Source organism: Glycine max, chromosome 5 (assembly GCF_000004515.6).
Source record: "Glycine max cultivar Williams 82 chromosome 5, Glycine_max_v4.0, whole genome shotgun sequence".
Taxonomy (NCBI): domain Eukaryota; kingdom Viridiplantae; phylum Streptophyta; class Magnoliopsida; order Fabales; family Fabaceae; genus Glycine; species Glycine max.
The window spans coordinates 31,869,326-31,938,248 of record NC_038241.2 but is presented as its reverse complement, the minus strand read 5'-3'; the positions used below and the strand labels follow the sequence as shown (position 1 = coordinate 31,938,248).

The 68,923-nt window shown below is 32.1% G+C and overlaps 7 protein-coding genes, 1 non-coding gene and 1 pseudogene across 10 annotated transcripts; 2 read left to right on the top strand and 7 right to left on the bottom strand.

The window, feature by feature from the left end:
• Positions 1-5,468: 5,468 nt before the first annotated feature.
• Positions 5,469-5,541, bottom strand: TRNAK-CUU (transfer RNA lysine (anticodon CUU)). The gene has a single exon. It is a non-coding gene; the product is annotated as a tRNA-Lys (tRNA).
• A 774-nt stretch (positions 5,542-6,315) lies between these two features.
• On the bottom strand, positions 6,316-13,959 carry LOC100781545 (ATP-dependent DNA helicase 2 subunit KU80). Of its 3 annotated transcripts, XM_003524731.5 has the most exons (12): positions 13,750-13,959; positions 13,462-13,554; positions 13,240-13,291; positions 12,778-12,909; positions 11,747-12,150; positions 9,034-9,320; positions 8,728-8,923; positions 8,417-8,623; positions 7,414-7,581; positions 7,026-7,340; positions 6,745-6,875; positions 6,316-6,649 (listed from the first exon to the last, which is right to left on the bottom strand). In XM_003524731.5, the coding sequence occupies exons 1-12, from the start codon at positions 13,762-13,764 to the stop codon at positions 6,586-6,588; spliced, it is 2,064 nt and encodes a 687-aa protein (XP_003524779.1). In that variant the 5' UTR covers positions 13,765-13,959; the 3' UTR covers positions 6,316-6,585. The 3 variants fall into 3 exon arrangements, with proteins under 3 accessions (XP_003524779.1, XP_040871383.1, XP_040871384.1); XM_041015449.1 differs by lacking the exon at positions 12,778-12,909 and having other exon boundaries at positions 13,750-13,947; XM_041015450.1 differs by lacking the exon at positions 7,414-7,581 and having other exon boundaries at positions 13,750-13,946.
• A 586-nt stretch (positions 13,960-14,545) lies between these two features.
• Positions 14,546-16,163, top strand: LOC102667811 (uncharacterized). The gene is made up of 2 exons (XM_006580770.1): positions 14,546-14,571; positions 15,053-16,163. Exons 1-2 carry the CDS (start codon positions 14,546-14,548, stop codon positions 16,161-16,163), a joined length of 1,137 nt encoding a protein of 378 aa, XP_006580833.1.
• Positions 16,164-24,100: 7,937 nt separating this feature from the next.
• Positions 24,101-27,558, bottom strand: LOC100781731 (berberine bridge enzyme-like 21). The gene is made up of 2 exons (XM_003524054.5): positions 25,586-27,558; positions 24,101-24,466 (listed from the first exon to the last, which is right to left on the bottom strand). Exons 1-2 carry the CDS (start codon positions 27,219-27,221, stop codon positions 24,354-24,356), a joined length of 1,749 nt encoding a protein of 582 aa, XP_003524102.1. The 5' UTR covers positions 27,222-27,558; the 3' UTR covers positions 24,101-24,353.
• A 3,284-nt stretch (positions 27,559-30,842) lies between these two features.
• LOC100781186 (pentatricopeptide repeat-containing protein At2g03880, mitochondrial) lies at positions 30,843-33,065 on the bottom strand. The gene has a single exon (XM_006579966.4). It carries the CDS (start codon positions 33,037-33,039, stop codon positions 31,126-31,128), a length of 1,914 nt encoding a protein of 637 aa, XP_006580029.1. The 5' UTR covers positions 33,040-33,065; the 3' UTR covers positions 30,843-31,125.
• Positions 33,066-43,924: 10,859 nt separating this feature from the next.
• Positions 43,925-46,002, top strand: LOC100781004 (berberine bridge enzyme-like 26). Its single transcript, XM_003524730.5, has one exon. The coding sequence runs from the start codon at positions 44,180-44,182 to the stop codon at positions 45,770-45,772; it is 1,593 nt and encodes a 530-aa protein (XP_003524778.1). The 5' UTR covers positions 43,925-44,179; the 3' UTR covers positions 45,773-46,002.
• Positions 46,003-50,139: 4,137 nt separating this feature from the next.
• Positions 50,140-54,875, bottom strand: LOC100780645 (cannabidiolic acid synthase-like 2; annotated as a pseudogene).
• Positions 54,876-56,331: 1,456 nt separating this feature from the next.
• On the bottom strand, positions 56,332-58,098 carry LOC100780461 (cannabidiolic acid synthase-like 2). Its single transcript, XM_003524729.4, has one exon. It carries the CDS (start codon positions 58,072-58,074, stop codon positions 56,464-56,466), a length of 1,611 nt encoding a protein of 536 aa, XP_003524777.1. The 5' UTR covers positions 58,075-58,098; the 3' UTR covers positions 56,332-56,463.
• Positions 58,099-66,797: 8,699 nt separating this feature from the next.
• LOC100780114 (berberine bridge enzyme-like 28) lies at positions 66,798-68,662 on the bottom strand. Its single transcript, XM_003524051.4, has one exon. It carries the CDS (start codon positions 68,650-68,652, stop codon positions 67,009-67,011), a length of 1,644 nt encoding a protein of 547 aa, XP_003524099.2. The 5' UTR covers positions 68,653-68,662; the 3' UTR covers positions 66,798-67,008.
• Between the last annotated feature and the right edge of the window lie 261 nt (positions 68,663-68,923).

Below are 68,923 nucleotides of genomic sequence, written 5' to 3'. Positions count from 1 at the left end.
CAAAATGAAACCTTGGCAGTTGCAAGAAAAGGAAAATGAAGCAGTTTGCAAGAAAAATCAAATGAAGCAGTTGCAAGAATAAGCACAAAACACGGATAATAGCTTTAAAATGAAACCTCTGGCCGTTGCAAGAAAAGGAAAATGAAGTAGTTTGCAAGAAAAATGAAATGAAGCAGTTGCAAGAATAAGCACAGAACGAAATATTTGAAGACCCTAAATCGCCAAGGCAGCTGGCGTTTTCACCCTAAATCGCCTAAGGACCTGGCGTTTTCAGCTGCACTGCAAAAGCTGGTTCACCTGCAAAAGCTGTACCTGATACGCGTGGGGAAGCGCTGGTTTGACCAGCGACTCCACCCTGCATGGCCAAAACGCCATTGCAGGTGGCGACATCAGTGCTGTCGCCAGTGGCAGAGGCGACACAGCCACGTGTCGCGTGCCTGAGTGTGGCGCTGTTCATGCTAGCGATTTGCATGAATAATTTCACTGTTGCTACGTAAAAAACAGCACCCCTCTGGTATTTTTTTAAAAAGAGCCCTAGTCTGGGAAATATTTTCTAAATGAACCCTAGTCTGGGAAATTTGCCAACGTATTCATTACAAAATAATAAAGCAAACATTAGGATACATTACATCTTATCGTGGAAGAGAAAATGAAAGGGAATGACTTGCTTGTTCAAAAGAAATTACAATATCTAAAGAGGAAAAGGAAAGTACATTACTTCAGATTCTCATCATCCAGTTTGGACTCCCTTTAAAGAAAGCATCGAGCCCGACGAACTTATCTGGTTCAGATTTCGAAACAATCATAATTCAGAGATGATCTCCATCAATAATTATATACAATCATGTTAATTTACTGTTAATCACTAACAAAATAAAATTAATCATATATACACGTGATTAACCACATTTATATATATACTAGATGGACATTGGATGCAGAAATACAACAGTACGTTAATCAGGAATCTGAAAAGATTTCAAGTCACCTTGTCGAAAAATAAAATCCCTTTTGTAGCTAATAAAAAACAAAAAGACTCGCCTAGCAGCTCATTCACCAAAATAGTATAAGAAAACGAAGTACCTATGATCATAATCAAATAAAGTGATTGTTCATTGAATCATGATTTATTAACAAAAGCCTCTACGAAAAACCCTATCTTCCCTATCACGTACATGTCTTGCTGACAATGTATCCTACCAACTACGGCATAAAAATTTTATAACAAATCCAAGATATGGTTAAGGTTTAGGAACATTGATTAAATCACTTGAATCTTGGTCAAGTGTCTAGTCCTATTCATATAATAATTAAAACTCATTGTGTGACAATCTCCAATTCAAATACAGAAGAAGATGAACGTACCAAACAATATAATTTTGCTACTTGCAATCAGCGGCTAGCCAGATGGCAAACACTCTCAAAGACCACTAATACTAATTAACTAACCTGAATTTTTTGTTTAAGGAACATCATATATGGGAGTGAGTTTAGAATGATCAATGAAAGGAATTCACGAAGTTACTTAGGTTAATTTCAGCTACATAGATATAATGGTTACATTAAGATTAAGTTACCCACATAGTTCTCTTTAAAGAACTATGCGTTTATTGCATTTTAATGATCAACTCATAACAAACCATTGACCTATAACACACAATTTACATTTTTTGAACCAGAGTTTCGTAGATGTTTGCATTGCTTTAATTCAATTTTCTTACAGTTCCAACAAACTATTTAGTCTATATAAACAAATACTTTCATGTTTTACTAACAAATAGTTTACAAAGCATAAAGCTCATTGTTATTGATATCACAGTGATTAGAGATGGCTAAGCTTTCTTTCGCCCTGATTTCTGCCTTTATCTTTATTGTTTTAGGTTTTCTAATTTTTTTACACTTTACAATTTCTTAACATCCATCAATGTATAGTGCAAAACTTTTCATTGTTCAATAATTGAGTTAATTATGTTTTAGTCCCTCAAATTCAAAAAGTATTATTTAGTCCATTCTAAATGATTTTTTTTCATTTTTTAGTCTCTTAAATTCCAATGGAGGGACTAAAAAAATTATTTTTTGAATTTGAGAGACTAAAAAACTATATTTTTTTTATGGAAACTAAAACAATAGACTCTCTAATTGAAGAGACTAAAAACATAATTCACCATCCCAAATTCGCACTAACCTTTCTTCTTTTTGAATTTTTTCCAGTTATTTGCAGGACAAGTGAAGCAGTTGTATTCAAAAGATGTCATCAAGTGTTACACGAGACAAGGTGCAATCTCGCAAATTGTAGGAGGGAATGCTTCTTCAAATTTAGAAGCTATCGAGGCTTGGACAGTGCCTTGGCAAAAGTCCATACAAATGTGTTTGCTTCTATGATTGTTTAGCTAACAACTCTGGAGGTGTAGTAGCACCAAGTCCAATGTAAAAACCATGGTGTCATAATTATATCTACTTTGTAGAGGATGGTCTATTGACTAAATATAAAGTTTAAAACTAGTTATCTTGTCCTTAATTTGATACTTGCCATTTGAGATTTTTAAACAAGAAAAAGAAAAGGCATCTATTAATTATAAGATTCAAACTTGGATCCCAAGAGGTGATGATCAGTAGAACAGATGATTTCTCAAAAGTCACCTTTTGACTTGATGCGTTGTCCTATAAATCAATTAGGCCATTCATAGTCTTCCACAATGAATTTAGATAAACATAATATTTTCATCAACAAAGAACAAATTATATAAGTTGTCATTGCTAACTAAATAGATGATAGTATTAATGCAATGCTATAAGTATCTTGCACAAATCAAAGTTATTGATACTTGACTAAAAAACATATATCTAATTACTATATCAACTATTTATGAGAGTATAATTGAAAAAAAAAGTACAATTATATATTAAAATTTTAAAACAACAAAAGTTTTTAAATAGATCATCATAAAATATGAAGAAACCACTAAAGATTAGAAATAGAGGGAGTATATTTTTTTAATTTGATTTCTTTAAAATGAGAAGTTCAATTCATGGTATTTATAGGATGTAAATGAGAAAAATATTAAAAATTAAAGAAAAAATAATTGCTTCCAAATGTTATGGATAAATATGTTTTTAACCCTTGTAAAATGAGCGAGTTTTAGTTTTGACCTCTATAAAAATATTATTTATTTTTTATTCCTCTAAAACTTGAATCTTTATAAATTAACGAATTTTGGTCTTTGTATTTATAGGGATTACTATTTTTTTTAATTCCTAATTTTTTTTATCTGTTTTTAATCATTTAAGTTCTTGTCCATCCTAACTTTTAGCTCTTTAAAAAAAAATTCATTCTGACGTACTTCTAGTGTTTTAAGAAACAGTTGCTGTAACATTCTATTGCCACTGATAAAAAAAAAATTGTTTTCTTGTCCCACTAAATAATTTTTTTGGATTTGTTCCTGCCCACAGATGTACATTCAATACCATGCTATAACCAATATTTCTAGAGAGAAACCTGTAAATCCATCGACCGTTATCATCTCTAAGAGCTCCACCAAACCCAAGGGCATATCTAGGATTTTTAATATTATTTATTGTCTAAATGTATTTTTAGTCTTTATAAAGTGAGTGATTTTTAATTTTGGTCTCTGTAAAAAAAATATTTATTTTTTATCCCTCTAAAATTTGAAATCATCATTTTGGTCTGTATAAATGAATGATTTTTGGTTTTAGTTTTGTAAGAAAAATGTTTTATTTTTATCCCTCTTAAATTAGAAATCATTATTTTTGGTTCATAAAGTTTAGTTTGAGGTAGGTAAATAGTCGAATTTATTATTTTTATAGTCCTTAAACTATTTTGTTTTTATTCCCCGATCTTTTTTTATTTGTTTTTAGTCATTTGAATTTATTTTCGTCCTAACTTTTAGTTCATTAATTTTTTTTATCCTGAAAAAAATTAAAGAACTAAAAATAAGGGTGAAAAAATAATTAAGAAACTAAAAATATAAATAAAAAATTCAGGATCTAAAAATAAAAAATTTTAAAAAATTTATGGGCTGAAATATATATAGTTTACCTGAAATAGTAGTTAATTTAAGAAACCAAAAAAAATAGAGATATCACATGCTAACACAATACCAAAGACACTAGTGAAACCTCTTCCAATGGTCACAAAATAGCTTTTGGACTAAAAACAATGATTTCAGCTATTGAAGGATTAGAAAAATAAACTATAACGACTTAAATTAAAACTCACTCATTTTTTTTAAAAATAAAAAATATCTAAGTCATTTTTATTTAATTTTAACATGACAAATTTTCTATTCTCTCTAAATTATATTTTTCTAATAGTTACTACAAAGTATTTTCTTAATGTTGTGACAATATTCTTAGGATTCATTGGTTAGATATCATAGAATAAAATGGAATTACTATCATATCTCTTGTTGTAATCAATTATTTGATACACTAATCCTAGCTTATTGATACAATGTATTTCTTATATTGAGGACAAAGCTAGGTTAGCAAGTAACATAATAGAATACTCACTACGTATACGTACCCCGATCCCCATCATATTTGCGACTCAAGAGGAAGTAGGAGGTGTTCCTTGCTTTCCTTTCTGCTTCATCTCCACCATTTTTATCTCTGCTTCGGTTATGACAAATAGAAATGGAGGCTTTTATAGAGACACGTGGCCTTATGTACCATTCAATTGACAAGGAGCAATGCTCGGTGCACCTTGTGGAGGCTTCTTCCAGCTTTATCATGGCTTGAGGTTAATTTGTTTCAAAGTAATTGTTGAATCGGATTCCTATGAGGCTAATTAACAATTTTTCAAGAGAACTTCTGGAGCATATTCCCTAATTCTACACCATTGAAAAATTCTATTATACTCCAAGCTCATATGATATCTAACTCATTTCTCGGCTTGTATCAGAACATACAAAAGGCTACATAAATCAGCAATGAAATATTTGATTGGTGTTTGTTTCTTGTTTCAAGCTCCCTTGATTTATAACAATAATAAAGGGAATGGGAAGTTTTGGTCTACATATTTAGACTATATTATCCTTAAACTGTACACTTAATTTCTATTTAACCTCCCACATTTATATAAACTGTTCCTTTCCTATATAGAAATAATATATTATTCATTTCTATATAATAAAGGTTAATAATCTTCAGGCAAATTTTACTATGTTTTAATCTTACAAAAAATGATTCGTCAATAAATTAGAATAATAAAAAAAATTGCTCTCATTTATTTAAAATTTAATAAAAATGAACCACGTACATATTAAGTAAAATATATAAATTAATAAGCTAAAATTAATATATTTAATTTTTCGTTTTAAATAAAAGATGTTTCAGGTTTTGACCAACCTTGCTTTTATTTGGTAACATAAGATGCAAAAGAAAAATGTAACTGATTAATATTTGGAGGAAACTTTTTCAGATTATTTTTATAAAAATATAACTTAAATCGCCCACCGTGGGGCTCGAACCCACGACCACAAGGTTAAGAGCCTTGCGCTCTACCAACTGAGCTAGACGGGCTATTGATTGTAATGAAACTCTCTATTATAATTAACAAATAGGTCCTTGGAGCTTGGCACACGCTATAAACCACATATTTCTGCATTAAATTATAAAATGTACGAACGTATAAAGTAAAAATAAAAATATTTGTACCGTTAATTTCAATTAGAATACTTCATGATCTCGTTAACTTGAAATTAATGAAAAATGTATTTTTATTTTCGGAGTTAAATTATACATCATATATCTGTATAAAATATTAGCTAGATTTTTTTATTATAACTTTACATACTCGTACTCTTTGATACATTCTGCTTATAAAGTTTGACGAGACAAATTTTCAAAGTTGAGCTAATAAGATATTTGCTTCTCTCTTTTTTCCCTCATTTGCTTTATTATGCATTTTTAAGATAGTAAACTTACAATCAGCTTCCGGGGAAACGCTAAAAAAACATGGAAGCATTTTGATCCAGATTGATCAGCCAACCTATCACTAAGATAACAAGTAACATTCTCTTTATTTTAATTACTCAACAATTACTCGTTACAATTCCAAAATGACATTATAAATTTAAGATGTCCATTAATCTGCAATGATCAAGTGGCCAATTGATTGCCAAGTTTAGCCATTAAAGAGAATCAAGTGACTCATTTGACAGAAAACACATTTGAAACATGTTTGGAACTAATCAAAGAAATAGTCATAACTTCTGGTGGCTCCTAGATGTAGACATGAATTTGTTATACAGCATTAAGGTTGAACTACATACAGACATACAGAAAAGACCAAAATTCAATGGACCATCAGTAAACCCTGCTATTGGAGTGAAATAGCATTAGTTCAGGGAAATTGGGAAATATAAACCAACTTAAACATCTACCATGCAACTGCATCATACTTCTCCAGTCTGGTTTTGACATATCATTATCCTAAAGTATGAGTACAATTTACAAGGTATTCCTAGATTTTTGTTCCAAAACAGATGTTTTTACAAGATATCTAATCATTACTGAGGCAAAAGAATGAAGCTCTCAGATATTTCAGCGCATACAGTGATGGAATCAATCAACTTTTGGTTCAGATTTAACCAAGAAACCTTTTCTGGCTTTGTCATCAGTATTTTCACTGTTTAAAGAAACCAAATAACAAATTATGATCCAGAAAAGAAGAAAAAAATACTTATATGAATTGAATCATGAGAAAAGTGATAATACAAAAACCTGTCTATAGCTTCTGTTTTGGAGATCAAGGTGAGTTCCTTAGAAGCAAGATATTCACAGAAACTAGGGAGGTTTTTCTCTTGACAGAAATTCCATAGATGTTTAAGGAAATCATTGAACTGTTCCGGTTCCTTCACAAACAAAAAAATTGTTAATTCATCAAGTTAAAAAGCCAAGGCAGATAAAACAAAGAAATTCAAAGGGTGATAACAAATAAATTAACAGTTGAACAGGGAAAATCCTAACCATCTTCTATGAGCAAGAATAAGGAAGATGCTTACCTGCTCAAGGATGCAACCCTTGCGAAGTGCAACTAAACATTCCAGTGCTTTAGGATAGTTATCCCCTTCATGGGAGTCCTCCACCAGGTCAAATATTTTATTTTTCATTTCATTAATGGCTTTTACAACCCAATCTGGACTATCTCTGCGTGAAATCAAGGCTTCAAAATATTGAACGGGAGTCAGATCCCCAATTTTCCCAACATTAACAGATGCATTTCCGGTGAGATTGGCTGGTTGAGCAGTAATGTTTCCTTTAACCTCTTCATCATTTGAAAAAGATCTCTTTCCTCCCAATAAACGCCTCGACTTTTTCTACAGCAAGATATATTGAATTTAAATCATAATTGAAGTTTGAAACAAAAAGGAGCAAAGGACTCATTCTTACCAAGGGATTTCCCTTTAGCTCAAAAGACCTACAAAATGAGTCTATTTCAGATTTATTTTGCAAAAGCAGGTCAGTATCAGGCTCTGTAATTTTCTTGAGTGTGCCATCAAGAGGAGGTACTGCCACATCTGGATCCTTTGATTTCAGCTCAAGATAACGATAAAAGCGCTGAAAGATTGAAGAAATATATCTGTTAACTTTATCTTAAGATTACCCTTTTTGGGGGGAGAGAGGATATTGTATTAGATATCAATGCTAATTTTTTGGGAGGGTAAATAAGCTGATTAACGAGAGGGCAAGCCTGGTGCAGCGGTAAAGTTGTGCCTTGGTAACTTGTTGGTCATGGGTTCGAATCCGGAAACAGCCTCTTTGCATATGCAAGGGTAAGGCTGCGTACAATATCCCTCCCCCATACCTTCGCATAGCGAAGAGCCTCTGGGCAATGGGGTACGAAGTTTTTGAGGGCAAGCCCTGGTGCAGCGGTAAAGTTGTGCCTTGGTGACTTGTTGGTCATGGGTTCGAATCCGGAAACAGCCTCTTTGCATATGCAAGGGTAAGGCTGCGTACAATATCCCTCCCCCATACCTTCGCATAGCGAAGAGCCTCTGGGCAATGGGGTACGAAGTTTAAATAAGCTGATTAACTTTTAAAATACACAAGATAGCAAGAACTGCAGTGTAGGTTTACACATTACTAACATGGGTATTGGCTGCGCCCCATGTCTTTCTTTGAAATTAGTTCATCTTATTAATAAACTATTAAGCATTCTTCTCCATATCTTAAAGCATCCAGTACTATCTCTAGCCAACAAGAAATGCTAAATGCAGATTCACAACTCAAGTAATGATCATAACTTAAGTAAAAACAACCCCAAGTCAAAAATGAAATTACAAATCCTTCTGAGGGACAAAAAAACAGAAGACAAAGAAACATGGAAATATATGCGAATAAAGGCAGAAGTGAGAACATAAACTAGAAACACGTGAGTGAATAGAATAAGTACCTCTAACACTGGATTTGGTGTAAAGTCAGGTAGCAAAACTTCCTCTTGCCCATGTGGTGCAAGATCAAGCGTTTTTATTAAGTTAGCTGCAGCCTCTAGCTGTTGTCCATTTGGTTGCCACGATGCTGGGAAATTAGTGAAGGAAGGGAATTGAAACTCTCGCACATCCTCAGCAAAAGGAAGTACATTTAAGTAAAATGAATCAGGCTGCACAGAAAACTAAGAAATAAATAAAAAATGAAGAGGCAAAATTGAAGCCAGTACAGATAAACCAATATAAAATACAAGAAACAAAGACAGAAAAAACCTACAATATTTTCTTTATCAGATAAATTGGGTGTCAAGACCCCAATGACAACATTCGCTTGTCCCTGTCTCCAAACACAACGTACTATTGCCACCTTATTCATTTCCTTCATAGCCCTTGCTACTGCAGAAACTGCAATCATGGCTCTTGTATTTCCAGGTTCAGGTAGGAAAACATATACATCTTTCATGTAATGGTGTCTGTAGTACACATTTCATTTTCAGACAAGAATAAAAGAGATATAGAGTCAGGAAATCTCCCTTAATAAATTTGAATCAAATATATTCTTTTAGAGCATATACAATCTTACCTAAATACATTAGAAGAATCAGTAAATCCCATGAGCTTCACACCTTTTTCCGGTTTGAATTTAACAGCCTCCCACTCAGCAGAGGATATGGGAACTATTTGAGGCCCATAAGGATAGCCTTTAATTCTTTGGTCAGGGGGGACAACTTTGTCAGGATCTTTAGAACTCTTGTGTTCATAATCTATTTTGACTTCATGTTTAGCAAATTTATCATTTGGAGGAGCCTTATCAGAATATTTCTTCATAGAAGGAAATTTCTCTTCAGTTGTTTTCTTGTATACCATTACCTGATTATCATTAACAATTTCATGAAAACAAAATACTGTTTTGTTTTACTTAGAATGTTTTTTTTTAAAAGACAAATTGAATAAATAACCCACTTGTACGGAGCACCTACTTGCTATGCTAGAATGAGAAGAAAGAAAAATAAAAACAGTTAGGATATAAGGAAAAGGAAGAGTTAGTTAATATAGTTAGACTACTAATGAGTTAGTTTGTTTGTTAGAGGAGTTTATTAGATATAAATAGAGGAAGAAGGATAGGAGGAGAGGGGAATCTTATCATTTGTAGATTGAACATTAGCTCTTTGTGAAAGGAGAAATCCTTCGTGAAGGGGAAACCTTTGGAGGAGAGTTTTCTCTCCTATTTTCTGTTCTTTTCTTACTAGTCAATAAAATCTTTTATTTTCTTCCTCATTTCAATTCTTGGTTCCTAACCAATTGGTCCGACCTGCCGGATCTTAGAGGGGAAGCCAGTGTTAGAGATGGAGGAAGCACAAATTTGGGTTAAGAAGGTGGAGCTGCCAGCATTCATGGGGACAGACCCAATTGGTTGCATTGCTAGGGCTGAAAAATTCTGAGGTACAAGAAATTCCTTCGTTCCATAAGCTGCAATATGCATTCATGAGCATGGAGGGTGCTGCGACACATTGGTTCTACATTTGGAGCCAGAACAACCCTGATTTAAATTGGGGGTCATTTTCCATAGCTTTGTTCGGAGGTCTCCATGGTAACCACATCTTTGAAAGATTGAGTATCTTGAAGCAAGAAAAGCCAACTAAGACAGAAACCCACGTCAAAAAATGGGAGACTTCCACGGAGTTCTTGAAAGGGAGGACCAACATTTCAGAGCGGAAACACATGTTGCGCAAGATATTGAATGAAGAAGTTGATTCCCATGCCTCTCAACAAGACAAAAATAGGATGGAGGGAACTAGGTCAGAATTCAGTGAAGCAAAGGCTAGTTCTTGGGCAAGAAAGGTGGAACTACCCAGCTATAATAGAAGCATAGAAGGGGGAACTGATTTGAAGGGTAGCAATTTTGAGTGTGACAGTGACCCATTACAGTTCTTGAAATCAGAAAACAGAAGTAAAGAAGGTTCAGTAATCAAGAACCACACCCTTTGTGGTGGAGAAGAAACCAAAAATGATGAAGCAAAGTTAGCAAGAGAAAAAAAGATTGAAAAGGTTATGGAGGAAGAAGTTGATCCATCGATAAAGAGGGAGAAGCACAAGGAAAATAGAGTGACGAATGGGGGCTGCGGAGACGATTTTCTAGATAACCCAATTACAGATTTGATCAAGAAGGAAGTCGAAGTTGGTGATTCAACCAAGCCACATTGTTTTCAAGATTCAGACTTCCATAAAAAGATTGTTATGGTGAAACAAAAATCATTCATGAAGGTGGTTGGAACAACAATGGTGCGGGAATCTTGGAATGTCAACTTGTTGGGTGAGCCTTTAGCATTAAATTCTGTTGCATCTATGGCTGACAGCTTAGCCATGGAGCTAAGGCAGAAGGAATGTACTGAGCCAGTCAAGCTGATTAAAGTTATATGGAGTCCACCCTTGTCCCTCCCACCACCGAAGCCACCGGACCTCAGTTTGCATGCAGGGGCAGTGGGTCGCTCCTAGCTAAGCTACAAGGGGTGCAGTTGTCTTCCAGCAATCAGACAAAACTTAAGGAAGTTTAAGTGAGCAATTCCAGTGTTCAGATTCCAACCCTAAGGACAAGGTTGATTTTTAGGAGGGGTGTATTGTTAGGATATAAGGAGAAGGAAGAGTTAGCTAATATAGTTAGACTACTAATGAGTTAGTTTGTTAGAGGGGTTTATTAGATATAAATAGAGGAAGAACGATAGGAGAGAGGGGGATCTTATCATTTGTAAATTGAGCATTAGCTCTTTGTGAAAGGAGAAATCCTTTGTGAAAGGTAAACCCTTGGAGGAGAGTTTTCTCTCCTATTTTCTGTTCTTTTCTTACTGGTCAACAAAATCTTTTATTTTCTTCCTCATTTCAATTCTTGGTTCCTAACAGACACGATAAACAAGTAATCGTCAACTCCAAAAGAATTTATATTCATTATTCAAGCAAAAGATTAAAAGAAATGTGATGTTAAACATTAAGATGCAGATGCAAGAGAAAACATTGGCTATTCAACTTTAATCAGAAATAAATTGTCCATGGAGTCAGGGTACATGGACAACTCTAAATTAGAGCATTTGATAATTGATAATCATTTACAGTAGAAAAAAATAACATAAGATGGCAAAATAACATTAAATATCAAATAAATGACAATGAAAAGGAAAAACAAGTGAAATGAAAAGATTTATCAACTATGCTGGGTACATCAGATAAATGAATATAAATGACATTTAAAAAGTGCATTCATCATGGGATGGAAATTAAAGTTATTTATATACATAGATCACCTTAATGCTCAGTTTTGGACTGATTTCAAGATGCCCTCTGAAAACTGTAACCAGAGCTATATTTCTTGTTCGAAGAGCACCAAACAAAGAAATTGGATTCTCCACATACAACAATCTTGTTGATGTTTCCTTTGAAAAAATATTTAACAAGCGATCATTCTCATCCATTATTCCCTTGTTTGCATCTTGACTAAGCTTTCCTCTCATAATTATACTTTCCATTTTTATACCATGGGCAGTCATTTGTTTGGCAATGGTGGTAACTTGCTCTTCCTTTGTTCCTTCATCAGATTCTTTTATTTGACATTGTGCATTTGTAATAAGACACACACGTTTCTTTCCCTTGTTTGTTACTCCAAATTTTTTTACTAACACATCCATGCCAACAATGACAGCATCAAGAACTAACATCAAAGTCAAGAAATACAGAAAAGGGTAAAAGTGAGCTGATGAGGTAAAATCAATGGTAGTAGGAAAGGATCAACTTCCTCTTGGAAATTTAATAATTAATCTTATAAAGTTTTGCTAATGATTACATTCCATGATTTTAATAACACAAACATATTGGTTTTCAGGAAAATCTAAATATACAAATCATGCAAACAAAAAATAGTTGACAAAATTAAAAAAAAAAAAATAGTTACTCTTTAAAAAAGAAAGCAAACAAATTGTACAACAGAAACAGAGGTTTTCTTTATGTGAAGATTTAGAGATATATAGCTAATAATTCAAAAAGGAAAATAAAAGAACTCAAATGAAAGATAAATGGCATTAAGTAATACAGTGTAATCAGAAACACAAATGTCTGAGATCTCATACTCTAAAAGTAAAGAACTTGCAAAAGAAAATACTTTTTGTCAGAAGGAAACATGTGAGTATTTTAATGCAGGGAAAACTCAAAATCATGTAATATTTTGAGAAAAATGTGCTGATCAAAAAAAAAATTTTGAGATAAATGTTTCGAAAAAAAAAAAGATAACAATTAGCAAGTAAAAACTAGCATAATATAAAACCAAGAACTTCATGGATACAATCACCATCAGTTGTTCCTCGAGGCAGTTGTTGTAAAGCCTCAACAATATCTCCATCCACAACTTTAATATTTTTCAAAACCACAACATGTTGATACCCACCCACTTCCGTAGTAAGCTCATTATTAGTGTCTGAAAAATGTCAACATAAACACAGGTGAGGAAGGCCCTTGATCAAATTCTAGAAGCAGGATTCTTCCAGTGACACAGCAGCGTGAATAGTGGTAAACACTCAGTTTAGTCAACAGGGCAAAGATTCTATTTAGAATGAGAATGAAACACAACAGAAGCAAAAGAAAATCAAGGAGGATCATCTTGCTCCCCATTTCTCCATTACAGATAGCTACCATTTACAGTGAAAGGAAAACTTGGTAATCAAATAACAACATAAACAGTAATGAAACCAATAAACACCAAGTCAACAGCATCCATTGAATAGTAAAGATTAAAGTGAGTGAGTACCTTCAGTTCCAAATAAGACTATTCCCACTTCATCATATTTGCTATAGATCAGCTGCACATAAAACAAAAACAAAACCAAAACCAAAACAAAAGGATCATGTTATGGAAACTATCAACTAACGAAACCAAACAAACAAGATTGAAATAACAAAAAACCAAAACAAAAAAGAAGAAAAAAAAAATGAAACTTCGAATAGATAAGAGTATGGAAATGACCAGTACCTTCTTATGCACAAGCATGGAGCAGACTTTCTCAATTTCAGAAAGAGCGGGATGCATTGACGGGCCCACATCAAGCAGCAAAAGCAACGCTTCCTGTTTTTTCACCATAAAATTTAATTGTGGTAACGAAAAACAAACTCAAATTTAGGCTTTCAGAAGTAATGACAATGGTAACATTCTAAATGGGGTTTCACCGGAAAATAATAAAATTCGAAGTAAAACCCTAAATTCGGATAAGTGAAGTTGGGGAATGCAAAAAGGTATTGAGAAATGAAGGAAAAACCGTACCTTGTTTCGAGCCATGGGTGGAAAAGGCAGAGAGAGAGAGAGAGTGAGAGACAGAGAGAGAAGCTTGTAGAAGAAGGAGCGTTACTTATATGTAAGTTGCTGCTTCGTTCATCTTCGGTCTTCCCGCTTCAAAACTCAAAGGTCCCACCAATACAGAAATTTTTGTGAGAAAAGAAAAATTGTTTTAGGGGGCTGGGGATCAGGGATCTATTCTCACGCATCTCATGAAATAAAAAAAAATATTTATTCTTATGAGATAAAAATCTTATTTGTGAACAAAAATAATAATATCATTTTCCTACTCACTCTCGTATTAATGATTTATTTATGTAATTTTTCTAATTTTTATCATTTTTCAGATTTTTTGTTCATATGTCAATTTTTATTTATGGTCAATTTCATGAATTTTAAAGGAATAATTAGAGGGATTTTGTCATAAAATATAAGATATATAGCATTTTAAATATAATTTGCTTATCATTTATTGGTCTTCTAATAAAATTATTTGTTTTGTAAAAAATAACATCTTTAACAAAATAATAAGAATATTATAATAATTTTAATATATATTCCCAATAAAAAATAATTTAATCAAACATATATCTTAATTATTCTCATGAATGACATTCTCAACTAATTTTATCTTAATCTTCTCTTATTAATAATAATAAAGCAAGTTAGGTTTGAGGTTATTTTTTCTGCTTAAAACTGTACCATATTCGAACAACGACCTTAATGTTGAAATATTCTTCTCCATAACCAAAGTTCATAAATACAAGCAATGCTTGGAGTCTCCATGGCTCCCATAAGGGGCGGACCCAAGTTGAAGCAGAGTGTGACTATAGCCACATCAGAAATTTTGAAATTATAATTTTAACTTAAAACTTTTTAAGTTAGTTTATTAAATTAAAGATATTTAGTAAAATTAACTATTATGCTAATTGATAAATAAAAAAATAACCTAAAGAACATGTAATTATAACAAAAATCATTAGTTTTAATTTTTAAGATAATTTTTTATACTTATTATTTTTGTTTAAATATTAAATATTTACTAATGTTAAATAATATAATGTTAAAAATAATGTTTTTTTTATATTTACACGTTCTTAGTTTGTTTTTTTACAAAGACTACATGTTCGTAGTTATAAATCAGCACTAAGTTATGATATTAAAATAATAAACATATAGTATTAAAATAAAATTTTAATGAAATAAATATATAACCCAAAGATAGCTAATGTAATAGGTTGTGCTTCGGGCAATAACTTTATGACTGCTCTTACGATTCAAAAGGATAAAGACAAAAATTGTTTCGGAATAAACAAGTATCTCAATTTGCTAAATTGATTGAAGAGGGTCAGATAGAGACTGGTAGTGGATTAAATCAAGAATCGTCTATTACTAAAGCGGGTGACACTCATTGGGGTTCCCACTTTAGGACTTTCACTACTTTGATGATTATATATGGTGCCATTATTGAGGTACTTGAAGAAGTCGAAAAAGATACGTCATTTAAAAAATATGGTGAAAATATGCTTTTGCTATATGTGCTTGAGTCCTTTGATTTTATTTTCATGTTATACCTGATGGTTGAGATTTTAGGATTTACAAATGATTTAAGTATAGTGCTACAAAAGCGTGATCAAGATCTTTTGAATGCTTTATCACTTGTCAAAGCCACCAAAGAAGAATTACAAGAAATGAGGAATGATGGATGGGAAGAACTTATATCTAAGGTTATGGAAATTTACAATAAGCATGATATTGATGTGCCTTATTTGGATGCACTGTATGTGCAAGGGAAGAAACTTAGACGACATGCTACCACTTCTAGTGTTTTTGATTTGCATCATTATAAGCATGATTATTTATTTAGTGTTTTGGATTTGCAGTTGCATGAGCTCAATGATAGATTTGATGAAGATACTACTGAACTTTTACAATATGTTTCATGTTTGAGTCCCTCATCATCATTTGAAGCTTTTGATGTGAAAAAATTGTTGAGGATGGTTGAACTTTATCCAAATGATTTTGTAGATGTGCCGGAAGTGGTGGTGCGACATCAGCTTCAGAATTATGTTAGAAATGTTCGATGTGATCCAAAATTTGTAAAGTTAAAAGGACTTTCAGACCTTTGTGCAAAGCTTGTGGAAACAAAAAAGTGCAACACATTTGATATAGTTTATAGACTTCCGAAGTTGGCTTTAGTCTTGCCGGTAGCAACTGCAAGTGTGAAACGTGTTTTTTCAGCTATGAAATTTGTGAAGAGTCAGCTATGTTACAAAATGGGTGATCAATGGTTAAATGATCGTCTTGTAACTTTTATAGAAAGAGATGTTCTTGGAACAATCAACAATGATGTTATTTTAGCTTATTTTCAAAAAATGGATAGTAGACGATTTTCATTGTAAATACATTTCCTTAAAAAACATTATTTCTTATTTTCAATATATTTTAGTCTATAATTTCTTTTATATTTTAGCCACACTGATATTTATTGTCTGGATCCGTCCCTGGCTCCCATGCGCTATGGATAAATGTTTCCTATGCAATTTATAATTTTAATGTTTCATTTGCAATTTATAATAATTACTTTGTGTTTCCAACATAATCTCAATATTTCCTGTGTAATTTATCATAAATCCAACATTTCCCTTATGATAACACTCAAGCATGGGATTTTCGTTTACTCATTTTCTCATCTGTCTATTTTTCTTCTATGCATATGTAGTCATTTTTGTTTACCCTTTTCCCAATCTAATCCTTGTTTTTTGTTTTGTTTTTTAAGGATCTTGGTAAGCTTCATTTAAATGTGTGTCTCAATCACCAAACTTATCACACATATATTGTTGCGAGAAGTGTAATTATTTGTTTGTTACATGTATTTTTTTTTCCAGTATGCTCATGCAAATATAGATCATCATATGAATACTAGCCTATTTTCTTATAATTTCATGGTAACATACCTCTACCTACTCATTTTTTGAATGATTTCTATGATAAGATTCCCGAAGTAATAAAACTCACAAATCCTACCTTGAATGGGTTTGATGTCAATATGTAAAAGCATTATAAAAAAAAAGTTTTTTTTAAAGAGTGACATTAAAAAGATATGTGATTTTTATGGAATAAACTATGAAGGTTGGTTAACTTTTATATATTTTAGAGAAACATGTTTGTCATACATGTTAAAAATCGATGAGGAGATGAGATAACATACCCTAGTGGGAAAAATCATTTTTCTTTGCCCATGAAACAAGTTGTCATGTCAACTACCAATGGAAGCATCAATGACAATCAATTTTATCATGCTTCAATCAAGCTTTTAACCACGACTGATATCAATGGCTATGATTTCAAAACTTTTTTTTATTGTTTTGAAATAAATAAATTATTCATCTCTGTTAGATATTGATTTTGATTGTTTATAATCTTTTAGGAAATGTCTTCCGGATTTTGTTTGCATGCTTTCTTTGAAACAACAAGCTCAATTTTGTTGGTTGACGGATGAAATAACAACATTCATACTAGAAGGAGGTTGAATAATGTGTTCATCAAAGATATAATAAACTTATATCTACTTTTAACGCGTGCACACACACACACGAAAATGTAGAAGGGGAATAGATCGTCCACGGAGAAGAAAAGTAGATTTTAATAAATACAAGTTTAATCGTCCAGAGACTTGGTAGCAGAGAGTCCTTTTAAAATCGTTTTTCAAATAAACACTTTGTATTAAACAAGTGACAAAGAGTGTTAAAAGAATGTTCAATAAACCATAAAGGATAGAATTAGAAACACTTAGTTTATACTGGTTCACTCAACCTAAGCTATGCTTAGTTCTTCTTTACTCAACAGTAAATGATTCTACTAATCAAAACTTGATTACAAACAAATATTCTAATCTGCCACTCCTGGCTTTACAAGTAATTTTAATACCACTTCTAGCACTTTCTTATACTCTCATTGAATCTAAGAAATTCAAGTATTTTTTAACACTAAGTCAATTATGGCTTTCACGAACAGAAATTTGGATGAATACAAGTATTCAACAACACTCAAAGAGTGCATAAACAATAAAGCTCAATTACAAAATGATTTTTCTTAACAAAGAATAAACAAATGAAAACTTTGTATAGGTTGTTCAGTAATTTCTACAAAGTTTCGCTTTAGTTAATTTCTTGTCAGTATTTATCTTTACTTCTTTTTGAGTAGTGATTGTCTTTTATAGAATTTTGTGAGGGATTTGCTACAGGATCAATGTTGATTCCTTGAAAAAATCATTGTCTCACACTGAAGGAAAAAATGCTTCATGGTGTGCTCTGGTTTGCAAGGATTTGTTGTAATAATTTGGTCCTAGCATTTTGAAAATCTGTAACGCTCGTCAGTTTTGGAAGCCAAATTGAATGGCTGTTAATGGGTGGTAATGAGCACTAATGAATTGTAACAGCCAATAATGAGTGGTAGTGGTAGTAAATGCATTCTTGATGGTAGAATGTCTATATAAGCACATGAATGTGATCCCTGAGCTTATCCCTTCGAATTCAGTCTTATACACCATCTAGAGAGAGGAAGAGAGAGCTTGAAAGAACCAAAACAAGAAACTCTTCATAGCAATGACTGGAGGTATGATTTGATCTGTAATTTCTACATTTTATTAATAACCTGTGTTTTTTTTTTTTGTAGTTTGTAATATCACAGGTTAAGATCTGCGTATGGGTCGGGTTTGACCCGCTAAAGGTTGAAGATGATGAATAGTGTTTGTTAAAAAAAAAATCCTATGTTTTGAACTAATTGGGTGTCGAACCCTTGACTCCTAGAATGCAATAGTACAAGCAGACCACTAAACCAATAAAGCTTTTCAAATATATAATCGTTTTTAATACATTATATACTCATTCTGCTTTACAGTTTTTGGAATTTTGATTTAATTTATGCATGAATATATTCTGGAAAATTTTATTCTATGCATATATATATATGAAATAAAATGCATAATATTATGTTTCAATTATAAAATTATATGAGAATCTTATTCATAATTATATTGTATCTTGATTTTGAAATGCAAAATACCATTTATTCTCATATAATAAAGTTTTATGTCTAAGTGATCTTTATAATTTTGATTAATTATGGATTAGCCACAACATCTATATTAGATTAAAATTATATATTAAGTTGGTTAAAGATCATATAAGGAATTAAACATAATATTGTAATTAATTATACTTATATAATGAACTTTATCTCATAGAAATTTTTATTATATCTGTATAATTAATTGGGATAAAATGACGTATTATTTTTCATGATTTACCCACAGGCATCATGATGTATGTATAATTTTTTGATTTTATCAAAAAGTAAATATTTATGATAGAAATTAAATTATTTTCATGTTGTACCCGTAAAGCATGAATATTGAGCAAGTAATTTGATTATTCTATCATAAGATTTAATTGTTTCTTATTAAATTAAAAATTTAGCCCACAGGCAATTTTTATGTCACAAGATTCAATTTTATGGTATGTTTACATTGGTAAAAGATACAATTAAGATTAGTATGTCTCAAATTTTGACATAAGCCTTTGAATTTTGCAACTTCTCAAACTATTAGTTTTTTTGATATTCAATGTGATGTTCCCAAACTCAAAGGAGATAACTATAAGATATGAAAGGAGAGAATTCTTCTACAATTGGGGTGGATGTACATAGACTATGCTATAAGGAAAGACGAACCACCTACAATCACTGATGAAAGTAGCCCAGCTGACGTTGCGCTATATGAGCGGTGGGAGCAATCCAACCGGCTCAGTGTGATGTTCATTAAGACCAAAATCTCGGCTGAGATACCTGGTTCTGTTGACCAGCATGAAAAGGTCCGAGACTTGCTTAAGGCCATTGATGATCAGTTCATCACTTCAGATAAAACTTTAACAAGCACCTTGATCATGAAGTTTTCTTCTCTTCGACTCACCAGTGTGAAAGGTGTGCGTGAGTACATCATGAAAATGCGAGATATTTCAGCTCAACTTAAGAAACTAGAGGTTGATATGTTTGAGTCCTTCCTAGTGCATTTCATTTTGAACACCCTTCCACATGAATATGGGTCGTTTAAGATTTCCTACAACACACATAAAGATAAATGGTCTATCAATGAATTAATGACCATGTGTGTTCAGGAAGAAGAAAGACTTGTAATGGAGATGGGTGAGAGTGCATTGCTGACTACTGCTTATGGGAAGAACAAAACAATTAAGTCTCAAGCTAATCAGAAGAGGAATGGTAAAATACCACCTCAAGCTGATATTAAGAAGGTGGCAAAGTGTTTCTTTTGCAAGAAGAAGGGACACATGAAGAAGAATTGCCCCGGGTTCCAGAAATGGCTTGAGAAGAAAGGTAAATCAATCTCATTAGTATGTTATGAATCTAATATGGTTAGTGTTAATATTAACACCTGGTGGATTGATTCTGGATCTACTATTCATATTGCAAATTCTTTACAGGGTATGCAAAACCTAAGGAAACCAGTGGGAAGTGAGCAAAGCATTTTATCAGACAATAAGCTAGGCTCACATGTGGAGGCCATTGGAACCTGCATTTTGACTTTAAGTAGTGGCTTTATTTTAAAATTAGAAAGGACTTTTTATGTACCAAGTTTTTCCTGAAACTTGATTTCTATTTCAAGGCTTGTACCGTTTGGATATTCCTTTAATTTCAAAGACACATCATTTGAGTTATTTTATAATTCTGAATGTGTTGGGAATGATATCTTATCTGATGGTCTTTATCTTCTTGGTTTACAAAATAATGCCACTTATAGTTCTATGCATGTTCAAACTGGTATTAAAAGGTGTAATATTAATGAGAATTCCTCTATGTTGTGGCACCGGATATTAGGACATATCTCCATTGAGAGGATTAAAAGGTTAGTGAAAGATGGGGTACTCAATACTCTAGATTTTGCTGACTTGAAGACTTGTGTGGACTGCATTAAGGGTAAGCAGACCAACATGTCTAAGAAAGGTGCTAACAGGAGTTCAAGCATATTAGAAATAATTCATACTGATATTTGTTGTCCAGATATAGATGCACGTGGTCAGAAATATTTTATCACCTTTATAGATGATTATTCACGATATATGAATGTTTATTTGCTTCATAACAAATACGAAGCATTGGATGCCTTCAAAGTCTTTAAGGCTGAAGTTGAGAACCAATGTGGCAAGCAAATAAAAATAGTGAGATCGGATAGAGATGGAGAATACTATGGCAGATATACTGAGAATGGACAAGCACCTGGTCCCTTTGCAAAGTTTCTTCAAGAACATGAGATTGTTGCCCAATACACTATGACTGGTTCTCCAAATCAGAATGGTGTGGCAGAAAGAAGGAACCGGACATTATTGGACATGGTGCGGAGTATGCTTAGCAACTCCAATCTTCCTAAATCCTTGTGGGCTGAAGCACTAAAGACGGCAGTGTATATATTAAATCGTGTTCCAACCAAGGCTGTCCCAAAGACACCTTTTGAGTTGTTTAAAGGTTGAAAACCGAGTTTGAAACATATGCGCGTTTGGGGTTGTCTGTCTGAGGTGAGAATATATAACCCATAAGAGAAGAAACTTGACCCGAGGACCATTAGTGGGTATTTCATTGGATATGCCGAAAGGTCTAAAGGTTATAGGTTTTATTGTCCACATCATATTATTAGGATTGTGGAATTAAGAAAAGCCAAATTTATTGAAAATGATTTGATCAGTGGGAGTGATCAATTGAGGGACTTAGGTTCTGAAATTGATTATATAGAATCTCAACCTTCCACATCAAATGAAAAATTGGTTGTAATTCATACCCCTCAAGTCCAAAGGGATGATGAGCAACACATGATTGACATTCCACAAACTGTTGTTGATAATCCAGTAGATCAAGTTGATCATCAAATTCATGAAAATGATGAACAACCAGTTGAACAACATGATCCCCAAGAAAATGTTGATGCAACATTAAGGAGGTCTACTAGAGTAAGAAAATCAACTATTCTTAGTGATTATATTGTATATTTGCAAGAATCTGACTATAATATTGGAGCTGAAAATGATCTTGAAACTTTTGATCAAGCCATGAGTTGTAAAAAGTCAAATTTATGGTATGATGCCATGAAGGATGAGATGAATTCCATGCAGAGTAACAAAGTTTGGAACCTTGTAGAGTTGCCTAATGGGGCAAAGGCCATTGGATGTAAATGGGTCTTTAAGACCAAAAGGGATTCATTAGGCAACATTGAGAGATATAAGGCAAAACTTGTTGCTAAGGGATTTACTCAAAAGGAAGGAATAGATTACAAAGAGACTTTTTCTCCAGTATCTAAGAAAGATTCTCTTCGTATAATCTTGACATTAGTTGCTCATTTTGACCTTGAGTTGCAACAAATGGATGTGAAAACAACTTTTCTTAATGGTGATTTAGAGGAGGAGGTTTATATGAAACAACCTGAAGGTTTCTCCTCTGATAGTGGTGAGCATTTGGTTTGCAAGCTTAATAAATCTATATATGGTTTAAAACAAGATTCCCGTCAGTGGTACGTTAAGTTTCATGGGATAATTTCTTCATTTGGTTTTGATGAAAACCCCATGGATCAATGCATATGCCACAAGGTTAGTGGAAGTAAAATATGTTTTCTTGTTTTATATGTAGATGATATTTTACTTGCAGCCAACAATCGGGGTTTGCTACATGAGGTGAAACAATTTCTCTCTAAGAATTTTGACATGAAGGATATGAGTGATGCATCTTATGTCATCGACATTAAGATTCATAGAGATAGATCTCGAGGTATTTTGGGTCTATCACAGGAAACCTATATTAACAAAATTCTAGAGAGATTTCGGATGAAAGATTGTTCACCAAGTGTTGCTCCCATTGTGAAGGGTGATAGGTTTAATTTGAACCAATGTCCAAAGAATGACTTTGAGAGGGAACAAATGAAAAACATTCCTTATGCTTCAGTTGTTGGAAGCCTCATGTATGCTCAAGTATGCACAAGGCCTGACATTGCTTTTGCAGTTGGAATGTTAGGAAGATATCAGAGTAATCCAGGTATTGACCACTGGAGAGCTGCTAAGAAAGTGTTGAGGTACCTTCAAGGGACCAAAGATTACATGCTTATGTATAGACAGACAGACAATCTAGATGTGATTGGTTATTCAAACTCAGACTTTGCTGGTTGTGTTAACTCTCGTAGATCAACATCTGGGTACATTTTCATGATGGCTGGTGGAGCTGTTTCATGGAGAAGTGTTAAGCAGTCTTTGACTGCTACTTCTACCATGGAAGCTGAGTTTGTCTCTTGTTTTGAGGCTACATCACATGGTGTATGGCTTAAAAGTTTCATTTCTGGGCTGAAGATAATTGATACTATTTCAAAGCCTTTAAGAATTTTTTGCGATAACTCAGCTGCTGTCTTTATGGCTAAGAATAACAAAAGTGGAAGTCAAAGTAAACACATCGACATTAAGTACTTAGCCATTAGAGAAAGAGTAAAAGACAAGAAAGTGGTCATTGAGCATATAAGCACTGAGTTGATGATCGCTAATCTTTTAACTAAGGGCATGCCACCGTTTAAATTTAAGGATCATGTAGAAAGAATGGGACTTGGTTCCACTTTATGATTGTATACTTATATGTTAAAATTGAAACTTTTATATTATGATATTTTCTCATATTTGGGTGCACATTGATTTATTTGAGAAAAATTATGTTTTGGACCAAGAATAAACATTAGGTTTATTCATTAAGTTTTATTACCACTTTGAGTATATTGCTTGGAAAATTGAGTATATTGTAATACATGGATGATATTACTCGTTATAAGAAGAACTATCGCTATGATTCGTATATTCATTTCTTAAGAAGATTGAGCATTAAATCAAAATGTTTAGACCAAGTGGGAGAATGTAATAATTTGGTCCTAACATTTTGAAAATCTGTAACGCTCGTCAGTTTTGGAAGCCAAATTGAATGGCTGTTAATGGGTGGTAATGACCACTAATGAATTGTAACAGCCAATAATGAGTGGTAATGGCTAGTAAATGCATTCTTGATGGTAGAATACCTATATAAGCACATGAATTTGGTCCCTAAGCTCATCCCTTCGAATTCAGTCTTATACACCATCTAGAGAGAGGAAGAGAGAGTTTGGAAGAACCAAAACAAGAAACTCTTCATGGCAATGGCTAGAGGTATGATTTGATCTGTAATTTCCGCATTTTATTAATAACCTGTGTTTTTTTTGTAGTTTGTAATATTACAGGTTAAGAGATTTATTCTAACATTTGTATGATAGTATAGATAATCCCATCTGCTTCTTATCACTCAAAAAATCATAGGACAATTTTTGTTATAGGTACAAAATATTCAAAAGATATATTTGCTTACATGTAACTTATCCTTTCTGTAGGATTATTCAAGAAACCTTAACGCCTTCAATTCGGAAACATAGAGTACACAAGAGAACTAGATGTACATTCTTTTTTTGTAGGGGAAGATAAAGTTAAACAACCTAATTATTATTCTAACTACATGTTTGATTACTATAATCATATGAATAATTCAAGAATGAACAACCATCCCACCTTTACCATCACTGACCAATAAAGTGTTAAGTGTAACAATTTTCCAGCACCAGATTTAATGGCACCAGTGTCCGGTCCTGCAATCAGTGAAGAAAAGACATTCAAACATTAGTACTGCAAGTCTGCAACCTTAACTTTGGGTTAGAAGGGATCACTCCATTAAGATATACTGAAGGTTCCAAGGAAAAAGGCATGAATTTGTTCTCTAGCTTTATTTTATTTTATTTTTTGAAGTAAATGAGCAAGAAGAAATAAAATTACCAAGAAGGGGAAAACAGTTGAGTGGTAGTTGATTATATTTGCTGAGGCCGAAGAGCACTGATCGGTATTTAAAGTTAAAGATCACTTATATATAAATATAAATGACATAAAGAAAATTAAAAATTAAGAAAAAGTGCGAGACATTCCATTGAAATATCTATCTATATAGCAACTTCAGTTATTCCCTGTGCCAAGTTGATTAGGTGAGATTGTGAGAAACACCTCCATACCCATAAATATAAAAGTTGATTAGTTGATTACTACTCTCTGGCCTATTGACTCTGATCTCATTCAGGACTTGGTTAATGGTGTTGAAAATAACAAGTTCAAGCTTATGCAAATGTATAATTAGGAAAAGATAGTATAAGGTCAAGAAGTAAAACGAATGACAAGAGTTTTCTAATTTGTTTTTCCACCATATTTTCAATCTTACGAACTGACCCTTAAAACTTTTCTAGCTCACAACCAAATAAAATGTCACATGTCCGCTGTAAAGAGAATAATGAAGGCAAGAACGACAAAAGTAGCTTGCATGAATCTTGGTATCTAAACTCTTTTATCATTGTTGCACCAAAAATGTTTACCTAATTTCAATGATTGGATCCACTGAAGGTTCTTTTCTTCCTAATTCACATGCTTACCATAAACAAAATCATATAAAATAGTAGTAAAATAGTAGATAATAAATTAGAGTGCTTAAATGATTCATTCCGGAAAATCACACCCTAAAAAAAAACTCAGGGACAAACACATTACCAGGAACCGAAGTTATGCAATGTCTTGAACTACCCAAATTCCAAACTATCATAATCAAATTATTTACAAATAGTAAGAACTAGGAACTATTTGGCCAAGCAATTTAAAGGAACAAACAAGTGCATCAATTCAATAATCAGTTTCATCGTTTGATTGTCTATATTAGTAATATTACTGACCTGGATGAATTGGAATACTCTGTTCATTTCTGAAGAAGTTTTCTGGATCAACCTCAGTCTTGATCTTGACCAACCTCTTAAAATTGTCATTGAAGTACTTGACCCCATAAACAGCTCCTTCTTCATAGCTATTCTTTCCAAAACTGTTGGTACCAATATCAAGGTCCCTGTAATTTAAAAAGGCACTTCTTGGATCACTGGACACAAAAGGGGTCATGTAACTATACAGCATTTTGGCCTGACTAGTAAAATTCTTTTCCAATTCAACTCCTGGATCATCCCAATTCACAGAGTACTGAATCTTGAACAGATTCCCAGCACGGTGAGGAAACGGTGTCGCATCAGACGAAACCTCACTCATCTTCCCTCCATAAGGATTGAAAACAAATCCAGTTTTCCCCAATTCAATCATCTTCTCCCATATCCCCTCTAACCCCTTTTTGGAAATTGGATTCTGCACATAATCAGATTTTCTCTTGAGGAAACTTGCTGAATTGAGATCCCTATCAAGCAGTGCATCAGGCTTAGTGGTATTGTCAAAATTAGACCACCAAAGCACAGAATCAATCCAACTCAATTCAGTGCAATTCTCCTTGCTCAAGCCAAGAGCCGGGAACTCCTTCCCCATCAATGTGACAACCTCATCAGCCCCTCCAAGAAACAAAGCCATTACAGTGGCTCTGATGGTTCTCTGGCCCTTCACAACCTTAGAACTCACTGGCTGCAACAGCAGCCTCATGAAAAGCCTATGATCGGTGTGCGGCGCCACCTGCTGCCATTGCAATACAAGCTCAGTGGCACTCTCATTCTGATCCAAACTCTTTGCAATCCGAAAAACAGTAACAACTTCAGGCACAGGAATAAGTTTCACAGTGTATGATAAGATGACTCCAAAGCTTGCTCCACCACCTCCTCTAATGGCCCAGAAAAGATCTTCCCCCATGGATTCCTTGTCAAGAATCCTACCTTTGACATCAACAATTTTAGCATCAACAACATGATCAACAGATAACCCATGTTTTCTCAACATGTTACCATACCCTCCTCCACTCAAGTGTCCCCCAACACCAACAGTGGGACACACCCCTGCAGGAAAGCCATGAACTTTACTCTTCTCCCAAATCCTATAATAAACCTCTCCAAGTGTGGCACCTGCTTGAACCACAGCAACCTCGTTTTCCACATCCACAGTGATGTTCCTGAAGTGGAACATGTCGAGGATGATGAAGGGTTGGTCGGAGACATACGAGATACCCTCATAGTCATGGCCACCACTCCTTATCTTGAGTTGAATCCCAATGCTTTTGGCGCAAATCACAGCACCCTGGACATGGGGATCTTCCGAGGGAGTGACAACAAGCAAGGGTTTTGGGGTTGAAGTGGTGTTGAATCGGGCATTGCGAATGTAGGCTTGGAGGACAGAAGAAAAAGAAGCGTTGGTTTGAGCAAAGACTATGTTGGAAACTTGGTCTTGTGCTTTTGTGTAGTTTGTGAGACACTCGAGGAAAGAGGTGTACACCGATTCTGGTGTTGGAGCTGCCACCGAAGCAGAGACATTGAGAAGAACCAGAAGAAGAAAAAGGAAAGTCCCAGATGGAAAAAGACTTGACTTTTCCATTGGGTTGGTGGGTACCATGTTTGGAAAAAAAAAATGGTGGAATTCTAACTTGTGTGTGGGTTATACAGTTACAAAAATGTTAAACGAACCCCAACAGTGTCCTACCTCCAATAAACACCCGTGAGATGGATGGTTAGTAGTGTATAACGTGTAGAACGGTAAGTGTAGCTGCTCATACAGTTATTGCTTATGGAAAAAAAAAAAAAAAAAAACAGGTTTTCTTTTATGTTGTTTTTTCTTCCCGACACACTTTGAAATACCCAACGTTTGAATTGTCAAAACAGGTTTAGATGTCAGCGAAAGAGAAAACGAAGAGATCTACTTATATAGACCCCTCGTGTTGCAGCTGCATTGTACATTCCCTTCACATGCGGCACTTTATTCGGGAACGGATTCAGATCCTCTGCAGTTGTTTTTGAAATTGCATGCATCTTCACCTTAAAATATTAAACTTTGAATCGTAAATAATTGCATCTAACTAATACAAGCCATTGGATCTAAACTAAACTGGGTGCAGTTGAACTCTAGAAGATCCATATCCGTTTGGGGACACATGATTGTGACATTGTCAAATTATCTTGCTTGGAGTAATAGTTTGTGCATTTGTACTCGTGCGATTCTTGCGGCACTAGATATTAATTTTTAATAGTTTGCTTGTACTACATTTTGGCATTCTTTTCGCGAAGCATCTTAATTTAATATTTCTTTGTTTTTTCTTGGTTTAATTATCATTTTTGTCTTTATAATTGAAAATGTTGTTTTTAATTCTTATAGTATAAAATATCTCATTTTAATAATTATAATTACAATTTTTTAACCATTTTGGTCCTCTTGTTGTGATGATCTATCTACCATAGTCATGGCAGAGCTACGTGCAACGGCTTTTATGAACAAGTGAGAGTTTTTTGTTAGTGTTGAGATCGATTATGCGTTGCCTATACTTGTTTTTTTAGCAATTTTATACAGTCAGTTTTAGTTTTATAGCGATTCTAAAAGATTTGAATGTAATTATGTGAGGTGACGACTTTAGACTATAATAACCAAAGTATTAAAAAGCTAACCATAACGATTAAAATGGAATGTTTTAAACAGAGGAATTAAAAGGTAATTATAACTTTTTTTCCCTGTTAATAGAAGCAAAGCATATAGCTTGGTCAATTGACAAAAAGAAATCAGAAGTATAATCAAATGGTGATGGTGCTCATGACTCGCATAAACATCGTTGTCTTAGGGTTATTATCGGATTAGTGAATGGAAAGTGTTTAAGATGCGTGTTTTATTTCCATTGAACAAATAAAAAAAAGCTAACAATGGGGAATATCATATAACTATTAATTAAGCAATCTCAACAGCTTAGGTGGTCAAATGCTTTCACAATCAGACTGGCGAGCAGATTATTAGCGATTTGATTGTTTTTTCTTAAGAAGCTATTTGATTCATACAATCATACCTCAATATCACCGTTTTTCTTTGTCACACAAACACAACGTGTTGACCGATATTCTCTAATCTCTGGCAAGAACATTTAAACAGTCAATAAATAATGGGTCCACTTTGTCACTCTTTCTCAAAATTAGAATAATATATTATTTTAACTTATGTATTATGCAAAATAAATATTTATTTTATATAACTAAAATTTATAAATGTACCCCACCCGGCCTAAAGCTCTTAAGAAATTATACAACCATACTCAACCACTTAAGCAAGCACTGTTGTGTCTCTACCACAGTTGACAGTGACATGAGAAACATAATCCTTAGATTAAGGTAATATTATCTAATACAGAAGAATTAGAATTGCATTAACCATAAGATAAAGCGCATGGACTCTAAGGCTCATTAATATATGTATATAAATGGTGATATTTTTGAGGTAAAATAATTATTCTTTCTCATTTATTATACTCATTTACTATATCGGATGATATCTCGTTTGAGCGTCAAAATATTTTAATGGGTACTAATCTTTACCCGTAGATGACAAATAATTACTAAACTTGATTTGGATGAACGTAGCTTAAAATAATAAGGGAAAATTATCATTGCATTCTTGAATAGGAACAACAATAAATAAATATTTAACATATAAATTATATTTTAAATTTTTTATAAATACTTTATATTATAATATAATGTTATTTTTAATTATTAATAATTTCTTTAAAAAACATTAAAATTTAAGTTAAAACTAAAGATATTACACATAATATGTGAAAAAAAAGATATTAAGAAAAACTCAAAATATTATAGTCAAAGAAAAATAGTTAAGAACACACTCATTGAAATATAATAGCTAAAAACACTCTCTCTCTCTCTCTATATATATATATGCATGTTTTTTGCTTAAACTAATAATCTCTTGGGGCTTTAGCCCATCTTTTGCACCAAAAAAAAAAAATACAAACATTTGAACACTTCTCAATTATTGAAATTCACTAGCATTAATTAATATAATACTAAAAATATAATAGATTAGTTATATTAATCAAGGCTTCAGTGGTAACTCATGGCCATTCTCAAGGATCTTGTTATAGCCCGGGATATGGGAGAGAGATGTATCATGTGCTATACGGATTCTCATGTGGCCATTCACATGATAAATGAGGATATAATAATCATCATTTTTTTTTTGGAAAAATATAAATTATATTAAACCCAAAATGATACAACAATCAACGGGACATACCCGCAGCTAGAGATAATCATCATTAGTATAATGTAGCATTGGCAGGCCATTACAAACTGCACGGGGATACTACAAGCACTTTTTTTCCTTTTGGAATTACTCAACAAGTCCTTAAGAAGTGAGTAGGATTTTAGTGACATTAGGGAGAATCAAACACACATCCATGGAGAATGTAAGAGTTCATTCTAGTTCAAAATATATATTTAATCTAACTTAATAACTTAATCTAACATCATATCAAATATATAATTTCAAATTGTAAATTGAAGATAATCTTACAATTTTTCAAATAACAAAAAATTATTATTAGTTCATACAATTTCTTAAATGCATGATCATGTAGCTAAATATTAAATAACAAATCTAAACACAATCATTCATGCGTTATATCTTGGTGATTTGGAGCTAATCATGTAGGGGATTTTGCAATAGCAGTGCATGAATATAAAATGCTTGTTTGGAGCTAATCTTGCAGGGGATTGATTTTCAACGTAAGAATTGAGAATCAATCCAATCCAATGAAATGATAGGTCTTTTCAGTTTTTGAACATAATCCCTGCATTCCACGTTCTGTTACACCATCATCTAAAGCTCCACAAGGCAATGTCCTCATAGCATGATCCGAATCTCATGTTTGAGTCACCAACAGATCCCATGCTAAGTCATAAGCAACAAAATTTCCAGTGTTGGAGGAGTGAATGTCCTAGCAAAAACCCATTACGCAACCAATATCATCTTTGCATTTCTTTCTATTGAAGCACAATAAGAGTTGATGGCAGGATGAGTAAGAGTCACAGTTGATGTGAATCAAAGCACATAGGTGAAGGAATCAAGAGACCTTGCCCAAACAATGGGAGTATAAACTGGGAGAGGTTTTACAGAGTTATTGGGGTAAGAAAAAACTGAGGTTGGGACACACAGAAAACAGGATATAGTGCAGGAGCAGGACACGTGTCTTCCCATTGATTTAACTGAAACCATTAGTTTACAGTTTGAACCATAGTTCAAGGTATTTAGTATAGTTTGAACCATTAGGTTGAGCAAATATACAAGCACATAAAGAAAAAGAGAAAGAATGAGCTCACTCAACCTGACTGACATATTAACTAACAGCAATGCTATTGCTGCAAACTTAATTCTCCTATAAATATCAGCTGGCTGTAGATTTACGTACGCTGCTTTGAGCCCAAAAGTAGTCATAGATTCTGTCTCGGTCTTATGTACTTCTCGTCTGCTACCAATAGTCACCACAGGAGCAAACCCCATCTTGAAAATGATGGTACCGAATAGGATCTCTAATTACAATATGCCGTTGCTCTAACTCTGCTATGAGTTTTGCAAATTTATGACAATCTCCACAGATCTTAAGGTTCTTCCATATCCTAATAGTTTTCTCCTTTGGAAAGCTCATAATACCAAAAACAATTGCCAGTTTCTCACTGTGGTATCGAAGAGAGTCTTCTCTCTGTTCCCCTTCAAGATCTTGTAGTACAAAATTTGTGTCAGGAACATAACCAGCACCAGCTAGTCGACAAATAAACTGGTTCAACTGTCTATTGATCTCATCTATTTGAGGATGAGATTTATCTCCCAAAATAAAAGCATGTATCTGCTTATTGACTTCAATCCAGCTACATCCAGGTTCTTTCCTTATGCCCCTTTTTTTCATAGTCCTTCGAACTTCAGCAACATCATTCCACCTTTTTGAAATTGCATAAATATTAGATAACAACACATAGGCTCCTGTGTCCTGTGGATCCAACTTTAGAATCTCCTTAGCAGCATACGTGGCTAAATCCACATTCTGACGAGCCCTGCATGCATCAAGCAATGTCCTCCACGTCACAACATCTGGCTCACAATTCATTTCATGTATTAACTTAACCATGTCATCAAGCTTTTCAGCTCTTCCAAGAAGATCAAGCATGCAACCATAGTGTTCTCTTCCAGGATCTATCCCATACAAGTTATTCATAGATCGAAAATAGTACCAACCTTCATTTACTAGCCCTGCATGACTACAAGCAAACAGAACCCCAAGAATTGTAATATGATTTGGTTTTGGACCCTGCACTTTCATGGACTCAAATAAATTGAGTGCTTCCATACTAAAACCATTTTGGGCTAACCCAGCAATCATGGTGCTCCAAGAGATTACGTCCTTCTTGGCCATCCGATTGAAAATGAACTTTGCATCCTCCAAACTACCACACTTACAATACATATCTAAAAGGGCATTGTTGAGGATAAGATCTTGATCAAACTTTAGCACATGGACATGGGCTTGCCTCCCTAACTCCAACAATGACAAACTAGTACACGCTCTCAAAACACTCGTGAGTGTTGACTGATCAGCCGGAAAACCCACTCTCCTCATGCTCTTGTAAAGATGTAAAGCCTCATCCCCATCACTGTGCTGAGCAAAAGCAGCAATAATGGAGTTCCAAACAACAGAATCTCCAGTCATCATCTCACGAAAAACCTTTAGAGCTTCCAACAACTCCCCCATTTTCGAGTAAACATCAATAAGCGCACTGCGCACAAATACATCAGACTCCAACCCCACTTTCATTATCCAAGAATGCAGCTGTTTAAGATCATACAACCTCTCACACGCTCTCAGAACCGAAGAGAAAGTAAACATGTTAGGCATGACACCATCCCTAAACATGAAAGCCAAGAGCCTCATGGCCCTGTCGTTGAGCTGGGCATTAGAGTAAGCAGATATCATAGTAGTCCACGACACAACATTTCGTTCAGGCATTTTATCGAACAATACCTGTGCTTCTTCCAAGAGGTTGAATTTGACATACATGTTGATGAGAATGTTGGTCAAAAACGTTTTAGGGTGATACCCATTTGAGAATATGTGGCGGTGAACGCGTTTTCCTTCCCTGACAGCCCCGTGAGCCAAGCAACACTTGATGAGCTCAGAATAGGTGATAGAATCGGCCCAAACTCCTCTTCTTTCCATGGAATCCAACACATGCATGGCGCTGGGAAGGTCCCTTCGGTAACAGTGGTTGAGTAGTGACTCGGTTTCTGGGGGCACATAGTGTGGGGATACGAGAGACGAGTTAACACTGTATGAACAACAACGCGAGCTTGTTGGGCGCAACAATTGTAAGTGCTTTGATACACCTCTCATAGGTTCGGTTCGCTAGTTGTCGCAAGTTCAAGGAATACAAATGTTTTAACTTTTTAACATTAGAAAAAAAAATTGACATGTTTTATGTAATTATTTCTATTTTCTATTTCTTTTATTTTTATTGTGTTAAGCACTTATCTAAAAAATATACTTTCTGTTATAAAACATATTTTACTTCCAATGTATTAAATATTAGATTTAAATTATACTTTTGTTCTTTTACTCTAAATGATACGTAATCTAAATGATACGTAATTTTTTTTCTCAATTTTTGAGTAGGTGAAGTCACTTCATTATTAAAATTTATTAAATTTGATTTTTCCATCAATTCATTCTACATATATAAAAATATTTATTTCCTCATTTTCTCATAAATTTGACAAATTGAATTGATTGAATTACTTTAATTATTCTAATATTCATAATTTAAATTTTGCAATTGCAATATTAATAAATATGAAATAAATTGTTTTCTTAAACATAAGTGTAAGGTGCATAAATTACATAAAAAAGTAAGGTGCACAAATAAACTAAATGAAAACAAAGGAGTAGATATGTTTTAAGGAAAGCAAATTAAAAAAATTATCTAAAAATTTTCAAGAAATTCCATTAGACCATCACATTTTTATATCAATGTAGCAATCTTAGCATACGATTGAAATTAAAAAAGTCCCTTGATCAGGAATAATACGACTGCATAACAAATAGTTCTCTAACCAATCAAATTTTATGACAAATTAACCTTTAAGTCTGAACTAGTTTTCCAGTTGCTTATAGATACCTTTTGTCCTAAATCAGACCTTTATTTTATACCTCTTAGAGCCTTCAAGGCTTCTTCTATTCTGACACTATATACTATGAACAGAAGCAAGTGATGCAATACTCTGTTCATATCTGAAAAAATTGCTAGGATCTACCTTGGTCTTTACCTGCACCAGACTATCAAAATTTCTATTGAAATACTTCCTACCCCAAACACTAGCCTGTGCATAAGTAGCATTTCCAGGTCCATCGACACCTATATCAACATCCCTACAGTTCAGATATGAACTTCTAGTTGAGTATTGACACATAAGGAGTCATGTAATCATATAGAGCCTCCGAATCAGATACAAATATTGATTAGCAACATCTTCACCCTCCTCATTCCAACTCACAGAGTACTGAATTTCATAGATGTTACCAGCTCTATGTGGAAACGGTGTTTCGAACTCAGAAATCTCACCCATTTTCCCACCATAGGGGTTGAAATGAAAACAGGCTTTTCTAGTTTCATCATCATCTTCCATATACCTTCAAGGCCAGCTTTGGAGATAGGTTACTGCACATCATCTGATTTCTTCTTCAAGAAATTCTCTTTTTGTAGCATGCCTTTGAAGCAAAACATCAACCGAAGTCCCCACTGGATAGTAATCCGAAAACAGCACCGATTGGATCCAATTTTAATGCACTGTTCAGCAACCAAACCCAGTTGAGGGGAGCTTTGATTCATCACATAAAGCAGCTCTTGTGCATTGCCAAGAAACAAAACATGGAACTTTGCCCTTATTGTCTTTTGTGTTGGAATTTTTTATTTGAAAGATGAAGTAATATTATAAGATAATTATATTAACTATTTATTATTAGTGAATTTTATTTTATATGATCAAATTAAGTGAGTCTGTTAGACAATTAAATAAAATGATAAGTACTTAAATAAGTATATGTTATTGTTGATACATTAGACAAATGTTATATGAAGAGTTATGAAAATCTCATTGAAAAAATAAAGAGTCTTTGATTAAAGAAGAACTATAATGTCATTTCGTGATCATGATGAATAATCGTAAAAATCTTACAACAAATGTCGACAAACACTTAGATTAGGAATCAATTACGAATTCAGTTATTTTATCTGATCTTTAATAATCAAACATGTTTTAGATCTTAGGTCTATTGGTGAATTATCGTACATTATAGATATGTGAATTTTTAGTTTCCGCATAAATAATAAAAATTAAAGATATTTGATCATTCTCAACCTTTCTTGTCAGAGGACTAAGAATCACCCTAATGAACAAGCCATCGTGTATCTTATCAGCAACATACTGCCACTGATAAACAAGACCACTGGCACCTTTTTTTAATGTTTTTTCATTTCTGAACCGTGACAACCTGAAGCACGGGAACTAACATAATTTTCCATGAAACGATGACCCCAAAGCTAGCACCCCCACCTCCTCTAATAGCCCAGAAAAGATCTTCCCCCATTGTTGTCCTATTCAAGACTCTTCCTTCAGAATCCACAATTAGGGCATCCAAAACATGATCCACTAAGAGACCAAAGCTTATGATCATGGAGACTTGGATGTGGGATAGGTGTGTTAATTGGCGTAACAATGAAGGCTGGTTTTGGTGTTGTGGAGGAACTGAACCTCAGGTTTCTCATGTAGGCCTCCAAGGTGGGAGGGTATGAAGGGTTGTTTGGGAAATAGGTTATGACGGATATTGGATAAGAAAGGTTAGAATGGAGAGAGAGAGAAAACAAAGAAGAAAGAAAAAATAAGAAATGTAATAATAAGTGATGAGAGCATATGAAGAAAAACAAAACAAAAATGAAATAGAAAAGAAAGTCAATGTATGAATGAATATAAAAATTCAAGGGTAAAATTGTCTCTTAATTACCTAAAATTATTATTCTTTTATCTTTATATTCATAAGAAATATAAATAATACTAGGCTCTTTAATGCAATCTTTTGGATACATTATATCACTGATTAAAATGCAGGTTATAAAACATTTTAATTAGCTTTTTAATTTTTTCATTAGGTGAAAAACTTGTTAGGTTTTAATATTTTTAAAAATTTGATTTGAAGCAACGTTTTTTAATATGATAGTTTTTATATTTTATTTTTATTTTTATTATCAATATATTTATTAAATTTTTTAGTTATCTTTTTTAGATAAATCATGATTTTTTTATTTTATACTTTTTAACTATTTTAATAACTAGTTTTATCAAATACTTATAATTTAATAAGCTAATTTTTCAGTTATCAGTTAGATCTTTAACTTTCAACTAATTTTTTAACTTTCAATTAACTTTTCAGTTAATTTTATCAAATATAATCTTATTTATTAGTCATTAAAATAAATTGTGAATTTTATTTTTTATTTAATAAGTCTTATTCATAATTTTAATAAGTTTTAACTAAAATGGAAGTGTGTTAGAATAAGTGTGATAGAGAGTCGTATTTCTCTTATACTATTGTATTTAATACTTCAATGTTGTATTACCTTTTTTGTTCTCCATAGTTACAATAATTTTTTCTTTTAGTTCCAATATTTTAAAACATCTGATTTTGATCTCTATAATTATAATTTTTAACCTTTTAGAAGAAAAATAAAAATCCTTGGTGGCAAGGGGAAGATGAAGGAAAAAGAAACTTTGATTTTTAAATTTATGATAGTTAAAAATGTCAAAATATTTTTAGACATTAGTTTTATAGTAAAATATCTAGATATAACGACATTAGACGACTTTAAATGAAAAGGACTAGAAGAATTAAAACTCTTCATTTATAAGGACCAAAATGGAATGTTTTAAACTATAGCATCTAAAAATGAAAATTATTATGACTATAAGAACTAAAGGGTGATTAAATCTTTAATTTATGCAAGTTAAAAATTTATCCATTTTACACCGCTGGTTTCAATTTACATTGCTAGTTTCAATTTTGTAGCAGTTCTAAAGGATTTGAATGTATTGGCATTAAATGACTTTAGAAGACGAGGATTAAAATAGGGACTATATATAAGAGAATGTTGTTGCAACTATAAGCGGTAAAATGGTAATTAAACTTATGTTTTGACTAAACCCATGACCAACCTAGGCGTAGTTCGAAGGTGTAACGGTTCAAGCCCATAACTAGAAGGGTAAAAAAAAAATTAGAAAGAAAATTGTACATATAGTTGTGTGATAAAATATTTTATATATATTATTTGATGTAATTTTTATATATATTGAAATCACTGTCTTATTATATTTTCTCCTATATACATAAATAAAAATGTGACATGTGATTATATTATTATAAAGTATTACTCTTTTTATTAATTTTCTTTTTCTTATGAACTATATTCATGTTAAAATAATTTCTAGCTTATTTGAAAATATCAACATATGGTAGACATATCATATATAATACATATTACATATTATAAAGCTACTTTGACTGGTTTGTAAGCTATTATTAAAGTATTAAAAGTAATTTACAAACAAATCAAAGTAGTTTATAAAACAGTTTATATTTATCATATATCACATATAATTAAACCAAATCATTAAACGATATTTAGACTATTTTATAAGATACTTGAATAGTTGAATAGTTTATGTTTAAATATGTTTTTGATTTTTGGAAATTTATACTTTTTCAGTTTTGGTTCCTTTAATAATTATTGTTTATTTTTAGTTCCTGTAAATTTGTATTTTTTTAAAATTTTGATAAGATATTTTGTTTATTTTTAATTCTTATAAATTTACATTTTAATTAAATTTTAGTCTTTGTAAGCCTGAAATTATAGGAAATATAAATGAAAAAAATAGAATCTTACAAGCACTAAAATTTAAAAAAATGTAAACTTACATGGACTAAAAATAAACAAAAGAGATCAAAATTTAAAAAAAATGCAAACTTACCTGGTCTAAAAATGAATAAAAATAATTATAGGGACCAAAATTGAAAAAGTACGAATTTGCAAGAACCAAAAACATATTTAAGTCTAAACTATTCAAAGTATTTTATAAAAAAATAGTCAAAATATCTTATAGAATCTTAAAGGGACTAAAATTGAAAAAATACAAATTTACAAGAACTAAAATTAGACAAAAAGACTTGTAGAACCAAAATTGGAAAACTTACATGAATTAGAAATTAAAAAAATGAACTTATAGGGATAAAAGAAATTAAAATACTAACCTACATGGATCAAAAACATATTTAAACCAACGATTAATTTATATACTCTTAGAAACTACTTAATGTAGATGTAGTGTTGTTGGTAAGTTGCTAAAATAGCTTAGATTAGTTTATAAAGGAGCATAAACTATTCAAAGTAGCTTATAAGCTAGTCAAAATAATTCATAAATTTTTTATTTAAATATCTTTTTGGTTACTATCTATTATTACAACAACTTTACCATTTAATTCCTATAATTTAAAATATTTTATTTTGATCAATAGTTATAATTTTTAAAACCATTTGGTCCCTGCCATTAGTGACATGATAATGTTGTTACACCCTTATTCTTTAAAATTGCTACAAAATTGAAAATGATGATCTAAAACTGCAAAAAAAATGACGTTTTTAATGGCCAAAAATTGAAAAATAATTTTCTTTCTTTCTATTGGTTTCCTTCTTCTTCCCATCTTCTAGTAAATGAGCTAGGTTAGTGTTACCATTGCCACGACAGAGCCATGCACAATGACTTTCAGCAATGAGTTGAGAGCCTTGTAAGTGTTGGAATAGATCCTACGACGATGGTTCTTGAAGTGCTTCCCCATTAGAGCAACATCGTCGCCTCCCCCCCATGAATGGCACACCAATGATGCCGCAAGGAGGTTTTGGGTCATCAAAGGAGGTCGTGATCACCAACTGGTCGTACAAAAGTGCAAAGAAGTCGCTATAAATAAAGGATGGTGAAGGGTGCACAAAGTGGCTAAAATGTGTGGCGAAGAATTTAAAAGTGGTTAAAAGGAAAAGAAAATCCTTGATGGCGAGGGAGAGAAGAAGGAGAAAGAAAATTAGTTACTTTTAATTTATGGCACTTAAAATTCGCCAATTTTTTTTATAGCAATTTTACATTGTTAGTTTCTGTTTTATGACAGTCTTAAAGAATAAAAACTTAACAACGTTATCAAGCGGGGAATAAATTAGAACAATTTGTCGTGAATTGATCGATATGTTTTGTGGTTATTAACTAATGATTTGAACTTTGAAGACATCTTCTGAAAATAAAAAAAAATACTAATTAAAATATTTGAAATTTAATTTTATACTTTAATTAGTTGTGAATCTTTAATATATGCTAAGATTATCGGATAATATTTTCCAAATCTTTCTCTAGAAGTGTGGCTCTCGTTAGACTAGAATTGTATGATCCTTTTCAGTACTGTTCATATTCAAATTTAATGCAAAATATATAGAAGTGATTGAAAAAAACTGGAAACAGAGACAGGATCATAAAAATTGAATATATATATATATATATATACATCCAAAAAAAATACGCCACGACACACTGTAGATAAGAAATTTTTTAAACTTGAGCGACACCCAAAAGACATGACACCAAAAAGAAAAGTAAATTAAATTAATATCCATATGTATTTGATATATGATTAGGATACATTGCCAAAGGATATGTGTTGCCCTAGGTTGGCTTTGAGCTTACATCGATGACCTAACATACAGGAATAACATGAGGAGCACCATCCTCCCTTTTGCTTCCTTGGCTATCATCCTTAGCTTGATGCAAACACCTTCCTGGATCTGACTTTAGAATCATTTTGAGTGGCTCTGGAAATATGCATATGAGAGCAACTATAGAAGCTTAAAACTCTGTATGAGGACTTAATGGTGCTCAAATAATTGAGGGAAGCATGTAGCTCTTTAGTGCCTATAATAGGTGAAGGAGAAAGTGGGGAAAGGGGATCTTCCCCAGCATATACCTCGACATACTTTGTGTTTGCTTTTTTGGGATGCCACATTGATAAGCTTTTTCAAGCAAATCAAGGGGTCATTTTGCATTTGCGGAATCTACATTAATAACATCTTATCGTGTGATTTTTTAATTTGGTAGATTATAAAGTGGGGTTAAAGTTTAATAATTTGTCACCTATATGCTCGTACTGTAACAGGTGTAGAGTCAGCTGAAAAAGTAGAGAAAAAAATTGAATTGGAGCGCATATGGGTAAGGCTCCTCTCAATTACTGGAAGTGCATGTCCAGCAGTGACTAAAATAAACTAACAAAATATAAGAGGCGATGCTTTTTTTTTCTCCCTAAAATCTTGTGTAGGTTACTAATGCACTGTAAAAAAAAACGTGTATATTAGAAAACTATACCTAGTTTTGTTTTTTTTTCCTCTAATTTTTAGTTTTAAAATAAATTTATCTTAAAAGTATTTTCTCTTTTGTATCAAGCCATTATCACTAAGTCAAAACCTATGACTATTGATAAGAGTACAACTTTGTCTCCTTAAAGATTCTCTGCGCCACATCTAACTCAAGGGGTTGCGCCCATATAGGTGTCATGGGGTGGGATGCTAAGCCTATCAACTTCACAGGAGATGTTAGATGTTAAGCCAACATTATCCTATCAAAATTAATTTAATGATATTTTTGTGTGGTGGTGATGATGATAATGATAATGATAGTAGTGATGTTAGTGGTGGTGCTGATAAGGATGTTAGCGACGACGAAAATTGAGGTTGTAGTGGTAGTAATGTTGATGGTGACATTAGTGATGGGGTGAAGACGTTGACAACGAGGGAACTATCGATAGTGGTAACAACAAAAATGATCATTGTCAAATGTATGGAGAATGTGTTTTTATAAAACAAATCAAATTTAGAATTTTTTTAAAAAATAAATGTAGAATATTTTGAAAATAAGTTTAAGATTGTTTCAACTTCATCTTTGTCAAACACGTTTTGTTTTGAAAATCAAAAATAAAAAATTTGTAATTACCCCAAATGTTCTTTGTAAATTTTTAGCTAGTGAATTTTAGTTGTGGGTTATTTACTCATTAATCATTTACTATTAATTCATTGTAATTGTTCTTTGTTTAATTTTAGTCTATGTAAATTTAACACTTTTTGAATTTAGGCCCTATAAATATATTATCTTTTTGTTTTAATTCCTATGACATTATCATGATAATGTGATACTTTGGTGACATCATTATTTCATTTTTTATGATGTCATCAAGTTTTGATGACATAATCATTTATTGTTGTGACAAATTATGATACCATTATTTGATTATGTGACATGTGATGATGTTATTGTGATATCATCAGACTCCAACACTTACCCAATGCTCAAAGGTTGAAAGAAGTGTTATGAGCTTCAAATGGAAGCTCGGGCAAATGATGGCAAGAAGTGATCTAACTGTGTGTATTAGTAAAGACCACCTTGTAACACTAAAAATTCTTGGATGACTGATATTGAAATAGTACTGTGAAGGAAAGGTGAAAAGAATCTCATCAAAGAGTGAAATAGAACATGAAATCTTAAGCTCTTAAGCAGTGAGAGAAGACTCGTGACGATCTAACCGCGTGTCTGCTGAAGAATAATTTGTCTGCTCTCTTTTTTATTAGATTTGAGTGAGATTAAATGGGAGAAAAAGGCTGCAATTCTTGACTCATGGAAGAAATTGAGTAAGGCCTTAACCTTTCTTAAGAAATTGGTTTGCGTTTTGAAGTGATGAGTTCAGAAAGAGAAAAGTAAAGTTCCTATTGAGAAAGGTTTTCCCTCCCTCAAAAGGAGACCAACTTTTAATACTAGTTGGTACTTACATTGCCATTTTCCCAATATTATTTAATAGGATGACCTTCTTAGGACTAAAGTAACTCATGTGGGAGGGTCATGTTATGGGTGACCTTATTGTAGGACCATGTTAACATGTAACGGAAAGGACAAACAAAAAATATTACAGATATTAAAAAAAACCCTGTTTTATAATGACTAAATTATTATTTAAGCCTCCTTTTAAAACATAAAATCAGCACCAAAGAAGAATCATAAGAAAAAATTAATCAGCACTAAAAAGTAAAACTGACGTTAGCATCATCTTATTCTTGTTAAAATTTCTCTGAAAATTCATATATCGAGAATGGAAAGAGTTGACTTATCACCTATGCTATGCCAGCCATTCATTTAAGAGAAAGTTCTTATGAGACTGGAAGATTAATGTTGGATATGTGGGCGCATAAGGAAGGAAATAAAAGTAATAACAGGAACGGAAGTAATCGAAAAATTCAAAGACGAAGAAGATATTGGAATTGGAAATGTCAAGGAGCTTGTTTTGTCTCAAAGTTCGGCCCTTAACCGCTGAGTTTATCCTTTCAATTCAAATCAATTCAAATCAGAATTCTTTTTTTTTTATTAGATTCAATTCAAATCAGATTTTTTTATTAGATTTGATTCAAATCAGATGATATTATGGCTGATATTATGGAAATTTCTGTCCCACGTAGGATTGCTGTGTAATTTGTTTTTTTTTTTTCTTTCTTTCAACCCCGCTTAATACAAAAGAAAAATCAGATGATATAACAAGGTAAAGGAAAAAGACAAACGAAAATATTAATTAACAACTTTTTATTTTAATGTACATCTTTAACATCTTTATTTGATAAAATTTTTATTTCTTTTAATTCAGTTGTGATTGTTTATGATGGTTATTTATAATTTAATTGATTGTGACTTTAGACCAATTTATTCCTTCAATATTAAATTAAATGAGAGGATTACTTAATTTATACTGTTAATTTAGACTTAGTCTGAGTGTAATGTCTGCATTTTTTTTAAAAAAGAACTGTAATGTCTGCATTATGGAGATATATGTTAGAAAAAAATATTTTTTTTTTATTATAAAATACTACTGTATCTTTTGAATAATTTTACATTTTTTTTTACTTGAAAGTTTAGGTGAATTAAATTTAGGATTCATTAGGATAAAGTCTCAAGAAAGTTCAATAATAAATATTTACAAATTACTCACCAACAAAACCATAAAACCCATATCCTTATAAGATATGTATTCGTTCCTTAGTATAATTCTATATTTTCCTACTTGTTTCACCTCGAAATATTTTTAACTACTAAATAGAGTAAATATAATTTCTTTCATGTTATAAAATTTTAAGTAAAATTAATTATTTTAATTAATATGTGAGGATTTACAGGAACATAATTAAATAGAAGGATATATATATTTTTAATTTAAAAAGTTAAAAAATGTATTGAATTATGTTAAAACGATTACTCATTCAAATATTTATACTAAGTAAGGATTGTCTAGACTAATTAAAGATCTGATAATTAATTAGTTTTCTCTTATCTGCTGCTGATTTTGCTGTGCCGCTGTTGAAGGCTGAAGTGTCACCTTTGCATGCAGGGGTGTTCATGTTGGTGGATTCGATTGGAATAATTTTAAAGAGAAAAATTATTTGATTTAGTTATTTTAATTTTCTCAATTCTTATTCAATAATTTTTGTTTAAAATTTTAATATGATTTTTTTCTGATCCAATTGGATTTAAATAATTTGAATTGGATCAAATTTTTTATATTATTTTTTTAGAAAATATTAAATAATTTAAAATATTAAATATTTTATTTATATATCATTATATAACTATAATAATAGTATAATTTTTTAAATATATACTATATCAAAAATAAATTTAGACAACTTGATAATTATATTTATGTATCTTAATTTAAATAATCAGTAAAAAAATATTTTTTATTTAATTGAATATAACTTGCATAAATAGGTATAAATTTATGTTTATATATATATATATAACAGATAAAAACTTGAATTTTTTTATTAATTTAAATTAGATTTTGGATTTGATTTTAAAAAACTGTTACAATTCAATCCAATGAACTTGAATATATATTAGATCGGATTTTGAACTTGAATATTCAAGTTCAGTTTTGATTGGATTGAATTATAATGGTTTTTAAAATCAAATTTAAAATATGATGTAATATATATTTAACTGCAATTATTGAGTTGTAACAATTTTTAAAATTAAATTCAAAATATGTGTTATCTTTTAATTTTTATTGAATTGGTTTATCACCGTCCAACGTTGACTATTGTTTTTTAGCCCGTTTAATTTCCGGGCTTGTTATAGTGGGGTATGTTCATCTCTTTGACAAAAAAACAGAAGGATATAACAATCTTCATATCTTTTTCTTTAATCTTTGCTAGAAAAAAAAACAGAAGATGATTTTCTATACTCATAACTCTTCAATGTCTTTTGAAAGACCTCATTCAAATATGCCAGCCATAAACTGTCGCACGAGTTGGCTATAAATACCTGAGTTCCCATCATATGAAAAGATAAGAAAGAAGAGAAAAATGGCCAATTCAATGGTAAAACTAGTTTTCCTTTCTGTCACTGTTTTCATTTCAATTTTCCCTGCAACTTCTACTTTTGCTGGCCACGAGAAAGGTTTCCTTCAATGTTTTCAAACAATTTTAGGAGCTGACAACACAACTTGGCAAGTAATATTCACCAAAAGTAGTTCTTCTTATGAACCCCTTTTGGAGTCTTCTATAAGAAACGCCAGATTCCTAAACAGTACTTCAGTCCCAAAACCAAACCTTATTGTTACACCACATAGCCTATTCCACATCCAAGTAGCACTGTTCTGCTCAAAGAAAAGTGGCTTACAAGTAAGAGTTCGAAGTGGGGGGCATGACTATGAGGGCCTTTCTTATGTCTCTCACTCTCACATTCCATTCTTGATCATTGATCTTTTCAACCTTAGGTCCATAACCATTAATATGGACGAAGAAAGTGCATGGGTTCAGTCAGGTGCTACAGTCGGAGAACTCTATTATGCAATTGCAAAGAAAAGTAAGGTTCATGGTTTCCCTGCTGGAAGTTGCTCCACTATTGGTGTTGGAGGGCATTTCAGTGGAGGTGGGTTTGGTACAATTTTCAGAAAATATGGCTTAGCTTCTGATAATGTAATTGATGCTCAGATTATAGATGTTAATGGGATGATACTGAACAGAACATTGATGGGGGAAGATCTCTTTTGGGCCATAAGAGGAGGTGGAGGGTCTAGCTTTGGAGTCATTACTGCATGGAAAATCAAGCTTGTACCTGTTCCTTCAAAAGTCACAACTTTTGATGTTTCAAGGACCCTGGATCAAGGTGCCACTACCCTTTTCCACAAGTGGCAAACTATTGCTCCAAAACTCCCCCCAGAACTTTTCTTGCACAGTCTTGTGGGAGTTACCAATTCAGCTTCTCAAGAAGGTGGAAAAACTGTGGTGGTTTCCTTCTCAGGATTGTATCTTGGTACACCTGAGAATCTCCTTCCTTTAATGCAAAACAGTTTTGCAGAATTTGGTTTGCGGCGCGACAACTTAACCGAGATGACTTGGATTCAATCCGTTCTTCACTATGCAGGCTATTCAATAGATGAATCCTTGGAGGTCTTGCTTAGGAGAAACCAATCATCCCCTTCTTTCAAAGCAAAATCTGATTATGTGAAGGAACCAATTCCATTGCATGGCTTAGAAGGGCTATGGAAGATGCTACTCTTGGAGAACTCACCACTGTTGATCCTCACACCATATGGTGGGATAATGAGTGAGATTTCAGAATCAGAAACTCCTTTTCCACATAGAAAAGGGAACTTATATGGTATCCAGTATATGGTGAATTTTGCTTCAAATGAAGAAGCGCCAAAGCATATAGATTGGATAAGAAGATTGTATGCATATATGACACCGTATGTGTCAAAGTTTCCAAGACAAGCATATTTGAACTATAGAGACCTTGATTTGGGAGTTAATCAAGGGAAACCGTGGTATGAAAAAGCAAAGTCTTGGGGTTTGAAATATTTCAATTGCAATTTTGAAAGGCTGGCACTAGTGAAGGCCAGGGTTGATCCTGGAAATTTTTTCAGGGATGAGCAGAGCATTCCTCCGTTGTAGAAGATGGCAATCACAAATAATAAATTACTGAAATTTGCAAGTATGTGCATAGGCATAGTTCTCCATGATAATGATCTGTACTCGTTGCAAATTACAATTGCTATAGTCCTGAATAAGTTGTGCATTGTAAATTCTTAGTTTAATCAGAAAGGTTTGCAAAATTAATTTTCATTTAACCTCTTGTAGTATCTTATAGCATTAATAAAATTCAATAGTCGATTTTGGGTTCCCACCTAACTTTAAAAAATGGGTTTCCAGCTATTGTTGTACTAGGGACAACAGGACAGACACTCAGAAACGGAGTTTGAGATCAGAACAGACATAAACATTGATATAAAAACACTACAAAATTTATAAGGTGTTCACGTGAAGCAGTTGAAGTAAAAAATAGTAGTCCGGAAACTTATTGGGCATGGCTACGGTGAAGTAGCAAAAAACTGCTTCACCGTGAGGCATGTGCTTTTTTACTTATAATAACCAGTCAGCAACTGGTAATTCAAAAGTTTAATTTTGCTAATATAGGTCTCATCTTTTCCCAATTCTTCTTCCCCAACCCAGGACAACAACTTTCATATCTACTGGTGTTTATTCTTATCCTTCTCATCTCACGGCAACATCTCCCCACATGTCATCTGTTCATAAATTCATAAATTATTAAATGAAAGAAAAACTCAGATCCAAGAAAAATGCTAATAGACATGTTTTTTTTAACATCAATTGAAGTGTTGCTTCCCCAAATTGCAGATTATTGTTGGTAATAAAATAAAAGTCTTCCAATAGATGGTACTATGACACTAGATCCTGCATTAAGTTTTACAAAGCATCTAAGGAATGTGCAACATCGTTCAATGGGTGCAACAAAATCCCTCTTTTTCTTCAATTTAAACTTTGCCTCAATGGATCATAGTCAAACAAATTTAGCATTTGAATTTGAATACATAAAATAAATTACAAAAATTATGAATTACAAAAGAACACCAATTGATACCCAGGTTTCACAATCCTTTTCTATTGCGCAAGCTAACATCAACATAACAATCCAATCCTCAGTGCCACCACCTGCGGCGTCGTGCGGTGACCTCGACCACGAGCCTCTTCAGCGAAAAATCCAAACTGAGAACAAAACCTAGATCTGAGAAAATAACACCAAGATTTGATACAGAAGGAGCCGTGGAAGAAGGAGAATAGGGGAGAGGAGGACGATGGTGGTGGTGTCAAATGCAGCAATCGCAAAGGCGCTAGAGGAGATCCCAGGATCTCCTAGGTTTCAACTTTCCCAAATTCTATGCGAATAATTTGCAAATATATCTTAAATGCTCATTTTACTTGGGGACTAAAATGCAAAATCAAGAAAATTACACCAACCAGTAGCAACCTAACAGGTAAATGATCTCATTACACTAACTGTATATAAAGTCTTTCATCGGTGCAGCAGTTTTTTACTACTTCACCTTAGCCTATCAAACTTATAAACTTATTAGCAATGTATATGAGTCCCACTGGTGACGTTAATAAATAATAGTTTTAGAAATATCAAAAGGATATTCTTCTCATGAAGGTACTGTTTTGAGCTCAAATATTTCAGTCATTGCAGAAAAAATGTTTTGACTAAATAAATAAGGGTGTATTCGGTTTGTATTTTTATTTTTTATTTTTATTTTTTTATTTTTTTTTTATTTTTAAAAGATTAGAATTCTGAAAATAAGTTTGATTTGACTTTTTGTTTTTTATTTTCAAGAAATAAAAATATTGAAAATGCGTTTTCAAAAAAAGGAATATATTTTTAGATTTGTTTAAAATTATATTCATTGTCACCGCGTTTTCATTTTATCCAAAATGAGATTTTTGACTTCAATTGAAAACACTAAAAATAGAATTTTATTATTTTCAATTTTTGGTTCGTTTTCACTAAATATTTTCAAAAATCCAACAAAATGTATCTCCACCACCATTTTTATTTTTAGTGACAATAAAAACAGAAAATAACTAAACCAAATAGTATCTAAAGGTAGCATGTATACTTAACCCTTAAACTTTAAAGATAAGAGTTTCAAGTGAATAAAAAAGTGTTAAAGGTAAAAAATAAAATTATTATTTTGTTAAGAATTTAAGTAAAATAAAAATTTATTAAAAAAAAAATAATCAAATATTTATTAAAGATAAACTACATATTTATTTAAGGCCTCCATGGTTAATTTTCATTTGACATCCTGTAGTATATAGCATTAATAAAATTCTATAGTCGTGGATTTTGGGCTCCCACCAACCTTTAAGAAATGTATATTTGAGGGTTTCCTGCGGAGCTAGGAAGACAGGGACAGACACGGAAATATATAACAAGATCATGAGGAGTTTGACTGTTTGAGCACAGACAATAATATTGATATAAAAAACACGTTAAATGCCCGTGCGGTAAACCACATATTAATACTTAAAATTTAAAGTTAATTAAAATTTTAATCCTCAAATATGGGAATTTTGAATTTTTGGTTCCTAAAAAATTTTTAGTTATTAAAAATAGCGTTTACCATTAATAATAAGTGTTGAGTTATTTACTTGAATAATTACGAATATTACCATAGGTTATAAAAGAGACAGTCGCCTTAGGGACCATTTAAATTCTTAATTTTTTAAATATAATTTTATAAAATTTAATTTTAATTTTAATTGTTAAGTATTAAATTTTATTATATTACTTATAGTTAATTTGTTAGAAATATGATACAGTTTAAATATATGTATGTATCATAGATATTGTTGAAAATTATTTGAGAAATTCTATTACTCCTTTAAAAAGTTATAAGAAAAAATAGTTTCAATATTTGTTTTGAATTCAAACAAAAAACTGACAGTGAAATGAGTATATAAAGAATAAATTTAATAAAAATACTACGATCCATAAAAAATATTTTGATGACAATGATAGTGATAAATCACACATATTCATTTAAAAAATATTATTTTTTTATTCTTATTAAAATGAATTATTTTAGTTTTGATTATTTTGTATCCACATTCAGTCCATTTTCTTTCTTTTATTCATATCTCATTTGAACAAAATTTAAAATATGAAATCACTGAGAAATTTTTTATTTGAATCCCAATAATCACAAATTTTAAAGAGAATGAATTATAAAATTATATTAATTAAATCTTGAAATAATTTTCTTTTGTGAACATTAATCTATACTAGTAGTCTTAATTTTTTTTCCTAAATTGAAGTCAGTGGAAGAAATACTAACAAAAAGAAATTAATGTCTTATTAAAACTATCCAACTATATTAATAATTATTTATTTTTGAGTAAACATAATGTTTATGAAATATTATTAATAATATTCGTAACTTGTCATTTTTAAGAGAAGTGTTTGACAAATATATATTTTTTATTCATTCTGAAATTAACTGTGTTGCAAGATAATAATGAATGAATTAACATGGAATTGCTTGATTATTAAACTTTTAAAAGAATGTAGATTGAATTATTAGAAGAATAAAATGAAAATTGATAAATTATATTAACATGAAACTCAAGTGTAAAATTTGCCTAAAACGTCACAACTTCTAGACAACCCCGGTTAACATGCATGCACTATCCATTAGCTGGATAAAAAATTTCTAGCCATATATACCAACACCAGCACACCAAATGATGTTTTTATTTCAAAATTAAACCAGCTCCACGGCAATCTTCAAAATATAAAAAATATCTAACATTTACTCTATTTAATACTAAGTAGAAGCATTTGTAGGAAAAACAATAAATTTTAAAGATATATTTTTATAAAAAAAATAACTTTTTTTCTTCTTAATTTGACCTTTATCTCATTCCACACACAACTGTCAAACTAACTCTAAATTAAGTGTATAAATTAAGTAATCCTCACATTTAATATTGAAGGAAAAATTTCATCTAAAGTCAATCAATTGAACTATAAATAACCACGAATAAAAAAAAGTAAAATTTTATTTTTATCAATGAAAGCATTTTTTTCGTTTCTCTTTTACCTTAATTGGAATTAATTGATAGGATAAACTCACGCATTATAGGCCAAACTTTGTGAAATAAAAAACAAGTTTCCAGACTTACATTTTCAAATTCTAATAGCTTCTCTATAATCTTTGAATTCCTTCGGTTACGTCCGGTTACAGTCATTGCTTCACTTTCCTTTCCCTCCTCATGCATGCGCTCACATACATCCAATGAAAGTCTTCCTGTTCTTAAATGAATGGCTGGCATAGGTAATTAGCTCTTTTTATTCTCGTATATGAATTTTGAGAGCAGTTTCAGTAAGATAATGTTAAGTTGTTAACGTTGGGATCCACCTGGAGTTACCTAAACAAGCACACTACCTCAAGGAATTCCAGCTATTTTCGCCCCTTTGATACGAGAGGAGGTATGCTCTGTTCGTTTCTGAAGAAGTTTAGAGGATCAACCTTGGTCTTCACTTTTGCCAACCTCTTGAAGTTATTCAAATGCTGGCTTCTTGTAGCTAGTGTAGCCATTGTTATTTACCCAGTGTCAAGGTCTCTATAATTCAAATATGAAGCCCTAGGAGACTTTGAAACATAAGTTTCCATATAACTGTACATTCTTCGAATCCGGTTGATGTGCCTTTGTTCTGCCTCATTCCCTTCCTCTTTCCATATAACTACCAAGTAATTAATATGGAATATGTTTCCAGATCTGTGAGGGAATGGAATTTCTGATTCTGAAATCTCATACATCTTACCTCCATAAGGAGTGAACTGAATAATAGCACCTTGAGCCTCATCTTCATAAAACAATAGCCATAACCCTTTTAACCCAACTTCAGGAATCGGATCTCTCACATACTCAGATTTTGCTTTGAAGAATGGCAAACCACATCCAGTTCTATTCATCAAAGCTTCACGGGGTTGACCATTTGTACATCGAGCCATATAGAGAATTGAATCTATCCAACTCATTTCAGTACAATCTTCTCTGACCAAACCCAACTCTGGGAAGCTCTTTTGCATCAAGGGAATGAGTTGATCCACACCTCCAAATTACATGGACTCAAATATAGCTAGCACTGTTGGTTTCCCATTTTGACTTGAACTTACCCTTACCAAGTTTACCCTAATCATTATGCCATTGCCAAGTTTATTTGCGACAAGCTGCCACTTATGAATAATCTCTGTTGCATTCTGCTGCAATGTCCTTGGAACATTGAACACTGTCACAGTTGATGGAACTGGAACTAGTTTTACATTCCAAGCCACAATGACTCCAAAGCTTGCTCCCCCACCTCCTCTGATGGCCCACAACCGATCCTCACCCATTGATTTTCTGTCAAGAAGGTTACCTTTCACGTCAACTATGTGAGCATCAATTACATTATCAGCAGCAAGACCATACTTATGCATCAAAAATCCATAGCCACCGCCACTGAAGTGACCACCAGTGCCCATAGTGGGCCACACACCTGCTGGTAATCCAAGTGTTGGGGCTTTTTTCGTTAATCTTGTAGTAAAGTTCACCAATAGTTGCACCAGCTTGAACCCATGCAGTTTTGTTTTCCACATTCACTTTGATTTCTCGAAGGTTTATGAGGTCAATGAGTACAAATGGAAACTTGGCAACGTAGGAGAGACCCTCATAATCGTGGCCTCCGCTTCGGGTTCGAATCTGTAAACCATGGCGTTGGGAGCAGATTATGGTGGCTTGAATGTGGGAAACAACCAGTGGTGTCACAATGACAAGGGGTTTTGAGCTAGCGTCACTACTAGAAAAGGAAGTTTCAACATAAGTGGAAATCGACATTTAACATCGGTGATCAACCGATTTTGAATAGAATGTTGTTGAAAGTTAAAAGTTTCAACATCAATCCTCCAACCACTGTAGTAGAAAGTCAACATTTTCTACATCAGGCCTAACGTATCAATAGATGTAGAAGTTAAACCTTCTACATCGGTGCTATAACAGAAAACGATGTAAAATAACGTTTTTTCACATCGTTGGTCAGTCAAGAAACGATGTAGAAGTTAGACGTTTTACATCAGTGTTATCATAAGAAACGATATGAAATAGCGCTTTTCAACATCGGTGCTCATTTAAGAAACGATGTAGAAGGTAGATCTTCTACATCAGTGTTATCATAAGAAACGATGTAAAATAGCGTTTTTCGACATTGGTATTCAGTTAAGAAACGAAATTAAATATTTAATAACCTGCAATTAAAAATTGATTAATTAATGATCATTTTTTATATTTTCAATATTAATAACCTTCTACAGATGTGGTTAATTAATAATATAAAAAAGATTATTATCTTATTAATTTTCAAAATTTTGTCCAGCCAAAAAAAGGTTGTTTTAATAGAAACAAATTAAAAATAAAATAATAATTATGTAATTAAGAAAAAACTAGTAAAGGAAACTTGTTTTTAATTGGTGGAAGTAGTAATAGGAAAGAATGAAGAGGTGTTCATTTATGTTCTTTTACACAAGAATGAAGACCCGTACATTTATGTAATTAAGAATGAAGTAGTAATAGGAAACTTTGAAATAAGATTCCGCAATTAGCTTCTATTTTAGTAGTGTAAAGCAAAATATGCTAATTGCCAAATTGTGCTAAGAACTATGCTAAACACGTATAATGGGTAAAACCAAAGCACCTGCAGGGAACAAAAAAAAAGGACAATCATTAAACACGTATCTAAAATGCATTTCATCAAAATGAAAAATTATGCAATACATAAAATCCAAGCGTGTTATAAAGCCAAACAAAATGAACTTGGAGAGCAATGCAACAAAGACACGATCAGGCAACTTAGTTAGCATAATAGATTTCAGCAACTATAGGCAAGTCAAATCATAATAATAAATCCACCAAGTAAGCAAGATTACCAAATGAGGTTGTCTATTAATTAATAATGGGTCTATGAACACACAATAATTCACACTAAAACGTTATTAAACTTAGCTTTTTGGAATTTTTGCACATACCTCATTCCTAGAGTTTTTATCACGGAGGAAGTCAAAGACTCGTTTAGGAGGAACAGGAAGCCAAAAAGAAGTGGCAGCACTAAGAACAATGCCAGGGGTCTTCCAGGGTCATCCACACTCTTTCGAGTCATAACCCTTACATCATTAGCACCTGTCCCTGAGAGTGTTGTCCATGTGTGAGCAGTGGAAGCACTCACTCCAGCACAAAAGCTTATCACCATTCTTTTTCAACAATAATAAATTAAACAGCATAATAAGAACACCCTCTGTCCCAACCAGACAAATAATAACCCACAATTGATACACATGCAGACAAATCCATCAACTGAATGAACTCATCAAAGTAAATCGTTATAATAGCACAGAATATAAAAGAGCACAATTAGTAGCCTAAAGTTACACCCAATCCCACTAACTTGAGAATTCTTCAAACGAGTTCATTTCAAATTCATAAGCAATGACCCAAAACTTCCAAAGATATATACCCTCATACGATAAAAACTACCAAAATTGTATTTAAGTTGTACAAGGAAAAATCAAAATACCCCAGAATAGCTAGTCCTCTTAAGTCAAGTCTTAACCCGTGACCTCAATATATGTATTCTACCATCATAAAGGTATTGGCAATTTAGCATGCATCACTAATACCAATCAAATTAATAGAAAATTAATGCTAACAAAAAAGAATCAATTTTATTATGTTTAACAAGGAAATGGAGGTTGAAGAAGAAATAGAACCTGCCTAATACAACAGGCACCTTTGTTGCTCATATGGGTCATTGTTCTCAATAGCTTTAAACGTGGAATACACGGGAAGCGCAAGCCCTATAGAACAGCTATAACAAGTAACCCAATATCACTGAAAAAGGTGTTGATGAGTATAAAAAAAATGATTTTTTTATGATTTAAATAAAAATGATTGAAGGGAAGCAAGCATATGATACCATGCTGTGCGGAGAAGAAGGTTGGAAGTAACGGGTGAAAGGAACAGTCTCAACCCAACCTGCATATGATCAGTGTGAATCAGAACACAAACAAAAAGAGCTTGTCGTGTGATAATGAAGACAAAGAGAATGTCATAACGAACCACCTCTGGTAAACGACGTCGATGAGATCAGTGTCGATGAGATCGTAGACGGAGGTGAGCTCATCAACGTCGATGAGATCGGCGTCGAACTCCCTGACTTCGTTGCATAGCTTGTCGACTCTCTGCCACTTGAATCCACCATGCCGAGCGAACACGTCAGCCTCGTCGAAAGCCTCACCCGAAACGTCGTCGTATTCGTCGGTAGAAACGTTGTCTTGGTCTTGGTCTTCTTCTTCATCGTCTTCTTCATCCTCCTCGGCGTCGGAGAAGGCACGAAAGGTGGAGGTCAGGGACTTCAAGGAGAAGGAGACGTGGAATTTGAGGGAAAAAGGAAGGGATCAAGGGCGAAGGAGAGAGAATGAGAGAGTGGCGAATGAAACAAGTTTTGATTCTGGAACACTCTATGAGATTGAATGTGAGAGTTCTGATCCTCAAAGACCTAAAGGCCTCCTTGAGGAGTTCTTTGCCCGAAAGAGAGAGAGAAGCGAGAATAAGTTTACATCTGAATAAAAAACAAAAAAAGCCCAAGACCACAATGTGTTTGTTTAAAAACGTTGTTGAATAGAATAAATTACATCGTTTTTGTTAAAAAACGATGTTGCTCACAATTCATGTTACTTACAATATTACCATCGTGTCCTTGAATAATGCAGTTCAACAATGGTGTTCCAAAAACGATGTTGTAATGCGCAAATAACATCATTTCTTGCAAAAACGTTGTTAAAATAAATTACTTATTTATTAAAATGTCATTGCTTCTAAAATAACATCGTTTTTGGAACCACCGATGTTAAATGCGCGTTGTAGAATACTATTATTTTAGTAGTGCGTTGGAGAACCTAGGATTCTGAATTGAAAAATCTAGTATAGAGGAGTATGAGGAGTTGGTTTGGGTGTAAACAACCTTGGAGATTGAGGGTGCATTCTTATTATGGGGATAATTGTGAAGACATTGAACAAAGTTTTCATGAGTATCTGCTGATGATATAAATGAAAATAAGAGCGATATGGCAACAACGGTAAAATATAGGTTTAGAGGCATCATTTTTATTAATGGGGGTGTTATGCATGAGAGTTGAGAAATGAGAAATCGCAAATTTGTAGTAGTCGGAATTTAAATGTTTCAATTAAGATCAATAAGTGTAGACACTACATTTATCAACGCTTACCTTATTGTGCCAAACTAGAGAGATTATTCTACAATTTCTACACAGAAAAACTTCAACGTAACGGAAGTATGACCAAAGTCGTATTTCATGCATATACACGCAGCTGTACAGTAGAATCTTGACTTCCTGGTTAATGAGAATCCGTTGTTATAGTTCATATATATACATGAAAAAAATTATACATGAGATAACTTCGATTAATTATAATATTATTTAATAACTTTTAATTGAATAATATATATAAAATTTTATCTTAATTTAAAATTATTTATTATCTCATTTATATATATTAAAAAATTAACATAATATAATTTTTAAAAAATATATTAAAATATGAATCATTTGATTATTTTTTTTATTATTTAATCTGATAAAATTTAACATAAATAATTTTAATACTATGTAAATTAATAAAAATTATTTACTATATGAAATTATTAAATGAGATAATAGTGGTAAGAGTAATCATCAGTCATGGTCGAAGAAAATGAATAAAGAAAGTAATAAACCTCTGAGGAAGTTTTGGTTATTCAGTAAAGTGAAATTCTTATTAATGCTTGCTAAATTAAAATAGTAAGTGTAGGAGTATTTTAGTGGTGCTAGGTAGATCTATTAGAGAAAATACTTTTCAAAATAACTTTGTATGATTTAGTGGGAAAAATAAACCTTGACAGTACAATCATAGCGACAAGAACGATTCATGTTAACTTGGCTTTCCTTCCTCTTGAATTGGTTCATCAGTGGAGTATGGAGAACCTTTTTGGCAAATATTTGAAAAATAATTTAAGCACATGCATTTAATTAGTTTTTGCTCTATTCCATTTTCTTCATCATTGACAAAGGGCTAGAAACAAGAGCTTCCATAACAAAAATAATCCCCGACAAACCATATCCCCCAACACACAAACAATTATAACAAAACCATAGACTATCTCCTTAATTAAGCGATCATTATAATACAAAAATATTCCAGTTGGCCCACCCATTCCATTTTAATCATGGAAAAATTACATTTAATAACGGTTTCTAAGTTCATTTAGTGATAATTTATGATTGTCGTTGTAGTTGTCGTGGTGAAAAATTAATATTTCATGACGATTTCAAAATCATCTTAAAAAAGTATTAATTTTTAAGACAATTTTATCTTAGAATTGTTTTAAAAATTGTTATTTTTTTAAAAAAGAAATACTTGTAAGATAGTTTTTTGAAATTGTTTTTACACAAAATCATATTAAAATGTATTTTAAAAAAAATTGAAGATTCTAAAACAGTTTTTATGCATCTCAAAATGTACTTTTTTTTAAATTACAAAATTAATTTAACAACCCTTTCCAATAGTATCTCACTTGTTTCAATAAAAAAGGAGCTCATTATTTCTCATAAATTGAAAATCCTGAATACATGTTATATAAAGACGGGCCAACACTAATTACTTGATGGTTCATAACTATATATCTAATTATTTCACTCAGACTCGAGAAGTGGGATGCTTTGCTCGTTTCTGAAGAAGTTTTGAGGATCAACCTTGACCTTCACTTTTGCCAATCTCTTAAAGTTATTGTTGAAATACTTAAGACCCCAAATACTGGCTTGCCTATAGCTTGTGTAGTCATAGTTATTATTTACCCCAATGTCAAGGTCTCTATAATTCAGATATGCTGCTCTAGGAGACTTTGAAACATAAGGTTCCATATATTTGTACAATCTTCTAAGCCAGTTGATGTACCTTTGTGCTGCCTCATCCCCTTCCTCTTGCCAATAGACCGCGTAGTGAATATGGAACATGTTTCCAGATCTGTGTGGGAATGGAATTTCAGATTCCGAAATCTCATCCATTCTGCCTCCATAAGGAGCGAATTCAACCGAAGCATCTCGGGCCTCATCTTCATAAAACAAGCGCCATAAGCCTCGTAACCCAACAACAGAAATGGGTTTTCTCACATAATCAGATTTTCCTTTGAATGTCAAAAAAACAGCTTGAGTTCTGTTCAGCAAAACTTCAAGGGTTTCATTGCTTGCGGATCCAACTAACCCAGCTTTCATGAAGAGAATTGAGTTTATCCAACTCATCTCAGTACAATCTTCTTTTACCAAACCTAACTCTGGGAATCTCTTTTGCATCAAGGGAATAAGCTGGTCTACACGTCCAAGAAACATGGACTCAAATCTGGCTTGTATTGTTAGCTTCCCACGTTGACTTGAATTTACCCTTGTCATCGCAACCCTAATGATTAGGCGCTGGTCAAATTTATTTGCCACAAGCTGCCACTTACGAATAATCTCAGTTGCATTTTGTTCCAATGTCCTTGCAATTCTGAACACTGTCACTTTTGATGGAACTGGAACTAGTTTTATTTTCCAAGCCACAATGACTCCAAAGCTTGCTCCCCCACCTCCTCTAATGGCCCAAAACAGATCCTCACCCATGGCTTTTCTGTCAAGAAGATTACCCTTCACATCAACTATGTGAGCATCAATTACATTATCAGCAGCAAGACCGTACTTACGCATCAAGAATCCATATCCACCACCACTGAAGTGGCCACCAGTGCCAACAGTGGGGCACACACCTGCTGGGAACCCTAGTGTTTTGCTTTTCTGGCTAATGCTGTAGTAAAGTTCACCAATAGTTGAACCAGCTTGAACCCATGCATTGCTTTTTTCTACGTCAACTTTAATTTCTCGAAGGTTTTTGAGGTCAAGGACGACAAATGGATCCTTGGCAATGTACGAGAGACCCTCGTAATCGTGGCCTCCACTTCGGGTTCTAATCTGCATGCCATGGTGTTGGGAACATATTATGGTGACTTGAACGTGGGAAATGACCAAAGGTGTCACAATGACAAGGGGTTTTGAGCTTGCGTTTAAGAACCTAGAAATTTGAATGGAAGAATCTAGTGTAGACGTGTATGAGGAGTTGGTCTGGGTGTAAACAACTTTGGAGATTGAGGTTCCGCTATTGGGATAATTATAAAGACATTGAACAAAGTTTTCATGAGTATCTGCTGAAGAAGATGTAAATGAAAATAGGAGCGCTATGGCAACAACTGTAAAATATAAGCTTAGATGCATCATTTTTTTTATGGGGTGTTTTGCATATGAGAGGTGCAATTTGAGGAATGAGAAATCTCAAATTTATAGTAGTCGATCGGGAGTTTAATGTGTCATTTAAGATCCGAAAGTGTAGACACTAGATTTATCAACACCTGCCTTATTGATCCGAAAGTGTAGACACTAGATTTATCAATAAACGAATAAAAATTTTACAAAATTAATTTTATCCATTTTATAAAAATCAAGAAAAATAATCAATTCATTTTTAATTTTTATTTTTCATCATTAATATTATAAGGAACATATTGGAAAAAACTGATTAATGTTATATTGAAAAATTAAAATCACAATTATTTTGTGATTTATTTTTTTCTTTTTATACGGTTATTTTTAATTATGTGATGGAGGGAGTAACACTTTTTTTTATACAATTCAATGAACTAGTTTTTTTTTTTCTGGATTCATAATGCACTATAATTACTTAGTCATTAAGAATTTTAATTAATCCCTTCTCTATACAATTCATAACGAACTAGGTTTACTTAATTTAGAATTTTAATCCCTTCTCTCTCTCAGTAATAGCATTAAATCACCTACTTAAAGCTTTTATGGAAAAGGGGTAAGTGGCATCTCGCAGAATTCAATAGGCAGCATCCTACAATAAATACAAGGAAAGAGAAGAAATTCAGTATTTAAAATTTTAAATCTTTTACTAAATAATTTGACTTCCATTGGTAAACGATATTTCAGGATATGGAAGGAATTGGCACAAAGTAAATAAATATATTTAAAATTTAAAATAATTAAATATTATACTGACTTATATGGAATTTTAAACAAATCTTATAAATAAGTAAATAAATATAATAATTATTTATAAATTAATTAAAAAAATTAATTCCAAAAATATCATTAGCAATTTATAATAAGAACCTCTAATGATATAAATTACATATTAGCGGTTATAATTTAAGGGCAATGTTAACATGTGCCCTTAAGGCACATGTTAAGGAGTAATAAATGGCTCATGGTCCCACCTATTTTATTTTGGACAAAGAGAAAATTAACTTCCAAAGTATAATAAGTGGTCCCACATTTATGATGCTGTTTTTTCCAAAGTATAATAAGTGGGGACCAACCATCATTTATTACACATTAACATGTGCCCTAAGGGCACATGTTAACAGCACCCATAATTTAAAACTATTAACAAAAATATTTAACTAAAAAGGGTAAAATACAATTAATTTTAAAAATGAATTAATATTTATTTAAGAAATTATAAATATTTTATTTTTTGACATAATAAAAATTAAATAGTTAATAATTTAGTCAGTAAACTAAATTAAATATTTTTACAATGATATTTAATTTAAAAATCACTAATAAAAGAAATCTAACTTAATTGAACATTGTGTGAATTTATTATAAACTCTCTGGTAACTTTGACATTGATAACAAACTTTAAAAATTGTTATAAAACCAATACATATGACGTTACAAGCTGGAGTTATTAATGAAACCGATACAATGAAAATAAATAAATATATAATAATTAAACATGTGTAGTTTTAAACAATGAATATTTAGTTTAAATTTAATAGATAGTATTTAATAATTTATTAAATAAATAAATTTTATTTATTCCATGTAATCATATTTAAAAGATTTATAAAATAATAAAAAATAATATAACCCATTATTATTTCATCAACAAATATTGAAATATAAAATATATTATTTAATATTGGATAACTAAACCAATAATTATAATATGAATTATAATTGATATTTGACAAATATTTTAAATATAATAATTTTTAGTTATAAATTTCATTAAAATAGTTAATTCATAACATATCATCATTTATTTACACTACAAGAAATGTGCACTTTAGCATCTCAATGCAGCATCAATCTCAACACCGACGCTGCTTATTAATGTTAATTGCATTGACACAAATCTAAAGTAAAGGCATAAAAACATTTTCTTAAAAAAACTTAATTATCAATTTATTATCCAAAATATTTTAAATAATTTAACTTGCTATCTAAATTTTTAAAAATTCAATTTGATCCTCAAATTTTAAAAATAAATTAATTTAATTCTCATATTTTTAAAATATTTAATTTGATTCTCAAATTTTAAAAAATAAATTAATTTAATCTTCAAATTATTTTAAATAATTTAATTTAATTCTCAAATTCTTAAAATTTGATAACTAAATTGATTTATGTTTAATAATTTGAAGATGAAATTAATTTTTTTTAAATTTAGGGACTAAACTAATTTATTTTTAAGAACTTAACAATTAAACTATTTTTTAAAAATTTAGGGATCAAATTAAATAATTTAAGGATGAAATTCGTAATTAAAAATGAAACTTAGTTTCACCTTAAACTAACGCTAATTTCGGTCAAAGCCAAGACCAAGTCATTCGTGCATTGGTGAAGGCCAACCCTAAAAGCGATATTTATGGTCCACCTAATCGAGGTTAATTGCGTGGTAATGAAGGATATCAATTAATTTGACTGTTTCAAGACAACGTGTAGCGGTGGCACATCTACGCTAAAACAAATTAATGGCACTACTCTTGAATATAAGAAAAAAAAGTCTTTAGTCTTACAGTTAAATAGAAGTAAATTTCATAACATATTATTCATTTAATAGGAATTTTAATTATAATGATTTTTTATATTAAATTCTAATGGATAAAATATATTTGAGATTCTTTAAAAATTGAAAAGTATTAATTCTTTTTATAAAACTTTTCGTATTAATTTAATTCCTGTAAAAATAAAATATATTTTTATTGATATTTAATAATAAATCTATTACACTATGACTAACAAACTTACTTCTGTTTATTCTTTTAAATACATTCAAAAGATATCAACTCATTGTTAGTTTATTTTTCCCTCTATTTTTCCTAGAAAGTGAGAAAATTATCTAGAAAGTAACAAAAAAATGTAATTTTTGGAAGTTTTTAAATGTTAGAAATTAAATTTTTAATTTATTTTAAAAGTTTTAATCATCATAAATTATTTAATTCACTTAGGATCAAATTACATATGTAAATTTATAATTATGTTAGATTATCATCTAGTAGAGTTACTACTAAGAACTAATAAAAAAATATTTTATATTTATAAAAATCAAATTAATACAAAAAAATTTATGAGATCAAGATTTAGAAAGGACCTACAACATATTTTACCAAGTTCTAATTAATGAATAGTAAAATAACTTATATTTTAATTGATATTCGTGTAATTAAATGTAATTGTTAACCGACTTTTTTAATTAATGTGAAATAGTTTTTTTGGGGTCTTGTTAACCAGTTTTCTTATAATATCATTTAAGGAATTAAATCGAGTAAATATTTAATATAAAAATTATATGTGAGCGAAAAAAAATATAGTTAGTAGAATTTTTTGTTTTTCTATTTTAAATTTTAAAAGAGTGTCCTTAGGGTGCTGATTTGTATTTTCCTAATTCTTTTTCTTATATTTAAATCTGGAGTAAGTATTTTGCTTAAGCTAATTGAGACGGTGCATTAATTATGATTTAGTGTTGGCTAGATTGACGATAAAGTATAATTAATACACTTGGCCCATTCTTATTAAAAATGCACTTGCTCGACGCTACATTTAAATTAGTGTTGGAAGAATAATTTTAATGATTCTTCTTCTTTCGGTAACCATCACTGCACCATCTCTATGCCACTACTGCCCAACCATTTCAGTCGAACACCAACGTTAAATTGATTGAGTTTTTCTTTTGATTCTTTCTTTATTGGTTTTATCTAGAAACATATATTTGAACACTCAATAAATTCAAACACCTCACCAATATTTTTTATTTTTTTCTATCACATCTTATCACTTATCATGTATTTATATTTTTCTTTTCTTTTTTCTTTTTCACTATATATCGGATAACATTTGAGGTGTTCAAATTTATTTATCCTTTTATCTATGTAAAGGGATTAATTGATCCTTTCTTTTTTTCATAATTTAATCCCTTCTTTTTTTCATAATCTTAAATACTTAATAAAGAACTAAAAAGTGAATCGTTAAACTTAGGGAAGAACTAAAAAAGTGAATCAAACGATGAAACAATATAGAGAATGAAATTTATATTTAAATCATGAAAGTATGCTTAATTATTTGAGAAAGTAATCAATTTATATGGTGTAATGATTTTAATTGAACTTATGAAATTAAGTAAGGATCAATTACATTAGATACCTCCCTGTATCTTAAAAGTAAAATTCTTAAAAGTAAAATGAAAGTCATCTTAAATTAAGTTACCAATTAAAAAAAATAAACAAATTAATTCACGGACAAAGAGGAGAGAGAGGAATTCAAGATTTTGAACATGTTCTTTCCATAATTCCTCTTAATTGAGCCAAGAGATCCTATGAAATAGAAATCACTTATATTTTATTATAAATATTGGGTTGAATTGAGCGAATTGTATTTAAATAATAATTTCTTTTTCTTTTAGTTTTTATCAAAAAAGATGGATGAAAAAAGGAAAAAGAGATATCTCTTGCTTTTGGCATAGCAGGACCCGATGGGAGACCCGTACGACTAACTATTAGAACCAATAAAAATAATAATTAAGGTAAGGAAACTAGTCCAATAGGAAGGTCATTGAGAAAAATTCAAGTAAAAATAGTCATTTTTGTCTCTAAATATATAATTCGGTGACAAATACATCTCTGAAATATGAAAATATAAAATTTAGTCGTTGTAAAAAGTACAACATATATATCTTAACTTCTGTTCATCACTATTAATAAAATCGCATACGTGATACACAAGAATGAATTTATCACTAAAATGATTGCTAATATAATATGATCATGTTGACTAGATTAGATACAAATATTAGTAAGATATCATTTTTGTACATAAATATTAGTAATTTTTTGTTGGATGAAAAATGTCAATATTTTTTTTATTGGATGAAAACGTCAATAATTTGTTTTAAACCTAAATGTTAGTATGTCTCATTGGATCAAAATGTCAATAAATTATCATTATTTGATGAAGATGTCAATAATTTTTTATTGGACTTAAATATCAATATGTTTTTATCGAACTAATTTATTAGATCTGAAATTTCATTTCATTTAAGGATAAAATATAATTTTAGAGTAAATTTTTGTCATTTTTTTTATCGTTATAAATATAATATTATAATAATTACTTAAAAAAATATATTGACAAACATAGTTTAAAACAAGCATAATAATAACATTAATATTGATTACTAACCATAATTTGTCTGTCACAATAGAAATTATTCAAAATAAACATTATACTAGTTTACCAAAATAAACATTGTAACAGTGTACTAATCATTATAAATTTTTTCAAGTTATAATAATTAGTCATAATTTATTATAAATAAAATATGAATATATCTCATATTTCACTTCTCAAATTTTGACTATTTTATTAACGGTGACGGACAAAATTTAACATATGCATGTATTTGTTGTACTTTTTACACTTTTGAAGACTAAATTTCATATTTTCATCTTTCAGGGACACATTTATCAGTGAAGTGGGAAGAAAAAAAGTCAAAAAAAATATTATATAACAAATACACCCCATGTTGACAATTAGAGACGGTCACGTTGATAATCATTTCAATGATAAATTTGTCCTTTTATGTCACGTAAATTATTTTATTAACGAAGAGGGATGAAAGTTATTTGTTGTACTTTTTACACTTTTGAAAACTAAATTTTATATTTTTATTTTTTAAAAATGCATTTTTCAATGAATTACATATATAAGGATAAAAATAATTATTTACCCAAAATTCAATCATAAAAGTTTTCTTATTGATTATCCTAAATTTTAATTTTTTCTTTTGCATTTGTTTAACTTAATTCTCATTTTGATCCTTTTATTCTCTAAAATCTACTAACTATTCAAATTTTCCGCTTTGTTTAATTTTAATTAAATTGTGATTACCGCAAAGTCAAACATGTAGTCTCTCTGAAAGAACAACAAATTATATTACTGGATATCAAGTACCGTACAGTTGCAGTACTTCGATCTTCAGATGAAGCCTAACTGGAAAGATTTTGTGCTACTTTTCATCTTTTTATTCTCTACATTAGTTAACTATTATTCAGTATATAACATCAATTTTTTTTTCAAAATCAATATTAAATTTAATAATTAACATCGATTTTCTTAAAACTGATAATATGTTAACGCTAAGGGTAGAGAGAGGAAGACTAGAGATTTGGATCAAGTAAAGTGTGTTAAGGATGAAGAAGGCAAAGTCTTAGTGCATGAAAAAGATATCAAGGAAAGGTGGAAGGCGTATTTCCACAACTTATTTAATGATGGATATGGATATGACTCTAGCAGTCTAGACACAAGAGAAGAGGACCGGAACTATAAGTACTATCGTCGGATTCAGAAACAGGAAGTAAAGGAAGCGTTGAAAAGAATGAGTAACGGTAAGGCGGTGGGGCCAGACAACATACCTATTGAAGTGTGGAAAACTCTTGGAGATAGAGGTCTTGAGTGGCTCTCGAACTCTTTAACGAAATTATGAGGTCAAAACGCATGCCGGAGGAATGGAGGAGAAGCACGTTAGTGCCAATCTATAAGAACAAGGGGGATATACAAAATTGTGTAAATTATAGGGGAATCAAGCTCATGAGTCATACCATGAAATTATGGGAAAGAGTGATCGAACGGAGATTAAGAAAGGAGACTAAAGTTACTGAGAATCAATTTGGTTTCATGCCGGGAAGGTCGACCATGGAAGCGATTTATTTATTACGGCGGGTGATGGAGCAATATTGCATGGCCCAACAAGACTTGCACTTGATTTTTATTGACTTGGAGAAAGCGTATGATAGAGTGCCTAGAGAGATTTTGTGGAAAGCTCTAGAGAAGAAAGGGGTTAGGGTTGCATATATTCGAGCTATCCAAGATATGTATGATAGGGTATCGACTAGTGTTAGGACACAGGATGGAGAGTCAGACGATTTTCCCATCACAATTGGTTTGCATCAAGGGTCAGCCCTTAGCCCCTACATTTTTACCTTAATTCTGGATGTCCTCACGGAACAAATCCAAGAGATAGCGCCGAGATGCATGCTTTTTGCAGATGACATAGTCCTCCTTGGAGAGTCGAGGGAGGAGTTGAATGAGAGGTTGGAAACTTGGAGACGAGCTCTAGAAACACATGGCTTTCGCCTAAGCAGAAGCAAATCGGAGTATATGGAATGTAAGTTCAACAAAAGAAGGAGGGTTTCTAACTCAGAGGTGAAAATAGGAGACCATATTATCCCTCAAGTCACACGGTTTAAATATCTTGGGTCTGTAATACAGGATGATGGGGAAATTGAAGGGGATGTGAATCATCGCATTCAAGCAGGATGGATGAAATGGAGAAAAGCATCGGGGGTGTTATGTGATGCAAAGATACCGATCAAGCTAAAGGGAAAATTCTATTGGACTGCGGTAAGACCGGTGATTTTGTACGGAACAGAATGTTGGGCGGTCAAGAGCCAACATGAGAATAAAGTAGGTGTAGCGGAGATGAGGATGTTGCGGTGGATGTGTGGTAAGACTCGACAGGATAAAATTAGAAACGAAACTATTAGAGAGAGGGTTGGAGTAGCGCCTATTGTAGAGAAGATGGTGGAAAATAGACTTAGGTGGTTTGGGCATGTAGAGAGAAGACCGGTAGACTCTGTAGTGAGGAGAGTAGACCAGATGGAGAGAAGACAAACAATTCGAGGCAGAGGAAGACCCAAAAAGACTATAAGAGAGGTTATCAAAAAGGATCTCAAACTTAATGATTTGGATAAAAGTATGGTACTTGATAGAACATTATGGCGAAAGTTGATCCATGTAGCCGACCCCACCTAGTGGGATAAGGCGTTGTTGTTGTTGTTGTTGATAATATGTTAACGTCTCCTTGTTTATAATAATGTTACCGTTAATTTATTAACATTAATTTTTATATAAATTGATGTTATGTGAGCGATATAAAATATATATTTTCTAGTACATAGTTAATATAAAAGTAATACAGAAATAAATAAATATAATTGTCATATACAACTATACATCAGTTTTTATCATTAATGTTAAATATTTTTAACGACAATAATTTCGATATTAAAAAATATTAAAAGTCTATAAAAATTGATATTAAAAAATTTATTTTCTAGTAGTAATTAGACTTCTCTAATTTTAATTAATGTGCACCTAGGTTTTTAAGAACAACAAAAAATAAAGAAAACTATTTAAAAAAAAATTATAGAGATATATACTATTAGTCAAGCTTACTTTAATTATTCGTATTTATTTATAAACGCTAGCTTTTATTTAATTTAGTGTCCGTCAAACCTTTTTTTTTGTCATAACTTCAATTTAGGTGTCGGCCAATCCAACATTATTTCATACCAAACACGAAGAAATCTATTTTTGTGTACCACTAGCTAGGATCATAGGTTCAAATGTAAAGTCTCATTTAGCGTCAACTTGTAACCAACACTCTAAATACAGATTTGCTTGTAGTGCCAACCTTTTAGATATTGATATCTTTAAAAATCACATAATGAATATTGCATATTAAGACTATAGGGTTTTGCATTTGAGAAATATTAATATATAGCACCATTGGAGTATGATTATTTAAGGTCTTTCGCTATAAGATGAACCTATAGAAAATAATAAGGAAACAAGTGTGACTGACGAGTTAACATAAGCCAGCAAAATAATTTAGTAGATATGAAACTGATTAAGGAATATTGATGAATTCTGCATGTTATACACATAAAAGTAAAACAATAAATTAAGCAGCTTATTTTATGATGAATGCTGCATTTTACAGAAGAAGAAAAAACTAAAATAACGAATCAGCTTATTTTATAATGACATTTACTACTGCATCACGGAAATCTATAATTTGCGTCCCTTGGATACAAGAGAAGGTATGCTCTGCTCGTTTCTGAAGAAGTTTAGAGGATCAACGTTGGTCTTCACTCTTGCCAATCTGTTGAAGTTGTTCTTGAAATACTTAAGGCCCCAAACGCTGGCTTGGCTGTAGCTAGTGTAGCCCTTGTTATTATTTACCCCAATGTCAAGGTCTCTATAATTCAAATATGCAGCCCTAGGAGACTTTGAAACATAAGTTTCCATATAACTATACATTCTTCTAATCCAGTTTATGTGCCTTTGTGCTTCCTCATCCCCTTCCTCTTGCCAAGACACCCCATACTGAATATGGAATATGTTTCCAGCTCTATGTGGGAATGGAATTTCGGATTCCGAAATCTCATCCATCCTAGAACCATAAGGAGTGAATTGAACAAAAGAAGATTGACCCTCATCTTCAAAAAAGAAGGGCCATAACCCTTCTAACCCTACATCAGGAATGGGATCTCTCACATAATCAGATTTTCCTTTGTTGAACGACACACCGTTTGCTTGAGTTCTGTTCAGCAAAACATCAGTGGATTCACCGTTTGTAAATCCAGCCATGTAGAGAATTGAACCTATCCAACTCGTCTCAATACAATCTTCTCTGACCAAACCCAACTCTGGGAAGCTCTCTTGCATCAAAGGAATGAGCTGATCCACACCTCCAAGATACATGGATTCAAATTGTGCCTGAACTGTTAGGTTCCCATTTTCACTTGTTGCCCTACCAAAGTTGATCCTTATGGTTAGGTCCTCGTCAAGTTTATTCGCCACAAGCTGCCACTTATGAACAATCTCGGTTGCATTTTGTTCCAATGTCCTTGGAACCCTAAACACTGTCACAGTTGATGGAACTGAAACAAGTTTTATCTTCCAAGCCACGATGACTCCAAAGCTTGCTCCCCCACCTCCTCTAATGGCCCAAAACAGATCCTCACCCATGGCTTCTCTATCAAGAAGATTACCCTTCACATCAACTATGTGAGCATCAATCACATTATCAGCAGCAAGACCGAACTTACGCATCAAGAATCCATAGCCACCACCACTGAAATGGCCACCAGTTCCCACAGGGGGGCACACACCTGCTGGAAACCCTAGTGTTTTGCTTTTCTGGCTAATGCTGTAGTAAAGTTCACCAATGGTTGCACCAGCTAGAACCCATGCAGTGCTGTTTTCTGCGTCCACTTCGATTTTTCGAAGGTTTATGAGGTCAAGGACGACAAATGGATCCTTGGCAACGTAGGAGAGACCCTCGTAATCGTGGCCTCCACTTCGGGTTCGAATCTGCATGCCATAGCGTTGGGAACAGATTATGGTGGCTTGAATGTGGGAAACAGTGAGAGGTGTCACAATCACAAGGGGTTTTGAGCTTGCGTTGGAGAACCTAAGGTTTTGAATGGAAAAGTCAAGTATAGAGGAGTATGAAGAGTTGGCTTGGGTGTAAACGACGTTGGAGATTGAGGTGACATTGTTATTATGGGGATAATTGTAAAGACATTGAACAAAGTTTTCATGAGTATTTGCTGACGAAGAAGGTGTAAATGAAAAGAGAAGAGCAATGGCTACGACAAAATACGAGCTTAGACGCATCATTTTTGTTGATGGTGTGTTGTTGTGCATATGAGAGGTGCGATTTGAAAAAGAGAAATGCGAAACCTCTTATTTATAGTAGTCAGGAGTTTGATGTTAATTAAGATCCTAAAGTGGAGACACTAGATTTATCAACGCGTGCCAAAATTCTGCCATATGGGAGGAGACATCAGACAATTCAAGCACGTAAACTAGTTGAAGACTATTCTACGAATTATACATGAAGAAATTTCAACGTACGAAAACAAGTACAATCACCAAACGTGCAATTCATGCATATGTGCACGCAATTGTACAATGG

What these genes read in the sequence shown, in the direction of transcription:
- LOC100781186 (XM_006579966.4), bottom strand. Translation starts at nt 33,039, where the DNA reads ATGAGAGGTGTATCAAAGCACTTACAATTGTTGCGCCCAACAAGCTCG.
- LOC100780114 (XM_003524051.4), bottom strand. Translation starts at nt 68,652, where the DNA reads ATGCACAACAACACACCATCAACAAAAATGATGCGTCTAAGCTCGTAT.
- LOC100781545 (XM_003524731.5), bottom strand. An exon ending in GTCCAAAACTGAGCATTAAG is followed by an intron (nt 9,321 to 11,746) that starts GTGATCTATGTA and finishes AATGATAATCAG; the next exon opens with GTAATGGTATACAAGAAAAC. An exon ending in CACCAAATCCAGTGTTAGAG is followed by an intron (nt 7,582 to 8,416) that starts GTACTTATTCTA and finishes TCAATCTTTCAG; the next exon opens with CGCTTTTATCGTTATCTTGA.
- LOC102667811 (XM_006580770.1), top strand. Translation starts at nt 14,546, where the DNA reads ATGGCTCCCATAAGGGGCGGACCCAA. An exon ending in CCCATAAGGGGCGGACCCAA is followed by an intron (nt 14,572 to 15,052) that starts GTTGAAGCAGAG and finishes AAAAGGATAAAG; the next exon opens with ACAAAAATTGTTTCGGAATA.
- LOC100780461 (XM_003524729.4), bottom strand. Translation starts at nt 58,074, where the DNA reads ATGATGCATCTAAGCTTATATTTTACAGTTGTTGCCATAGCGCTCCTA.
- LOC100781004 (XM_003524730.5), top strand. Translation starts at nt 44,180, where the DNA reads ATGGCCAATTCAATGGTAAAACTAGTTTTCCTTTCTGTCACTGTTTTC.
- LOC100781731 (XM_003524054.5), bottom strand. Translation starts at nt 27,221, where the DNA reads ATGGTACCCACCAACCCAATGGAAAAGTCAAGTCTTTTTCCATCTGGG. An exon ending in GAGTATTCCAATTCATCCAG is followed by an intron (nt 24,467 to 25,585) that starts GTCAGTAATATT and finishes CACTGATTGCAG; the next exon opens with GACCGGACACTGGTGCCATT.